General features: G+C 35.5%; 1 protein-coding gene across 4 annotated transcripts; it reads left to right on the forward strand.

Annotated features, from left to right (window-relative positions):
* The first annotated feature begins 25938 nt into the window (after positions 1-25938).
* LOC134848898 (ribonucleoprotein PTB-binding 2-like) lies at positions 25939-56676 on the forward strand. 4 transcript variants are annotated; one of them, XR_010162965.1, is made up of 12 exons: positions 25939-26308; positions 26693-26765; positions 26958-27424; positions 27497-27703; positions 27773-27854; positions 30159-30325; positions 32387-32755; positions 52244-52693; positions 52817-53158; positions 54608-54645; positions 55012-55057; positions 55638-55698. XR_010162965.1 is itself a non-coding variant. In XM_063866435.1 (11 exons), exons 1-11 carry the CDS (start codon positions 26051-26053, stop codon positions 55661-55663), a joined length of 2487 nt encoding a protein of 828 aa, XP_063722505.1. In that variant the 5' UTR covers positions 25939-26050; the 3' UTR covers positions 55664-56676. The 4 variants fall into 4 exon arrangements, 3 of the variants coding, with proteins under 3 accessions (XP_063722505.1, XP_063722506.1, XP_063722504.1); XM_063866435.1 differs by lacking the exon at positions 54608-54645 and having other exon boundaries at positions 55638-56676; XM_063866436.1 differs by lacking the exon at positions 55012-55057 and having other exon boundaries at positions 25940-26308; positions 55638-56676.
* The last annotated feature ends 15413 nt before the right edge of the window (positions 56677-72089 follow it).

Raw genomic sequence — 72089 nt, forward strand, 5'->3', positions numbered from 1 at the left:
TTTGCATACACGGATGAATTGACGAGGAGGCGAATCACCAATACAGCCATTCCGAATCCCGGAAGATTTGAAGAGGAGTGGGCAAAATTTGACCTGGCGTCAATGAACATGAGAGGCAAGGAAGACTTGCAGGAAACAGTGCTAATCGTGATGAACATGAAGCCGGAATCGATGATAAGCGGGAAACTGTTGAGAAGGACTGCACTAGCACTCTTCGGCAGTGAAGAAGTCAAGATAAAGCAAGGAGAAGAAGAAGACAAGTCAGCTGGCAGGCTAATCATACCAAAGTTCCCAGACGGGACAATGAATGAAGAGTAAGGCCCTTCGAGTTTAGGGAAGAATCAGAAGCGAGACGACAAGGAGGGAGAAAACCACCGTCGATCGGAAGAACCTACGCAGCAGGATCCTGATCAAGCAGGAAAAGATGACAATAAGGCGTCGACAGGTGGGATATCTAGCCTAGATTTCAATTTCCTAGAGAACTTTGAAGTCGAGACGGGAACGTTGAAAAGAATGACTGAGCCAGCAGAGGATGAAACTTCCACACTGGAACCTCCATCAGCCTTCATGGATGCAAACCAAAAATTGCCGGAGAGCAGCTCTCCTGGCAATTCCATAACCATCGCAAAGAAAATTTTGATGGAGTCGTCGAGGAGAAAAAGAATAGAAGGCACTGCAGGAATATTTTCTTGGGAACGTTATCAGAAGAGGAGTGGGAAGTTTACCACAGAGACCACGAGAATAGAACGGGGTATAATATGGACAGAGTTGCCTTCATTGAAGAGTTCTGGACGATAGTTTAGTGCTACGGAAGCCAGTCAATGTTGAGGGCAGGTCTCAACAGACCATTGATGCGAGAGATCCTTGACAAGTTGGATGAATGAGAAGGGAGATTGAGCGAGTTGTCAATCGATTCGACCACTGACGAAAGTGAAGTGAATTCTCCCATAAAAGCCCCGCAGCATGAAGGCTGCAATGAAGTAGTATACCTGTCGAAAACCCAAAAAAGAACGATGCGATCGAAAATGGTGATTGACATGATCAATGATATGAAAATGAAACTTGGCAGCAAAGTGACATTGAAGAAAGCTGGAAAAACTAAAATAGACTCTGAAATTTCAGTAAGAGTTGTCAACTCGACCAAGCGGAAGCGTGTCGAAGAAGTCATGGATATGGGACAATGCGATGATCAATTGCCTGGCACAGATACAAAATTGACCGATGTAACGATGGTGCCACCCATCCTGATAGCAGGACTAAGGTCAGCCAGTTATCAAACCAAGTGGAGTGACCGCACTCTGACTGGAGCGACATTAGAAAGGGAAATAACTAGCCATTGTGGGAAAGTACCCTACGAGATTTTAGACCATCTTGCAAGAACCATGGAAAGGGTAAGCGTCGTAGGACAGCTGATCCCAGTGGAGTATGACCGATTGACAGCATCAGAAAACGTCTCGATCGACAAACCCGGTGGCGCATACATGGAAATGGTGGAGTACTGAAACTCGGCTAGAGGACACCTAATTGCTCTAGAAAACAAAGGCGCTATGAAATGTTACCTGGAGACGATGATACAAGGCACTACTATGAAGCGAAAGGCGCACAGAACATTGATCTCCTCTGAAATGCAAGTGGAAACGATAGACCAGTTGGTGAGCCTACCATGGAGAGCGGTGGTGTTACCACACTTCGTAGAAGAAATGAGAACCACTACCAAAATACACGCTCTTATAGCGATACCTTACGTGAGAACGGAGCTACAACTTAGGTTTGCTTGGAGCCTGACTGGATTGACGAGGAAAGAGTACGATTCAGAAGAAAGGAAAAAGTCGAAACAAGAGAAAATGTTTTTGATGACGATTGTGAGAGATCTAATGACTCAAGAGGGAGCGGCAGTAGCGTGTGCGAAACGGAGAGACGCTCTCTGTTTCATTCGATTCATGTTAGAACAAATCTCGGTACCGGCGTTAAACACTTGGGCCAAGATGCTGAGATAAGGCAATGATCGGGCAAAAACCTTGCTCTTACAAGCCTTTCTAGACATACATCAAAGTAAACCGATGCAAGTGAACATGATGGAGCCCGTAGAACTGGAACCAATGAAGAAGATTAATGAAATACGGAGATTCTCAAACAAGGAGCTGAGGCTCGCAAAAGAATCCTTTGGAGCACAGCCAAAGTCCAGTGAATATTGCGGACTGATCAGGAAAAAGTCGTACAGTTACGTATCCGGGATCATAAGGATGGCATACAACCCTTTCATTAAAGAAGACATACGCGATTCATTCTTCGATTACGAACAGGCTGTGTTGCTGAGATTCTGGACGTCAAGAATTGCGACGCTAAGGAGCGCTGCTAATCATCAGGCTAAATGGGACTTGTCTTGGAAGAAAAGGTGACTGCACCTTCAGTTCCAAAATCTGACAACCGATTAAAATTTGGATTGGGATTCTCGGACGAGTTACTAAGGACGAGTCTAATGGTGGTGTGGTAGCTGATGAAACTGTCATGGTGTCCGATCCCGATAACCATTCGATATTGCGTGCAACACAGGATATACAGAGGGAGCTGAAATCAAATTGTAACTTCCGTGACCTGAACATCATTTACAACTTGATGACAACAGCCTCCAGGAGCAACAAAGGAAACAATGTGGAGTTGCCTGGCTGGGGGCCAGAGGACTGGGTTGAACTTGGTAGCTGTCTGGCGAAAATCTAAAGACCGGAAGGTCACATATGTGGAGGTTTTGACTGCGTGAAGATTCTTGCGAAACAACACAAGCTAATGACGATGTTAATCGGAAACATAGCAATGAAAGTGAAAACGGGAACAGAACTAAATGCAGATTACCACGGAGGGACTGAGGTGAATTTAGTGACTGCACTAGGATTCCACAGCATGTTTGGTTCTTTAGAGTCACTAATCCTTTCCGGGAGTGTTACAAAAAGAACAGAAAAACATTGCAGAGTGGAGAGAAGCCATAGAAACAGAAATGAACATCCGGCAGAGTGAAGTTTATCGCAGACCTTCGGGAGCGCGATACCTAGTGGGGTTGACGTTGTCACCGATGGGCAAAAGCCGATACGCAGTGCACTTTGTGACAGTGGATGTGAATATTACAAGGACGATTGTGGACCAAACCTTCTCAGTGTCGAAATGTGTAAGATTAGCGAGAATGTCGCAGAAATCCTACGAGTTGCTATGTAAGATGTTTGCAGCTGTTCCAGAACGAACCAAAGAAGAATTAGAACTGAAACTGGGAAGAAGTTCTTGGGATACGCTAGTATGAACTTTAGTGATTTTGAAAGACAGAAGCAGTAAGGATCGACAGCAACAGATTACAACGCAGTAGATGAAAACGACGAAATCCACCGAGTAATGATGGAAGTGGAACCACTACTGGAAGCGTCCGGGAAACGTAACTGGAGGAGCATCATGTTGACACATGATGAGTTCCCCTGCCATTGCTTGCTACAAACATGGTGGTATCCCGAGCGCAGTAATCTCGTGTTGATCTGGGACTCTGGAGAGCTGCTCTCCATGAGTTTACGAGATTCATCACATCCCATAACGATAGTGATAGTAGGAGTTATGATGGCAATTCGATGGCTGGAAGCTCAGCTAAAGGAGAACAATAGACAGGAGGCACCGACGAAAGAACAATTGCAGGAATTGGATTGTCTAACAGATTTAGATCTTTTCGGACAATGTGCAAAATCTTGAACATTCCGATAGAAGTGAAAAAGATATGGGCCACAAGACAACTGATGCCATGGTTTAGAGCCAACATGACTGGATGGTTGTACGAGTATGCCAAGAAACCTATATCGAAGCACGGGCAGGGCGTAAAAGTGCGTATCAGCTGGACATTGCAGCAGGTGCTTTCAAGCGAGCTTGTGTAACTCATCGGAATGCAGTGACTAACACTTTGAAAAAAAATCTAGAGAGAAACTAGACGTTGTGCCTCCACAACAGCTTCTGCAGAAACAGGGAGACGAGCGTAGATCCTCTACCTTGTTGCAAACAAAGGGTAGAAGAGCAAAAGTGTTGGAGGACTGCCTCCAACAGTGGCAGGATAGCCACCTACGTGTTGCGAGACAATAAGTCTGAAAGTGCTGAGTCAAAGTCACAGGAGGAGGATATGGAGCATTGACAAATAGCCGAAAAACAAGATACAAAAAAGAGAAAATATAGAAGAATTTAGAAGTGTTAGAAATTCTAAACGACGAGAATAAAAAAGAAAACAAAGAAGTGAACGAAGAAGTGAGCAAAGAAACAACGACGGTGAGGATGTTAAATCTCAGAAATGTTTATGTTAGAAAAACTCAATTGAAAAACTAAGCAACTAAGCTTTTAGTTGAAACTGAATGTAAGAAAACTTTTAGTTGATTTTTGAAGTTAAGAGTTTGTTGCATTTATAAGTTTGCGTTGTAATTTCTGTTAATGGCTTAAGAGACACTTTTTATTTATCTAGAGAGGCTCTAGTGAAGAGTATAATAAAAATTCTAGTCTGCATGATTGTTTTAAATCAACTAAGACGACTGATCACTTTGTGGTGATAAGAAGTGCTTGGGTAATCTCTTGAAGAGGTAGATTATTTCATTGTTCTTTCTAACCACCAAGTACCTTAATTTTATTATTCAGAACCAATAACAACTAAATTTCGAAGGGAAGAAGCATAGCAGGATAATTTTAGTTCGTTGGTTGGCAGGACTGTCCTGCGTCCCAACTTTTTTTTAATCCTAGGACAAAAATTTTTAAATCGAGACATTGGCATTAAAAGTCAGAAAAGATGTCTTTATCCTAGGTCATATCCTTGAAAGTGCAGGTTAATGAAAAAAATTGGAAGGCTATAACAGTGTAGTATGATACCATTTATTTTCTGCGGTGAGTCGATGTGATGTGGATAAAAGTGGTGTAATGCATTTTGTAAATTCTGTTTGATGGCACTGTACCATTTTGATGAATACTGCGAGACTTAATGAGGACATTGACCGGGCTGTCCGGGGAGTATGTGCCATTTGACCAGAATGCCGTCAAAATGCATTTCGCATTCGAAATTTTGTTTTAGCATCTGAGTGAGGAAATTGGCGGTTTTGGCGGATTAGTGGTGTTGATCTGGGACTCTGGAGAGCTGCTCTCCATGAGTTTGCGAGATTCATCACATCCCATAACGATAGTGATAGTAGGAGTTATGATGGCAATTCGATGGCTGGAAGCTCAGCTAAAGGAGAACAATAGACAGGAGGCACCGACGAAAGAACAATTGCAGGAATTGGATTGTCTAACAGATTTAGATCTTTTCGAGACAATGTGCAAAATCTTGAACATTCCGATAGAAGTCAAAAAGATATGGGCCACAAGACAACTGATGCCATGGTTTAGAGCCAACATGACTGGATGGTTGTACGAGTATGCCAAGAAGCCTATATCGAAGCACGGGCAGGGCGTAAAAGTGCGTATCAGCTGGACATTGCAGCAGGTGCTTTCAAGCGAGCTTGTGTAACTCATCGGAATGCAGTGACTAACACTTTGAAAAAAAATCTAGAGAGAAACTAGACGTTGTGCCTCCACAACAGCTTCTGCAGAAACAGGGAGACGAGCGTAGATCCTCTACCTTGTTGCAAACAAAGGGTAGAAGAGCAAAAGTGTTGGAGGACTGCCTCCAACAGTGGCAGGATAGCCACCTACGTGTTGCGAGACAATAAATCTGAAAGTGCTGAGTCAAAGTCACAGGAGGAGGATATGGAGCATTGACAAATAGCCGAAAAACAAGATGCAAAAAAGAGAAAATATAGAAGAATCTAGAAGTGTTAGAAATTCTAAACGACGAGAATAAAAAAGAAAACAAAGAAGTGAACGAAGAAGTGAGCAAAGAAACAACGACGGTGAGGATGTTAAATCTCAGAAATGTTTATGTTAGAAAAATTCAATTGAAAAACTAAGCAACTAAGCTTTTAGTTGAAACTGAATGTAAGAAAACTTTTAGTTGATTTTTGAAGTTAAGAGTTTGTTGCATTTATAAGTTTGCGTTGTAATTTCTGTTAATGGCTTAAGAGACACTTTTTATTTATCTAGAGAGGCTCTATTGAAGAGTATAATAAAAATTCTAGTCTGCATGATTGTTTTAAATCAACTAAGACGACTGATCACTTTGTGGTGATAAGAAGTGCTTGGGTAATCTCTTGAAGAGGTAGATTATTTCATTGTTCTTTCTAACCACCAAGTACCTTAATTTTATTATTCAGAACCAATAACAACTAAATTTCGAAGGGAAGAAGCATAGCAGGATAATTTTAGTTCGTTGGTTGGCAGGACTGTCCTGCGTCCCAACTTTTTTTTAATCCTAGGACAAAAATTTTTAAATCGAGACATTGGCATTAAAAGTCAGAAAAGATGTCTTTATCCTAGGTCATATCCTTGAAAGTGCAGGTTAATGAAAAAAATTGGAAGGCTATAACAGTGTAGTATGATACCATTTGTTTTCTGCGGTGAGTCGATGTGATGTGGATAAAAGTGGTTTAATGCATTTTGTAAATTCTGTTTGATGGCACTGTACCATTTTGATGAATACTGCGAGACTTAATGAGGACATTGACCGGGCTGTCCGGGGAGTATGTGCCATTTGACCAGAATGCCGTCAAAATGCATTTCGCATTAGAATTTTTGTTTTAGCATCTGAGTGAGGAAATTGGCGGTTTTGGCGGATTAGTGGTGTTGATCTGGGACTCTGGAGAGCTGCTCTCCATGAGTTTACGAGATTCATTACATCCCATAACGATAGTGATAGTAGGAGTTATGATGGCAATTCGATGGCTGGAAGCTCAGCTAAAGGAGAACAATAGACAGGAGGCACCGACGAAAGAACAATTGCAGGAATTGGATTGTCTAACAGATTTAGATCTTTTCGAGACAATGTGCAAAATCTTGAACATTCCGATAGAAGTGAAAAAGATATGGGCCACAAGACAACTGATGCAATGGTTTAGAGCCAACATGACTGGATGGTTGTACGAGTATGCCAAGAAGCCTATATCGAAGCACGGGCAGGGCGTAAAAGTGCGTATCAGCTGGACATTGCAGAAATTGGCGGTTTTGGCGGATTAGTGGTGTTAATCTGACAATTTTATGAATCAGGAGTGGTTAAGTTGGCCTGACATTCTGATTTTTAAAAACCCAATTTGAGCGTTAAAAACATATGACAATTAGAGATTTCGCGAAACTGAAACTGCGAAAGAGAAACAACAACAAAATTCGTTTGACCAGGTCAGGTGAACGGCAATTGTGCGATACTGATTGAAATTGAAATAGGAACAACTGTTAGAAGACCATTCCGATTTATGACGATTATGCCGCTACAATCGTTACAAAGCAATTTTCGAACCAGGAAGGGTGTTGGGATGACGTGACCAGCCTTCCGGAAAAAGATAAAACAGCTCTTCTTCCGGATTGAAGAATCCGCAAGGGTCTCGGGAAGTGAACTCAAACATTATTGAAAGTAATTTTTAGCTTCCTGAGGATTTTTAGCTTCCATTATTGGGAGTAATTTTTAGCTTCCTGAGCTTCCTTTTTAGCCTAAAATCGAATTCATTTTCAGATAATGAGAAGCTAGGAGTTGAGTGAAAGGGTTGATCCATCTCCGATAGGAATGATGATTTTCATCCACTGAACAAAAACAACAGTAAAATAATAAATAAGTAGTAGCCCTGTTTTTAGGAGTGACCTCGTGGTCTGGGGATACTGAGATCCAGTCATGAGCTCACAATTTTTGCATATAACCAAGTTAATCAGAGCGTTCTGGCCGAAGCCGGAAACATTAACGTGAAAGGACCACACAAAGAACTGGCTTTGGCAGAGACGGTTAAAAGCATGTAGAGCTGTCTTTAGACACTTGCCAGTCGTTTTACAACCTGGTTTTTTTTCTGTCGATAGATAATTCCGGGCGAATGTTACAACGTTTTCGATTAATTTATCACGAAGTTTACAAAAGGAGATAAAGGAATTAGAAACGTATATAACGAAATTTTTCGCTTGTAAGTGCATCTTCAGGTTTAAAAACATCAAATTTTTAGACTATGGTCATCGTTCATAAGGATATCTTAAGAGAATATCATAAAGATAACTCCATGGTTGATGATAATTTCGTCAAATTTCAATTCTTTTGAACCTGATGATGGACAAATGTGAGAAATTGTTTGTAATTTACTCGTTTTATTCCTACCTCCTAAATTTTGTGAAAATTGAAAACATTTAAACTGCAAGTTGAGCAAAGATTCGCGTAATTTTTAGTGCTTCTGCAGGTTTTAAAAATTTGCTTGAGAAAACAATTCAATTAAAATAAATCCAAGAACAAACCTTTTCATTTGTGCCATTCGAAAGTTTGACCTTGAGAAGAACGTTTAGTCATGATTTTGGGGTGAAATGCAATTTTTCAAAAAATCCAATTCAGCATGTCATGCTCAAATTTCTCGCGACATCTGATAATATCAGAAAAAAAGAACAGAAAATTCGAACTACAATCGCGGGAAAGTAGTCAAAAATAGCAGCGGGAAATTGCTATTCTTGATTTCCGATACATAATTTGAATAAGAGTAGAGCTGTCTTATTCTTGGCAAGAGACAGAGAGTTATCAAGAGTGAAGGGAGAGTAAATTTGAGTCGACCAGAATGAACCTTCGGTGGAAAGGTGGGCAACCGAAGTCTCCCAATGGTCCAGACCCAAAATTTATTTCTTGAGCTAAAACTAATTCATTGCAAACTTCTCGTTTTAAACTTAATTACCCATCAAATCTAGAGTTGCTTTGTAGTTTAGTTACTCGATTCTAGAGGTCGTGTCGGTATGTTAGTACCATATTTAGTTTTCGTGAGTGTGTTTTACATTGTTATGTTGAGTTAGGGAGAGTTTTTAGGTTGATCCATCTGAAATGTATCAAACGTCCACTGTCTAAAAAAAGTAACTATACATAAGGTTCCGACCCTGTTTTTAACGGCGTTTTTGTATTTTGGGTAGTTCGAGACCTAAGTATGGGGGCGTTCTTATTTTCTAGAGTGGGGGGCATTTTGGTAGTAGCCTTTGAGATGTAACGCGGGTTTTAGTCTCATGTCGCAAGTGAACCGAATTGGTTCCGACCGCTTGAGGTAGAAGAACACAACACATAGTGTCCTTGACTCTTGAGCCAATGGTTATAGGGCCTAATTTTCTTTAACCTCATATGTGACTTAAGTAGGCGACTGTTACAATTATCGAAAGATATGATGGCAAGTACATCGAATATTTATTTTTCAAAAGACTAGTAACAATATGCAATAACTTTGGCAAGTTTAAATCAGAAGGTCAGAAAGTATCAATGGTAACCGGAGGTACACTGGTCCTTCATCATTTGACCCATTCAAATGCCAAGTGAATTGCATATTGTTTCGAAGTTTCATTAATTAAGGATATCTGACTCGAAATTAGTATTAGTCAAAGAAGCTTTACAACAATTGACGGTGCATGGCAGCCTATGTTTGAATAATATTTCGGAGCGTACCCACGTAGCCGCATTCCAGGATAGCCGAAAAATCTAAATACCTCCGGTTTTAATTAAAATAAATCAAACAATTCTTCACTAAATTGTGATGCATTCTGCTTGGACAGTTTTTTGGATAGATATTTCGTAACCGATTTCGATCTATACAAAACGATAACGTGGTCCGAACGGATCAGCAGCAGGTTCTGATAAAATAGTTCCTCAAATTTTTAAAGATCATGTTAGTAAGTCGAATGGCAGTGCAGGACATAATTTTCTGAAATCGCTTACTAAGCTGATAAACCTCATTGGAGATGGCAAAATACCCAAATCCCTAAGACCTTTCTTTTTTGGCGCAAAGCTTATCGCCCTCAAGAAGATAGACGGAGGGTTGAGACCGATTGCCATAGGCAACACGCTGAGACGTATCGCATCTAAATGCGCTGGAAGCAAGGCCCTCTCCGAGCGACAAATTTTTTTCGGAAACGAACAAGTAGGATGCGGTGCTAATGAAACTAGAACAAAAGGTTGAGATGGCACGGCCATCAGCTTAGAAGTGTTTCCGGGAGTATTACAAACTGAACAGAAAAACATTGCAGAGTGGAGTGAAGCTATAGAAGCAGAATTGAACATTCGGCAGAGTGAAGCTTATCGCAGACCTTCGGGAGCGCGATACCTACTGGGGTTGACGTTGGCTCAGATGGGCAAAAACCGATACGCAGTGCACTTTGTGACAGTGGATGTGAATATTACAAGGACGATTGTGGACCAAACCTTCTCAGTGTCGAATAAGATTAGCGAGAATGTCGCAGAAATCCTACGAGTTGCTATGTAAGATGTTTGCAGCTGTTCCAGAACGAACCAAAGAAGAATTAGAACTGAAACTGGGAAGAAGTTCTTGGGATACGCTAGTATGAACTTTAGTGATTTTGAAAGACAGAAGCAGTAAGAATCGACAGCAACAGATTACAACGCAGTAGATGAAAACGACGAAATCCACGAGTAATGATGGAAGTGGAACCACTACTGGAAGCGTCCGGGAAACGTAACTGGAGGAGCATCATGTTGACACATGATGAGTTCCCCTGCCATTGCTTGCTACAAACATGGTGGTATCCCGAGCGCAGTAATCTTGTGTTGATCTGGGACTCTGGAGAGCTGCTCTCCATGAGTTTACGAGATTCATCACATCCCATAACGATAGTGATAGTAGGAGTTATGATGGCAATTCGATGGCTGGAAGCTCAGCTAAAGGAGAACAATCGACAGGAGATGCTGACGAAAAAACAACTGCAGGAACTGGATTGTCTAAAAGACTTAGATCTTTTTGAGACAATGTGCAAGATCTTAAACCTTCCGATGGTAGTGAAGAAGATATGGAACAGAAGAGGACTGATGCCATGGTTTAGAGCCAACATGACTGCATGGTTGTACGAGTATGCCATGAATCATATGTCGTAGCACGGGCAGGGTGTACAGTGCGCATCAGCTGGACATTGCAGCAGGTGCTTTCAAGCGAGCTTTTGTTACTCATCGGAATGCAGTGACTAACACTTTGAAAAAAAATCTAGAGAGAAACTAGACGTTGTGCCTCCACAGCAGCTTCTGCAGAAACAGGGAGACGAGCGTAGATCCTCTACCTTGTTGCAAACAAAGGGTAGAAGAGCAAAAGTGTTGGAGGACTGCCTCCAACAGCGGCAGGATAGCCACCGACGTGTTGCGAGACTAAATCTGAAAGTGCTGAGTCAAAGTCACAGGAGGAGGGTATGGAGCATTGACAAATAGCCGGAAAAACCAGATGCAAAAAAGAGAAAATTTAGAAGAATTTAGAAATGTTAGAAATTAATCACAAAGGAAAAAGTTGAACTCAGCGATAAAGTGATTCACAAATATATTTTTCTCTCTCCGGCGAAGAGTTCAATTGATAAAATTGGGTAGGGTAATTAATCGCATTAAAGTGGTTGTGGTATTGCTCTATTTATAAGAAATTCGAGTTGTGTAATTAGGATTTACAAGTTTTCCAATCGTATCGGACGTATTAACGATTAGTGATGTAGCAGTATTCGCAATTAAATGACTCCACTAGCCGAAAAAGAATCGAGTTATAAACATTGGGTGCTCAATGAATAGTACCAGATAAGGTATTGATTGCGCTGGAAGTAAGTTGATATCGCATCAAAACTTAACTCAACAAGTAATTCCTTTTTCAAATCAGAAGGAATCCAATATCAAAAAAGAGCACAAAAGTAAGCTAGGTATAACGGCCTATTTTGCTCAAAAAATTCCAACCAACAGAATGGTGACAAAAATTTTTGTACATGATGTCGCCATTTCGCACCATTTGAAGATATAATGATCAAAGTACGAAAAAATGCTGGGAAAAAAATTTGAATTTGTGAAAGAAAATCTTTCAAAAAGCCGTCGATGTGGCTAAATAAAACGCTGTCTTTCTCCGAATCGTCAATTGTGTCTACTATTAAATGGTAATGAAGTCAAGAGCTCTCCAACCTCTTGCTCGGGAAAGTTTAAGTTGCCGTGGTCAGATTATCTGCGATGATGAGTGAGGTAAAACTGTTAGTGTGATTCCTCAAATTGCTCGTGCAAGCTCTATAAGTTTTGTCAATGTGATTGATCGACGATGGTATCTTTTTTCAGGTTAGTTGGAATGTCAACACACCTCGGACAATTGTCCCAGTTTCCACCTGAACAATCTACAAATAACCGGTCACCGCAGAGCTCTGGAGGACCTACATTTACACGTTGTCTTGTTGAAAAACGGATAACGATTTCGAAAACTAAGAACTCGGCTGCCAATGAATCCTAGTCATTTTGGTAGACTTCGGGTTCAGCTGTGTACTGTTTGACTGATATGTTTGGATCCTCAGGAGAGTCGGTGAAATCAAAAAATGTCGTGGTAGGGCAGGGCAAATTTAGAGCTTCCAAGTTTGTCAGTAATCTGCGTCGGCTTTGTAAAGATGCTAATTGGGCAATCTGCTTGCATTGCAGATTGCAATCAGCTTGTTTTGCCGTTCCAATTTTTTTAAATGCTTGTTTTGGAGATTTAAAGGTTTGAAAGGGTTGTTATACCGTTACCATGGATCAATGGTAGGCAAAGTAATAGAATTTAAGTTTATCTTCTTTGAGGTGCAGACAACTTAAAATCAGAATTAGTGGAATATGAAGCGTGATCGATTCTGATCGAGTATGAAACTGCAGCTAAATAGATGCAATTGTCTAAAAAATCGATATCTGTTTTCAAAAAAAGCTGGAAATATTTTGAGTCAAAAAGAGCTTCGGAAATCTATCTATGCATAAAGGAATGTATTTAAAAGAGCCCCATTTCGAGTCCAATGTTTGCTAGTCGCTAAAGATTCCTGCTGAAATTTTATATTTAAAGATAAATACAAATTAGTAGAAAAAGTTCCATCTTTGAATTGATCGTTTTTAAAATTTGTTAGGCTTGTCACTTAACCCGTGAAAACTGGTTTAAAATTGGTATGTGCCGGTTATTTTTCCTCCCATTCTACTGGAAATTTACTGCTGGCATGCTAAAATTGAACAAATTTAATTGCCTTCATACGTTTCTGAGCGCCTAATAAGTAATACCAGACTTCTCTTTCGGAGTTTCGTAACAATTGAGATGCGAGGTTTTTGACCAAATGAAGTTTAATTTGCAGCCATTGTTTCTTCTTGAAAAATATTTTTTGTTTCTAAAAATTCTGAGCCCAGCGCTAGTTTGGTTGACTTGTCTTACCTGCAGTCTTACTTTTAAATCTATCTTCGGTCGCACTTTTCTACTTTTGTTTCATGTCTTTCGGATATCAATCTGTCCAATGCTTGATTTACTGAGTAAAAAGATAATTCAGGTTTTTTGTAACCGTTAGTTCAATGAACTGTGAAGATATTTGGAAAAGAAAAACCTTCAAATTATTTTTGCTTTTGAAAATAGCTTGGGTTTTTTCAAATATTTTGACGGAATTCACAAAAACGACTAACTTTGTTAATTGTTCTCACAGTTTGCAAACGGTTTCTAAAAGACTATGATTGCAACAAGTGGAAAATTTTTGTTTCTCAAATTGTTGCAATCGTTGCATTTCGCGATGAAAAAAGCAGTTTTCTTGAAAACTCAGTTGTTGGAACTAAAGCATTCCACCATTCATTATTAGGTCCTACGTAAATCCGAAATAGAGATCTTTTATCGCTGGAACATTAAATAAAGGTTTTTCATTTTCAATTCATGAAGTAGAATTTATAACGTTTAAATTAACTGTACAAGTGAGTTTACTTGAATGTTCAATGCAAAGACAAATTTTCCTTTTCCAATCCAATATTTTCAGTTTTTCCCTCTTTGTCGAAAACTGCCACCATTTCATTACCGCGTAGTCATTTTTATCTCTTTGACGCGCCCCAAACCATGCTTTGGTTAAACCGCAGCAGTCTCAATATTTATAGTTATTTACAAGATTTTTTAGTTTTTGCAACGACGGACAAACAAAATCGGTTTTTACAGCTTTTGATTTTCGACAATCATTTATTTTTCCTTACGAGATCTGATATTGTTGAATGAACCATTAAAACTACACAGATTAAAGAGAGCGTCTTCTGCTGGACAGATTTCCTTGTGGCTTTTCACGACCATTTCACCATTTTTATACAACATTTTTTTTATATACAGCTAATGTGGGCACTATTTTGCAATAATCAGATGAGTGTTTAGAGATATAATATATTGAGTAATTGTAAGTTTAAAAATATTTGTCATCTTGAAATGTTTTGCTTGTCCAAATTTGCTTATTAGAGATATGTTTAGTGCTTCACTGGGTGGCAACTTCTCTGTCAAAGGTTTTCCTTGGACATCGCAGTTCTTCTTGTTGTACCTGAAGATATTCCTAATCAATTGCTCTTCTCCGATGGAGATGTCATTTTTCTTGGCATTTCTGGTAGAGCTACTCAGAATTAATTTGAGCTTTCTGTGTCTCGTAAATGTCTGTTTAGAAGCTTGAGGTTTTCGAAGGTTACTGTAGCTTTCTGATGATTGCCTACTTCAGAAATCTGCGAATCATTTTCAAGGATTTTCAACTTGTTAAGCTTCTGGGGCGATGTTTCGCTTTCATTCATTTCCTAGCGCCAAGTAAAGAAATGAGCGGATTTTTTGTTGTCTCCTTCGATGCGCGTTTTTTTAAAACGTTTCAAATTTAACTTGAATCATGTGTTTTCGCTGTCTTCCATGGCTCTCTTCTCATCAAAATTTCAGTCAAACGTTCCAATTTTACTCTAGTAGATCCACTAATTGGTTCATCTTTTAAAAGATTCTTTCGTTTTAAAAGATTTTAATGAATTCAAAAAACTTCTTTATCAATGTTGTTTTTAACTCCCGTTTTACCAAACTTAATAAGAAATAACTGAACTTACACTAATATGAGTAATATTTTAAATAAACGCAATAACACTGAGTTCGCTATGTGATTGTCATCATGACCTGATAAATTAAAATAGAATAATTGAAATAAGACAATCACAACAGAGATCAAACATCTGATCCAAACTCTAACATGAAAGAAAGACGGTATTTCAGCTGCAAAATATAATTATTAAACGCATTGATAACTAATCATTAAGAACGCTTGGCAACATTTCTTCAGTGATAAACTAAAGCAATCTGTAAGTAATATGGCATCAGTAACATTGATGAAGTTACCAGAAAAATTATCGTTTTCTGGGCTAAAAGCATCATTCTGTGCTAAAAAACGCATACATCAATCCGTTGTTGACAAAAAAATTTTTTTTAAAATTGCTTCATAGAAGTTTGCTGGAAAAACAACATCGGCCAAAAATAGAATTATTTCAGTTCAATTGGTTACCTCTAAACAGTAAAATTTTCGCATCCTCCTTTAATGGTATTTACTTGCAAAAAGGCGCTTCTGGTCAGAAAAATTACCTCTCTCTCGTAAAAAGTTTATTAAAATTGGTTTCTTCAGAATCAAATTTATTTAATATTAAAACTATGTAACTAAACTAACTAAAATACTTAGCCTCATTTTGAAAAAGTTTTTCAACCAACAGAATTCACTAGCAAAGTGCAAGCATTTCACACCATGTTAGATGTTTCCAGGTACTTCCCAAGTGACGAGCTCTCTTGAAACTTTCACCTCGTAAAATGCTGAAAATTGTGCTCAAATTACGGAAGCCCGACTTTTCTTTTGCAGTGAGAGGCCTTCCTTCTACTTCCGACGCCATGAGTATGAACAACTGCAGAGTAATGTAGATGAGAAAAAAGACGCCTTTAGACTGAAAAAACATGCCACTTTTTTTTGTAAAAAGGAAATGAAATTGAAACTAAAAAAAAAAGTTTTTAGGAGCAGCTGTTTGTTGCTGAAAGTTGTGAAAGATACATACCATTTTTAGAATGAGTTAGAAGTAATATTGAATTAAACAGTAAAATAAACTGGTGAAATAACTACTCTGAAGTCGTGTAACTTTCAAGTGCCGATGACTTCTTGGCAGTTGATTTCATAAGTTATTTTCTCAACATTTTGACCAAGATATAAAATTAGAATTCGTTTTCCGGTGAAAAAGAGAAGATCCTACCGACTAGTAGGTGATACAAAAATTTAACTTCTATTCTGAAGGAAAACACTTATTCATACCTAGTTAATATCAACCCAGATTTATTGCATACTCAGTTTAATTATACTTTACAAAATTACATTGACAGCGGCTTTCATTCGACTGTCACTTTTTTGTTTAGCCAAAAATAAAAACGAATGCGTTGTTTTTTTTACGAAGTTTGAAAGAAAGCCAAGTTAGCAGGACCGTTAAAAAGATTGCTGAAACATATCTGAATGTAAGAATTTTCAAATTTCAGAATCTCTGGCAAACAGATTACCTAGCAGTTTTTAAACCAAACTTTACAGATTTTTGAGAACTTTTCAAACACTTACTTATTAAGAAAACAAACTACTGCCAAGAATGCCAATCCTCTGTACGTGAGAATAAGTACGACGCAGCTGCTTTAGATGTTGAGTTTGACTATATTTAATACCCCATGAAAAATTTCATTTGACTTGACATTTTAGTAAGTTGAAGAAACCCTTGAATTTGAGAAAAACTTTGTTTGCAAAATCAGACACTACAGAAAATTGTTGACGCAAATCGATAGGTCGCATCACCAGAATTTCATAGTCATTAACTTATATAAAATTCTTATAAAATTCCCAAAAAAAGTGGATCCTAATGGATTAATAATCGATGATAGTCTCAAAAAAAACATTCATAATAATCGATTGAGTTTACAACCCAAGTTCAGTATACTCAGTGGCGAATCTACCCGCCTTTAAGAAAGGTGAAAACAAATCGATTAAAATGGATTTTCGTGGTCTAAAATGTTGTAAATATAATCGATTCCCATGTTACGCTCAGACAACAAAATTGGACTAAAAATGGATTTAAATACATTTTTTCTCGCCAAAACAAAATGCATTATAATTCATTTCGAATCCATTATAATGGATTTTATAATAAGTAGGAAATCACATTAAAATGGATTTTTTTTCCATTTTATTTTTATTTCGCGCATTGTGCAAAATTTTTTGCAAGAATTTCTGCATTTATCAAATGAGTTATGCGGAAACTTTGCAAAGCGAGTGTACGGCCTAATCCATTTCAAAACCTAATTTTAAACTGCAAAAAGGTTCCGTTAAGCTCTTCCCTAACTCCCCCCCCCCAACGTTTGCCTCTTTGCTCCCCTTATATCCCCATAACGTTTGCCCCTCTGCTCCCCTCCCCACTGAACCGTCCAACAGAAGCAACTACCACTAGAGTCGATCCAACAAAATTATCAGACCTATAGAAGAAACTTGACTGTATACGAAAAAAACTAGAGGGTAGAGATAAAGATCGAAACGAAGGAAGGGAAGAAAGAGTCGAGAGATGATCTATAAAACTATCACATGGAGGACATCAAGAAAAATTGTTTGAGGTAGTGAGCAAAGTAGAAGTTATCAAATTAACTTTTGAATAGGACACCTCAACAACATGCGTTTAAATAGTTTCTGACTAAAATAGATGAAGAGAGAAAATACTTTGCATAGTTCTTTAATCAGTTAGAATAAGGACTGAATTGACACAAGCTATGATGAGATTAAATAAACAAAGGCAAAGAGAAGATGATTTCCAGGTTCCTGGATTACCAGCAGGGTCTTACGAGAAAACAGTTACTGGCGTTGCATTTGACACTCAGCACCATAGGCATAAAATTGTTATTTCCTGCTTTGGCGTCTGCCACAACTCATCTATATGAGTTACATAGCATTCTTCTTTCTCGTGCTTTTAGAACTTCGTTCTCCCAACCGTTTCTCTTCTCTTGATTTCGTACCTCACGATTAATCTTTTTGTGCTTCGGTTTCCCATTAGTATCAGTCTCGTATGTAGATTCGGTTTCCTTTAAGACCGTTGGGTTACCACGATGTAAGTGCCGCACGTCAATCCCATCTTTGGCAATTACGGCCATCTTTGTTATCGGCGCCCACTTTGACCATTCTAATCGTAATTCCGCAGCTGCTCAATATGTAGGTTATAATTTAATGTTTTGTATTTATGTCCAATTTACGTATGTATTTATGTACAAGTATATTATATAACTATACAATACTCTTCGACCGAAAGCAATTTTCACAAAAAAAGAAACTCCATCAGTGTAGAGAAAAAAATTTCAGTGAAATTGATAGACACTCGAAAAAGCAAAAAAAAATGGAATAAAAAATTCAAGCAGCAAAAACTCCTGAATTATAGCTGAGGAACAAGCAAAGCTAGAAACCATAGTAACATTGATTCAAGAAAAGAATATTGTTTGGTTTCATTGCGGTAATCAGCACAGAAAATAGACTTACAGCAATGGAATCTTCTTAACAACTACCCTTACAGGACGAGAACTGCCCTCCTTATCTCTACCCTCTAGTTATTTTTGTATGCATTCCAGTTTCTTTTATAGGTCTGACAATTTTGTTTGTAATATATATAGAATCTTCGATACTAGTTGTATGACCTTGTTATTGAAGGTTGATCTCCCTGGTCGATTAAGGAAGTTGAAAGACTAATCGAAACAATCAATGAAACGTAAATACGGGTACTTAACTGGGCTCATGGGAATTGCTTAAAAATTTCATGGGCGCGGACAAAAATGGCTTTGTTTCAAATCAAACGAAATGATAGGCTAGAAGATTCCTACTAAAATTCCAATTGAAAATAATCAATCGATAATGGGAACATTTTTGGAGAAATGACCATTACATCTGTGTAGATATCATATTGAAACTTGCTCTTTGTAATTTAGGGCTGATTGAGAATGTAGTGAGCGATAATTGAGATTGATTTGGAAAACTCAATGCATGCGTAATAGAGCGACATTTCATATCAGGGGACAATTCGTAACAAGCGACAAATCATAGCTGTCGAGAATTCATACCAGGTGACAATTTGTAACAAGCGACAGTTCGTAACAAGCGACAATCAGTAACAAGTCATTGGCAAGTAGAATACGCTTGCTTCGCTTCGCTCCGCTACGCTCACATTCGGGACGAGAGGAATATTGCGCACAAATAAGTGTTTGTCTCTCAAATTATTGTTGCGAATTGTCGACTGTTACGAACGTTTTTTCTCGATAGGGATGAAGACCTCACTGATTTGATTGTGATTCCTAAACCGATGCGTTTTCACCGGGTTGTGCTAAATTGACCAATGAAACCATGCTGCTTAAAAAACGCCATTTGGAAACGGGAGATTGTTTCAGTATGCTAGCCGAATGGAGTAGTCACAACTGCAAAGGATAATGCTCTGTGTAGTTTTTGTTCACACAGGATACTTTCTGGCTGTCTGGTTGATATCTAGATATATAAAGATATAGTTGTATATATAGATATATAGATATAGTTGTGTATATAGTTGAAAACGACAAAAACAACGTTCAACAACGCGCAGGGATTGTCAGAGGAACGGCGATCGATGAACCTAGTGTTGCCTTGGAATTTTTTTTCTGTAGAACCTGCAGTCTTTCGAATAGCTAGACTTGAAAAAATTTTTGGTAACCGCGGTGAATGTTTATTTTGGACTATGGGATTAGGAGATGAACTAAAAGCAGCTTCATTTTTTTCATGACTTTTCAAATCCAACAGATTTGTGATTGATTTTATGAATAGGATCTATTTAATTAAATTAGAAATAAAAATGTTTTCACAATTTTTACAGCCCCTTCTGCACGTGACAAAACCTCTAAATGAGCATCGACACGATAGTAACAAGAGATGAGCATATCGGACCTGAGTCGTGGGAACATGTGCCAATCTCAATCGGTAGGAATGAAATGGAGTTTTGAGAATAGCAGTTGAAACACGAAAAGAATTGAACTCTATTTTGTCCATTACCTCTGATGAGTTTGAAAACCAGAATTCGCAAACAGGGACGACTGTGACTAAAATTGTAGAAAAAATTGATACAGTGAAAACCAAGATACCAACGGCTATTCGGAATTATGTTGAAATAATTACCAGAAGTACTAGCTTGTCTCGTTCCTGATAGAGAACTAGAGGAAAAGTTACAGGATGCACTATGGAAAATTGATTTTGCTGGAGAATTCGTGAACAACTACACTGGGAATCTGCCATTTCGAAGCTCAAGTCCGACGCTTAATTTTAAAGTGAACTTGAAGCGAAGGATATCATTTTTTTCCTAACACAAATTAGTTTTTCTGGCTGATAAATTGTCGCTGATTGATCACGCTGCTCGGTTTTGCAACATTAGAAACTGCTCGAAGATAATTTTTTTAAACTGTTCTTACCTGTAAATCAAAAGCTCAGAAAGTCTCATTATAACTGAAGTTACTCCACTAGTTTTTCATCATTTCACTCAGTCAAAAATCAAACAAACCTGCATGAATTAGAAAAAATAAAGTACAAAGTGAAGGAAAAAGAAGAGAGGCAGATTGTTGTGAACAAAGCAAATCAGATTGAGAAAAATAACAACAGCACGGGTTAAACCGGAGTTGAAAGAATCTCAAAAAATTGACCTGATTTGAGGCTACGCAGAGTACACAAGCAGCGTAAGCAAGCTGTTTTGCAAGACACTTGCTGTGCTTATAATAAAATATCCGCTCTGAGTTCCACGGTACATATGCTCAAGTTCTAACAAAAGTTGCCTCGAAACGTGTCAGTGCTAAAACCGAGGGCAACCCTAAAAATTAACGGCTGTTTTTTTTTTGAAAAAAATCTGCATAATTAATTTTAATTTTTTGTCAGTTTTACCATTTTCCGTTCCGGGGTTTCACGATAGTAACAAGAGATGAGCATATCGGACCTGAGTCGTGGGAACATGTGCCAATCTCAATCCGTACGAATGAAATGGAGTTTTCAGAATAGCAGTTGAAACACGAAAAGAATTGAACTCTATTTTGTCCATTACCTCTGATGAGTTTGAAAACCAGAATTCGCAAACAGGGACGACTGTGACTAAAATTGTAGAAAAAATTGATACAGTGAAAACCAAGATACCAACGGCTATTCGGAATTATGTTGAAATAATTAACAGAAGTACTAGCTTGTCTCGTTCCTGATAGAGAACTAGAAGAAAAATTACAGGATGCACTATGGAAAATCAATTTCGCTGGAGAATTTGTGAATAACTACACTGGGAATCTGCCATTTCGAAGCTCAAGTCCGAAGCTTAATTTTAAAGTGAACTTGAAGCGAAGGATATCATTTTTTTCCTAACACAAATTAGTTTTTCTGGCTGATAAATTGTCGCTGATTGATCACGCTGCTCGGTTTTGCAACATTAGAAACTGCTCGAAGATAATTTTTTTAAACTGTTCTTACCTGTAAATCAGAAGTTCAGAAAGTCTCATTATAACTGAAGTTACTCCACTAGTTTTTCATCATTTCACTCAGTCAAAAATCAAACAAACCTGCATGAATTAGAAAAAACAAAGTAAAAAGTGAAGGAAAATGAAGAGAGGCAGATTGTTGTGAACAAAGCAAATCAGATTGAGAAAAATAACAACAGCACGGGTTAAACCGGAGTTGAAAGAATCTCAAAAAATTGACCTGATTTGAGGCTACGCAGAGTACACAAGCAGCGTAAGCAAGCTGTTTTGCAAGACACTTGCTGTGCTTATAATAAATTATCCGCTCTGAGTTCCACGGTATATATGCTCAAGTTCTAACAAAATTTGCCTCGAAACGTGTCAGTGCTAAAACCGAGGGCACCCTAAAAATTAACGGCTGTTTTTTTTTGAAAAAAATCTGCATAATTAATTTTACTTTTTTGTCAGTTTTACCATTTTCCGTTCCAGGGTTTCACCATTCCAGTGTTTCAAACTGACCATGCGTCTATTCTACTAAAAGGTTACTGTAAACCATCAATAAAGCCTACATGAGCTGCCTACCATCAGCCCAAGGGACGAGCGTACAACCCTTTGATTGCTTCTGTTGTGTCCTTTAGAGGTATCGTAGCATCAAAATAGAAAGACTGTGAGTTGAGAAGAAAATTGTTTTATTAGGCAATTCAAAATTGAATAATTAAAAAATCGCTTCACTTTTTCCAGACAAGATAGGTGTACACTTTCGGTTACATCTTTTCCCCGAACGAATCCATATTTTTCACATATTTTTGATTCTAGTATGAGTCCAATAAAGAGTTTTTACTTTAATTTTACACGAGTTGACATTTAACCATTGCAATTTGAACTTATCCTGGAAAGAGTTGAAAAGATTTTAAATCGGTAGAACTTAGTGTTTCAATAGCTCCTAATAGTTCGGGGACTGGAAAAACGGGCAGAGCGGAAAAAAAACACAAAAGTCACCTTTTGCTGCCGGAGAATCTCTTGCAAAAATTGGTTTCCATTCATTTTTGTTTTTGTTATTTCAGCCAATGAGCTTTTTATTCAATCGTAGCGTTCCAAAGAAGGATTGTGCGCAGAATTTAAACCAAAAAGTTTCACCATGTGAAAACCAATATTTTTTAATTGAGCAATTTTTTGCGACAAAAACTTCCTAAGGTTACAAATTCAACATTCGAGTTGATTTTTCTGAACCTAATGTTTTAAATTGAACTTTGAATGTTTCGGTGTTCGTAATTTGGTCAGGCCGAGAAAAAAAAATAAAATATTCTGAGGCTCAAACAATATTTTTTTCCCCAATTTTCATTTTGTTTTACGATCTCGGATCTCTAATTTTTTTGTCGTCGGTTGAATATCATCTAAATACCAAAGATTCAATTCAGATTCGAACTTTCTTACTACCGTCTGTATTCTTTAAAAAAAACATTCTTTTAAACAGGTTATAAGAAAAGGTACTTAGGTTTATTATTGCCGCAATTAGAATGTTTGTACAATACCGGGCAATTCAAAAGAATGTGAGAAACAAATTTTTTTGATCAAATTAATCAAATGAACTTCTAAAATCCCATTTCAAAAAACTGAACTGTTGGGATTTTAATTGCGTTCTATAAAATTGTGAAAAAGTTTGCAGCAAATTCAGCTCCTTAATTAGTCTCACGTTCCATCTGAAATGTCCCGAAAACCCAATGTCACTCTGCCAGAACATTGGATTCTGCGCATTTAGACGCAATGCATCTAAGCGTGAAGCGATGACAATTAGTCACAAATGTCTATCTTTCTTAGTAAAAATCATAAGTTTTGCTCCAATTTATAAAAAAAAAACAGATGGAATTTTCTACCTCCTCCATGAAAACTCAGCAGCTTAGAAAGCCAATTCAACATATTGAGCTGCGCGTTGTCTATTGTATTACTGATAAATTTTATCAAAACGTGGGTAGCATTTTTGACCCGGCTGAATCCGAACTATTTGGAAAAAAACATCATTGCTTTGTACACCTCAGTTCGAAAAAAACTTAAAATGTTTTAGGGGTTTGAAGCAACCAAATTTGGTTTTTTGGATGTTTTGAAACTGATTTTTTTTTCAGTTAGGTGTCAATAAAGCACTATTTTATTGTCCGAATTGGCGATGCCGGATTCTTCCCTCTATGATTCCTTCATCAAGTTTGTTGTTGATTATTTTGATTCTCTGCTCCAGGTCTGTCTGGGGTTGTTTTGTCCTTGGGAAGGGGCTCAGGCAGTGAAGCAACATTGACTTTTTGTTTGTTTTACAGAGCTCATAGTTGCCTCTTGTTTAGGTCCACTTGTTCTGGATAGTTCTCGATAAACAAGAAGAAAATCACAAAAGTTGGCCATGAAGTGACATTTAGTACTGCAAGATAAATGAAATTCTCTTAAACCGTTAGACTTTCACCCAAGAATTTGCGGGTGTCCATATGCACTCGTTCGATTGCTCAAAGTTTTGATATAGCCTTATTATATAATTATTTATAACTAACTCAATAATAATTGACAAAGTTTTGCCCGATTTAAGACTTCTCATGATAAACTAGAACTATTGGATCTTCATACAAGTGCTTAGATTTTTTTTACACAATTTATTCGATACAAGTTCAAACGGCAATCATATCTTTACCAATTCAAAAAGCGTGGTTTCATGTTCAGACCTAAAAAGTCTGAACCACTCAGCGTGGGAACGAAAAAATCATAGTCACGGCGCATGTCAAGTTATCCAAAGTTTCAAAATATATCTGCAAAGTCTCCTGGAGTGTACAATAAAATGTATTCCGGGCTGTCAGATGATTATGAACCAGCAGGTTTTCTAAAGAAGTCAATAGAAGTTGCAATCGAAACGCTCTGCTGAACTCGTCGAATTGAAATGTCAAATAAATAGGAACATTTTTCGATCCCAAAACAAAAACTTGAGTATTTTTCTTTTATTGGTTTCAACACTTCGTCCACACGAGTCAACGGCTTTTTCGGTAATTTTTTTAAGACTTCCTAAACTCATTTGATCAATTTTCGGGCTAGTGGTCAGAAAGGCCAAAATCGAGCTATCTTTGACTCCTTTTTTCCAATAGGAAAATGAGCATTGGGTAGGCTGTTGTAGCCAAAAAGTATTTGGTTGGACGTCTTGGACTTAAAACGAATGAAATATTCCAAACCGTCCGGTGCCGAAAACTTTTGATTGACGAGGTCCAGAACCTCAAACCAGATCCACGTGGTCTGAAGCAAGATTCATTTGGTCCTCACGGTCCTAAACCACATTTCTTCGATCCACGCCGTCTGAATCCGCCTTTTTTTGGCCCACGCGGTGAACTTCCAATTTTCGTCGGTCCACGCGGTCTGAAACCGCATTCATTCGGTCCACACGGTCTGAAATCGCATTCATTCGGTTCACACGGTCTGAATCGGGATCGTTCGGTCCACACGGTCCAAATCCAAGTTTTTTCGGTTCACAAGTTCTGAAAACGGATTAAATCAGTCCACACGGTCTGATCATAGTTTTTTGCGGTCCACACGGTCTGAACGTACCTTATTCTGGTTCGAACGGTCTGAACATGCTAAGTTCCGGTCCGCGCGGTCTGAATCTTCATTTCTTTGGTCCAGACGTCTTTGCGCCAGGCCTGTCTCTAAAATCACTCAAAGGGTGCTCGACAAACAAACAGGCACAACTTTGTAATAGGTTCATTGCTACAATATGTCAAAAATAAGATGGAGGATGAAGCAACCAAATTTTGCACTGAGAGAAACCTAACATGATTGCTTTGTGAAACAAAATGTTAAAACTTTTTTTTATAATTATTTCTTGCAGATTGTTACGCTATTTGTCGAAGAATAATTCTCATCCACCATTTTTGACATTTTTTTCCATTTCCGCATTGATTTTTCTGAAATGAGCTCAACCCTCTGATAACTGCCCAATTTTCTCCAATTAAGATAGAAAAACATTCACTCAGGATGCAACTATTTTGTTCAAATAGTTTTCACTTTTTATAGTAACTCAGGGTATTACACATTCCTTTGAATTTCTAGTTCAACTTGTTAAAACATACTTCACGTATCTTTTCAGCTTTCTCCACCGCGAATGGGTGGATTTGTCAATTGATTTTTTTTCCCTTGTTTGTAGTTTCACCAGTTTCTTTTACTTCTTTGAAATTTTTTGGAATAGATTTTTAAAAACGGTTTCTTTGTTTCAATCCGATAAAAATAAAAATCACTTTTCAGTTTTCATTTTTCAATTTAAAAAATTATCGTGATTTTTATCAAATTAAATATTATCTCATATCAGTCGTTTTCTCGTGCGAATAATCATTTTGTTTATGCCCTGACCGTTAATTTAAGTGTCCGAATAATCATTTTGTTTATGCCCTGACCGTTAATTTAAGTTTTTTCTGAACATGCTTCACTTTTTCCAAATAAGTTTTCGAATCATCAGCATTTTATAAAGTTTTTGGGTTTTTCGAGAAGTTTTACAAGCTTTTTGTGATAATTTTTTGTATCTACGCTTACACATAAACCTAGACGTTGACAACTCATTCTTTAACGCTTCAAATTTTTGCAGGTTTTAACTATAATCTTGTCTGATTCTTTCTTTGTTGTAGATTAGACACCATCTTGTGGTTGTTAGTTGTGTGAGTTTTGAATTCAGGCCGTGCATGGAGATTGGACATAATTTAAACAAATCAAGTTTGATTAAAGGCAATGAGTTCTTCATCAATCCGTCTGCAGAACAATTGAAAGAATTTGCTGCTAATAAAGTTATGAAAGATTTTCAAAAGAACCTCGGCCCCGAGGATCAACAGCCTATTCTTACAGAGAGCGAGCGTCTGGCTGCGATTAAGAAGGAAAAGGATGAATTCGAGAATCGTAAGAAAGTCGAGATCAAAGGATTACCAGCGGAAATGAAAGCCGAGGTTTGTACCTACCGTGTCTCTTTCCTGTATCTTGCCTCTCGTATTGCTCGTGAAACTTTTAAAATGATCGAGAACAGTCGTTTAGTCAATTTCTTAAGAGCTTGCGTAATGTCGCTGATTTATGGTTTCCTATAGCATGTTTTCGCACGTTCCAAAATTAAAAGTAGCCGCTAGGCCAATCATGATGACCATAATGAAACTTTTTAAATCGCTGTTCGTAATGAACGACATTCAATCTGCCCTTCAAAATCTTCTCTGAATAGTTGCAGCATCGAGAACCCCAAGCCGTTGTTTAAGGAAATAAATTCTTTTCAAATCTTGGCGCCGTCAAACAAACGCGTAACTCTTTCACATAGATCTGAAAAGGCAGTATTATTTTTTCAGGATGTGTCTGGTCTTCTTGAAAATTATCATGTTGGACCAATACAGCTGGAGAAAGTGGAGAATTCAACAAATGGTATGTTTAGAATGCCAATAGATCTTTGACACATTGAAATATTTTTCATAAATATTAAAAATATCCAATTTTTGCAATCCAGATTATCATCTTTCCGTAGAAACCTAAAATGTTCAAAGTTATTTTTTTAAATATATCATGGGCGGTAGGCAAGGCTCAAAATTTGTAATCAACAATTGGATTTTACTTTAGCAATTGTTTTACTGGGCAACGGCGAGGAAGCGGAAGCTGCTGTTCGAGAACTTAATGGTCAACGTTACAATAACTGCGTACTTCAATGTTCCATGGCATCTGTTGATTCTCTACTTTGTATTACAAATCTTCCCTTATCTTACACACAGGAGAACGTTCGAAAGATGTGTGAAGCATATGGTCCAGTAGACAGATGTTTTGTTATGCCAAGTGAAGAAACGGGGAATTCGAAAGGATACGCTTTTGTGGAATACCCCAACAAAGATATCGCTCGAAAAGCCAAAACGCAATTAAACGGACGCTTAGTTCAAACCCACGAAATCAACTGTGACTGGACAGATGAAAATCATTGTTATTGGAATAAATTACATTCCACTTGTTTATTAGCTGAATTAACCGCAGACTTTAACGATACGACGAAGTTTCGCAGTCTTTTCAATAAAATAGCAGATCCCAGATATATTCAGGTAAAACATTGACTATTTCATATTAATTAAGGTCGCTCATGATAAGGATCCAAAATTTGCTTTGTTTTTAAGCTGGCTCTGAATTCTGAAACACGGAAATGTCTGGGTTTTGGAATTGTTGCGTTCGAGAATCCACTTGTAACGGAGCAGACATGGTATAAAGTAAATGGTGCTAATGTTTACGGCCAAAACCTCAGAGTCTATTTTGTTTGTCCCGGACATTCAGGGAGAAACGAGTACACAAGAAGACTAGCCAAGTGTCAGAAAAAATCACCCCAGGTTTGTTGAAGTTTTTTAAATGATTTAAGCATGTGAAAAGAGTCTAATAAAACGTCTTATTTGTTTCAGGCCGTGCTAGGGGCACCTCTATTTCAGAATGTATCGCAGTTTCCTTCAAATGGTCTTCTAAACCCACTATTAATGGCGAAATGTGAGTTTATGATCGTATTGATTTGTTTTGTTTTTTATTTAGAGGAAAAATCTTTCATAGCTTCAGCTTCGGTTTTTTAATTGATTTTAATTGTCGGTATGTTTGCTTAAACAAATTATACTAAATAAACTATAAATGAAAGTTAAAAGTAAATTACTTCAAATGCGTTTTATTAACTACACTACGGAGCGTTGTGTCATATTACGGTATCCACTTTTTTTCCAACTAAGTCGCAAATAAAGGTGCTCATATTTTGATGACGCAGTTGCATTTTTACATCTGCTGAAATTTTGCTTCATAACATGGTTTTGCATCTGGTTTATTATAGGCTTGTTCCTGTTTGATGAAACACAGGTATTATGAAGCTGCATGGGATTTGGTTTTTATTTTTTGAGACGCGTATGAAAAGATTTGCACTTTAAGTACAAGTGGTACCAATAGAGGGACCGGCTACTCTCTTGTATGCCTGGATATTCCGCCAGTCTCTTATTTACGTTCTACTACCTTCAAAAATCTCAGTAGGGGAAATTATGACCCATTTTTTTTGGATTATTTTCATTTTACCATGACAAATCTAATTTTAAGGGTTTAATCAAAAAAGTGTGTTCTGGGGATCTCTCCTGTATAAGCTACTAAGCCCTAATTTTGATAGAACAAGAGTTTTGGCCTCAGAAAATATCAAAGTTTTGAAGTTTGACCGTTTTTCGAAACTTTTTCCTGTTCTCGAAAAATTACCCTGAAGTTGATGCTTTAATCGAAAGAACAGATTTTGCTGCGTAACTGGTCTAGCCTTAAATTTTTTGATGAAAAAAGTTATTGTTCCGACTTTCGATACGAAAGTGACGGAATATTTGTGCTCGGGTGGGTTTTTTTTTTCTTCAGACAAATTTCGACTTTTTAACTAGCCGTTTTTGACGGAATTTTATTATATCATTCAAAAGGTATTGTTGTCTTGAGCTTAAATTTGAAAAGATATTTCACCTGTGATCATTTTTCGAAAAGTTATGGGGGTTTAAAGATCGCCATTTTGGTCAATTTGGGACAATTAGCGCGCTATATATTTCGCGCTATTAACGCATAAACGGAGATTTAATCCGTCTTAGAAATTGTTCCAAATTGGTTGAAGGAAGCTTATTTGCCGTAATTGATGTGTTACTGGAAGCGAAATTTATCACTTTGTACTTTATGTGGCGTGTGGGGGGATGATTTTCACAAAATATCTCAAATTTTTTTTCATTTAATTTTTTCATGTTATTACTGCTTCATAGAACTTAAAAGGCAGTCGGAACATTCAGGGCTTCGCCCTGGTACGAGCAGTCTTGTTGTCTTTAAAATAGGACAATTTTTGAAATCTTGTTTTGAAATTTTTTGACTTCTCTCAAAAACTACTCTGCCGAATCTAGATTAAGGTTCAATTGGAAAAACAGATACTATGAGTGTTCCACTGGATAAACAGCTACGCCCTAATAGTTTTGTAGAAACTGAATTTTGGACTTAGTCAAAAACTAAGTCTTTTTTTGAAATTTCTTTTTTGGAGACTTCTGTCAAAAACTACCCTGCCAAATCTCATTAAAAAGCTTCAATCAAAAGAACAGGTGCTTGAAAAGATCTTTGCATAGCAACGATGCCCTAGTTTTTGTAAAACGGCAATGTTGAAAACTAATGTTGGAATTGGCAAAATTATGTTCGTTTGAACTACGGTGTAAAATCTGATATTCAGGGTTCAATTGAAACAAGCTTAAGAGTATCACCTGTATAAGCAAATTGTTCCATTTTTTGGTAAGGAAACCGCTATGGACTGAAGAAGTGTTTCACATTTTGACCCATTTTTGGACTTGTTCAATTTCACAAAAACGACCGTGCCAATTCTGAAATAAAATTAATCAGACGGAGATGTAAGCCTGTTCTCGTATTTCTGTTGATAGGAATCAGCTGTGGGCCTCGTTAATGTCCAGTTTTTGATATTTTGACTCATTTTGATTTTGAAAATTACTTTCGCATTAGTACGCGTTAAAAAATATCAAACAGGTACCTCCAGTTATAGCTGGGCTCCTTGTGTAACTATTGCTGAGCGGCCATGGCGCAAATGCTAGGTCGTGTGACTTTCAATCTCCAGGTCGGAGATTTGGTTCCGAAATCTAGCATAATTTTTTAAGTCCTACTTTTTTTCAGTTTTCACTACCTTTTAGTGCTACTTATGACCCTTTTCTAACTTGTATTTGCGAAGTGCGGCTTTGCCTCTGTGATTTATCAAACAATCGGCGCTGGGGTGCTAGAGACGTTATAATAATGAGTGTGTGTTAGTTGGAGGTGCAGCCAACTCAGTGGCGGGAGCCAACAGTGCAATGAGTCAGCTGGCGGCCTTACAGAATGGGACCAATCCTGCCGCCTCAGCTGTCATGCAATCATCACCTTCGCATCAATTTGTCTCTCAAAATCACCACGCCTTACAACTAGCAGCCGCTCAACAGGTAATTTCCCCAGTTCTGCAGAAATAATTGTTACGCTCGCAATTAGCAAATATTATCAAATTAGAACATGTTTTTCCAAGCTACCAGCTTGTCGAACAGAATCAGTTGATGATTTGACTTAAATCATCGGCAAATCAAGTTCCAGCATTTAAAGCTTCGCACAACGCCCAGAGACGTCTACATGCTTGGGACAGCAAACCTGAGCTGTATTAAAAAACCTCTAAAATTCTCTGTTTAGGAAAGTTTATTATGAGGTGATGGCTTTTTTCTTTTTTTTTTGGCACTGACTTTTTTCTTACCCTAGAACCAAGGTTTCTTTATTCTTAATAGTGCTATTGAATTTGCCTTGTAAGTAGTTATAACCAATTGTCTAAACCTTGCTCGCGTTTTCAGTTTTCCAAGTTTTCTTAGTGTTTTCGATGAACTATAAAAAAATAATTTTTCTATTGCTTACACAAGCCAGCTTAGAAAGGCAGTGTTATAAAATCAGTCAAGGAAAATAGTTGCCTATAGCCCTATAATAAACCTACAACTATGCGCTAATTTTACAACATATCTGCTTTTTAAAGTGCTTTCCTGCCTGATATCTAAGAATAAGGTGTGCTCGAATGGCTTTCATTTTATCAAAGAAGCATTTTGATTTGGTTAAGTGGGTGAAGCCCTTTTAGTCGTGATTTGAACATCTTAAAAAATCAATTCAAAAAGTTATCTCTGTGTCGAGAGAATACGGTTTGAAAGCGAACAAAGCGATAGAGTAGCGTTCGTCATGAAAGTTGGTGATTTAAGCTAAAAAAAAACTTGATTTTTAAATTTTTTTCTGATAGTTTTTATGATTTTTTCATTTTTCTAGTCCATTTTCTACTTAACTATTTAAAAAATTGCCTATTTTATTTTGACTGTCGAATATGCCTAAGTTTTAGTTTTTGTTCAGATCCTTTTATCACACCACTCAGAAAAAAAAAACGAGACTAATTTGAAAAAAAAGTTTTTGTGTTTTTTAAGAGAGTTTGTATTTTGAAATCAATTTTGTTGCAAGACATTTTTTTTTGAGCAACTTAGCCCTTGTGTTTATATTTTGCTGTTTGGTTTGGTTTGATTCAAATAGGGAGTGACAAAAATTGGCTTCAAACAATGATTAAAATTGATTTTTTATACAAAATATTTGACGCTCAAAAAAGCTTTAAAAAGAATTCTAAAAACTAAGTTTGTATTGGAAATCTATTTAAAAATATTTTAAGCAATCGTTCGTTGTTCAGAGAACTCAAATCTTTTGATAAACAGTCAGGTAGTTTTTGGTTTGCTTTTTTAATGCTCGGAGGCTATAGCTGGCATTTCGAATGCTCATAGTTTGTGAATTTAGCTATTTTTTGGTAACTAGTTGGTTTATAATATTTTCGTTACTTTCAACTTAAAATCAATAGTATTTACCAGAGCCGAGCTATGAAAATTATAAATCAAGTTAATTCATTTATAATTGACAAAACTGACGTGAGTGCGCGCTTAAGGGCTTTTGAGTGTTCAACCAAGTTGAAGTGTTTTGTGAATGGTTTTTGAGTTGAGTAGAAAGCTACGGAAAAAAACATGGTTCTAATCAAATTAAGTTGAATACATCTCACCTGCATTTTGAGCTCAAGAAAACGAATTCAAGAAAGAAGATAAAGCTAGCTTGCAAATATAAGTTTAATTGGTGCAATTTATTGTCTACTCGAAAGAATCTTGAGGTCCTTATTGAAAATAGCAAGTTGTCGCTTGATGTTTTAAAGCGCCTACAATTTCGCGCCACTTCATGTGAAGAAACGTTTTAAAAGTTGAACGTTTGATTTTTTAACTTTGATTTTTAATTAGACCGATTATTGAATCATTAGTTATTCAATGCCCGGTCTCATGGTAATATTTCGGTCGAATTGGTTTTTATCTAAAATTTTTCAAAAAAGCAGAGCTAGGCTGTCTGGAGGTATCCTGCTACAATTTGTTCTTTTAATTTTATGATGCCATCTCGAAACAGCCTTCTGGAATACATTAGTATTAGTAGTTTTTGAAAGTGCATGGAATGTGTTTTAGGCGGCGTTAATGGCGGCCGCGGGAGGAGGTGGGTCCGCAATCAACGGCGTCTCTCAAAATGCCCTCTTAGCCCAAGCACAAGCAGCTGCCGCCGCCGCCGTTGTCTCTAGCCAAGCAGCACACATGCACGGTCATCCCGCCGCACACTTGAGTAACTCGGTGATGAGCAGTGCAGCCGGAACGCACCATCAGTCGCAGCACCACTCGCAACAACAAGCGGCAGCACTGGCAGCGGCGTCTTTGATGTCATCGAACCAAGCGAGTCACCAAGGAGGATCTCCGCATAATATGTCGGCTGCACATCAAGCGGCAACATTGCAACATCTTCAGCAACAGTTGGCGGCGGCTGCCGCTACCAATAACCAACAGGTGAGTGTGGAAAAGGTGTTTTGCTGATTGAGTTTATTTTAATCAGCGATGGATTACAATTAGAGCCTCCGGTTTTAAGAGGCGCATACTATTGTAATTTATTGTCCGTTGATGAGGCAATATAGACGACGATGAAAAGCGCGTGATATTAATTTCTAATCAAGTGTTTATTTTCATTTTCTTTCTTGATAAAATTCTACAAATTTCCTGCTTAAGTAAAACATAAATTTGAAATAGATCTATCATTTCGTATGTTTTGTATAATTAGTTGAAAATAACGAGTAAGTACAACTTAGTGTGCCTTTAATCATGATGCGAGTGAATAGAAGTTTTACCAAAAATGATCACCAACCAATCTGATTTTTCGGTTCGGTGGCAGTTATGCTTCCTGCCCTCGCCCAGTCGGAATTTGGCAGGAGGTCAGCTGACTAAATAGTTGGAGTTGAACTGATTAAGATAAGGCATGTGTTATTTGTGATCTTAGATTTTTGATGATTTTTGAACAGTTCGGTCATAATCTAACTATTTTCCAATGGTTCCCATATCAAGATTGTGAACAAGAGTAATTTCATCAGTTATGAAAAGTTACAGCCGAAAATTTTTTCCATGGAAATTGAGATATTTTATCTAAACACATAGCATTTGTTTTTCGGGAATAACATTCCAAAAAGCGCTCAAAAATTGAAAATAGTATAAATCGACGAATGTTTGTTATCTTGCATTTGATTCAGTCAGTTCAACTTTTTCTATTCGAATCTTGGCTATGATGTGACATAAATGGCCTGTTAATTCTTATTTTTGGCTGTTGTGGTTGATTTGATTTGTTCAATTTAGTTCTCTGATTTTTTATTTTCTTCTGTTGCAATCAAGAACTCACATCTTAACAACTGTTGAGGAAAATTGAACAATTGTCTTTTAATCAGCCAGTGCTTTGTTCGCTTGACAAGACCCTAACTTCATCTTAGCTTTGCCCGTCTTATCTTGTTTTATTGAAGAAAAAAGTCATCGAATTCAGGTCTTCAATTTAACCCATTTTGCTCGAAGATTTGAATGTAGTGGTATCAATCGCTAATAACCAAGTTGAATTTAATTTGTTCAAGAGCAAGTGTATAATAATCGGGTATTGGACTTATTCCCATAAAAAACGAGAAATAATACGTTTCATAAAAAATTGAAATCCAGTGGCGGTTTCTGCCCAGTGAGCCTAGAAATAACGACCATGCTTCGGATGATTATTTCCAGGTGTTGGTGTCCGTCTTCTTTTTGCGCGCAAGAAGTTTTCTGCGTAATAAAACTAGGGCTATCGTGTCTGCTTTTTTGTCGGTTTAGTTCCCGCAACATGCACTTTTCTTGAAGATTCGGCTATTTTTACCATTTTAGAATAACATATCTAACATTTATAATTGTGCAGAATATTTTATACTAGCGATAGCGAGCTTGCGAGCATTAGTGTATTAGTATGATTTTTTTCTAGCGTTAATCGCAGATAAAAGTGTTCATTGGAAATTTCTTAGCTCTTCTGTTTTATTTGTGGCTAGTGTTTGGCATCAATGAAGCGTCCGAGACTGAGTGATTAGTGCGTGAGGTGTGAGGTGCTTAATTTCTAGGTCGCAGTAGGTTCGATTTCTTATTGCAATTTATAGAGCTGCTTTTTTTGTGTTTTGCTAGTGTTTGCGAAGTCTAACTTCGCCTATGTGTTTCAATTCCAAGATTTTTCAATTCCAGACTAAAATTTCATTTTTTATTCAAGCTTTTTTGGTCTTAATTGCTTCGGCTCATGCTAAAGAAATATTAAAAGAGTGAAATTATTTATGATTTTGTTTCGGCTCAAAGGGTGTCTACTGAAGTATAAAATTGCTCATCTGGTGGCACTTTTGCTGCGTAGCATTGGCATTTTAATAGCATCTGTTCTATCAGCTGTATTGGTAGCTAGTGTCCATCTAATGCCAAGCGGCGATGAGTGCATGCGAAGACGTAATACTCTGTATCTCCAGGGCAAGAAACCATGGTGCTGATGCTTAGACGTGGTCTTGCTTCTTGCTTTTTTTTGTGCTGCTTCGCCTTTGTGTAAGTTTTGTTTTAAAAAAAATTAAAACAGGCAATTGTGTTTCCTTACACGTTTCCATCAAATCCAATTTTACTCCCGACAAGCGTAGAATTTTTTTTTTTTTGATTCAGTGGCTTTCGTCTTTCGTTTTTTTCCGGATAGCTCTCATGCTATTTCTGTGTAGCAGCGCAAGTGTTGCAAAGTTCTGTCTCAAAATAGTGCGAAATTGCTTTGCTAGAAAAAGATTTTGAGATGATTTTAATTTTCGTGTGGGAAAATTAAGAAAATTTTCACTTTTTAACAAAATAATTTTTTGAAAGCGTTCTTATTGAAGTCACTTTGACGAAATATCAGTTTTTCTTGATTAAAAATGAGCTTATTTGAACTTGTACCTCTAAGGCTATGACTGATTGATGCATGGATGGCGACTACATTCAACGATCGTCTTATTCTCAGCTGTCTCCAACTGACCCTCTATAATCATTGAATAGCGAGATATGCGAGAAAAGATAGAGCGATAGTTTATTTTCACTCGCAATGGGTTTTCATTAAAATACCCAGTTAGATTTGATAATGTCTCTTCTGTCTCGTTTTTTTAAGAACCTTTTTCAATCATCCGCAAAATTTTTTTGAGGTTTACGAGAACAGATGTCTTTCAAATTCACAAAAACTTGTTTATCTTCGATTTTTGATAATTTTTCTTTTCATGTTCAAGGAAATAATTTTAATCCTCGAGTATGAACCTTCTTTTACTATTACTGTATCAATGTAATTTCGTTATTTTTTTATATCAATTCAGCATTTTTTGTATTCTGATTATTTTTCTATTCTGTATTTGAAATCTCAGGACTTTGCTCTATCTGAAATTAGGAGTGTTTTTATGTGGGCTGCTACTCCTGTTGTTAAAAATTGGCCCTTGGCCATTTTCAATCTGACAAAGAGCCCCTCAATTAACTGTTAAACCCATCATCATCGATCCTTTCCTCCTCTCTCTCTCCCTCTCTCTCTCTCTCTCTCTCTCTCTCTCTCTCTTACCTCTTTTTCTGGCATTTTCCCTATTTTTATGTTCACATTTTATCAAATTTTAGATCGTTGTGCGATTTTTTTTTCAGTTATGTCGCAAATCTGCGCCTTACTTGAATCTGAGGGTATTTTTCCTGTTCTTCAAAAAGTGCCCCAGGTATTTTTCACTCAATATCTTGGGTTCTTTAGCGCATCTATTGTATTGTTACGGCACGTATCAACCCTGATATTCAAATACCTGCCTCTAAATTTCTATCGCTCTTCTTTTTAGGGGTTTGAATTCAAGAAATCCGTAACAGCCTGAAGCGTTTCGCTAATTTCGAGACGCTGCTTTTGTCAGCTTTCTCCCCGAATTCGCCGGAATGGTGACCAGCCCCCCTTGAAAGCCAATCAAGCATAAAATGACTGCTCGAGAAGTCCAAAAAAATAAACATCAAACGACTGGGAAATTTCACATATTTTCGCCGATTTTGTCCTTTCGAAGTAAATTACTAAAATTCTAATATTAAGAGGAAGTTATAAATTTGCATTCGTATGATGTATGATTAGGTTTTAGAAGTAACTAACTTCGTTTCTATTGTGTTTGAACGTAGGGTATTGATTTTTGCCGAATCAGCTGCTGAACAAACTTAGATAACTAAGATTGTGTTTCCTGTAGTTACGGCAAAGTCGAAATTGACCAAATCAATAGAAGTTAATTTCATTGCATAATCAAGCCCCCTCCCCTAATTTTAGGACCCTTTGTTGATGGATTTTGATTGATGTGTCTGCCGCGAAAGGATAACGTATCTCGTTTAAGTAACCATAGTGGGTTTGGTTTATATTTGAGGATATAATATTCGAATTTTGGTTGACAGCGCCCAAAATGTGCAACTGTAGACCAAAGCTAGAAACAAAAATACGGAGTTTTTTCGATATATTTAATTATCTGAACCAGGGGAATTATATTACAATCGGCATTACATTCGAATTGTGGGTTAATGGACTATATTTAGGAAAATTCTGGGAAATTTGGCATTTTTTATTTTCGGCTGTTTGCTGCCTCGTCTAAATGCACTAGCATCATTGTGGTTTGAATGGTGTGAGCTGAATTTGTCATTGTTTGCTGTTGAGACGTTAATCTGGGCTCTCAATGTTTGCTGGAAAAGTTTGAATTCGGTCTAATCTCCTTAAGCAAACCTTTCACAACGCTGATGCTTGCCTGAATATGAGCGGGTTTCAATGTGAATGAAAATCCCAAATATGAAAGCATGCTCAAATTAGAGAAGGCTAAACAAAATTTTTAAGTGCTCAGAATGGTCAAAACGCGTTTTCTGTAAGGTTGAAGTTCATTTTGAGTTGAAATGGTTAATTTTTGCAACAGCTGACGAATGTCTTGCTGATTTTTAATCCATCAAATCTCTGATCTTACTGGTTTTTAATCTTTTTTGTAGGTAATAATGTCTATTCACTGTATAAAATTATTCTAATAAGTTGAAATCTTGTAAATCTGCGAGCATTTTTGCAATATTTGCGCTCTTGGAAGATTTATGTTTTTGCGCTTCTGTGCAAACAACGTTTTTGCCTCTAAAGCTGATGTTTTTTGAAAATAAAAGTAATAAAACAAAAATTTGCCAGTTGCTGCGCAAGCAGCTCAGAAAATTCCGACCACACAAATATTTTTAAAAAAAACTATTAAAAAAGATGCCATATAGAAGCGCTAAATATAGCTATTAAGTATTTGTTGGAGTAAAACTAAGTTCTCTTTAACTTGTTTTCAGTTCGCTGCCCCCCCCCCCACCCTCCCAAAAAAATCCCAATGTTTAATTTTTTTTCTTTTTAGAATAAATTGTGGCAAGTAATTTCTTTTCATGTGCACATCACCCAGTTATGCGTTTTTGTGTTGGGAGAACATAAATGGGATCATTCTAGAGACCATTTTTGGGGATCTTTGGGTTACCATTACTAGCTGAAAATAGGGGGATCATTATTACTGACAATGAAATTAAATCTGAAAAGGTGCAAAAAGTCGTCTCTTTGGTGTTGCGCTAAAAATTGAACGCAAAATTAAGAGCCAAAACGCAATTATTGGAGATATTTTGTTAATGCTATCTGTATAAAGGCGCTTTTTTTCAATCAAACTTGCATAAAATAATGCTCAACTTTCGGGCACTTTCGCTGCAAGTATTGACAGTTAAATAGCAGGTGCTTTCCGCTTTATGTAGCTAGTGTGTCGATTCTTTTAAACGTCAGTACCACAGCTGTGTTGGGCAGTCGATTGGGATGCTCTAGACATGTGGTTTGACTCCTCTAGTGGTCATTTGTTTTCCAAACGCATTAATTTTTCAATTTTCTTTCTTCATCGCGGCATTTTGTTGCTTTGTTTGCGAAGTGTATTTTCGCTTGTCTTAAAAAATGAAATCAGCGGACAAATTTTTGATTATTTCAATTTTGGTCTCAAATAAAGAATGCGAAGTTTTTCAAAATTAGTCCTCGGTGCAGTTTTTTGCGGTTACAAGTATCTCCGTAGGGTCGTTTTTTTTTGTTCCGGCCATTCGAAAAATGTTGAGGAACTTTGTATGCGGGTTTTAATTACCACAAATAATAATTGGATTGGGTTGAGTGATATACCAAATTGAAACCCTTTTAGTCGTGATTCGAACAAAATTAAAAAGTTTTCAAAAGGTTTCTCAGTCGTCTAAAATTTTGCCTTTTCATTTGAATTTTGAGCAAATAAACTGAGCGAGCAGGCTTACAACAGCCTTATTATGCTTAATTTAAGCCCGTAAATTTTAGTTTTAAGGAAGTAAAGTTAGTTTTTTTTGAGATTCAAAGGAATGCGAAGCGCCATTTTGCCAACCAAAAACATCAAAAAAAAATTTGATTTTTTTTGATTTTTTTAATTGTCATTTTTCAACATTTTTTTGTCAAATTTGTCGAATATGCCTAAATTATAGTTTACGTCAGTTGCTTTTATCACACCACGCAGAAAAAATACTGATTTGAAAAAAAAAGTTTTGTAGTTTTTCAAGACTATAGTCGGAACATTCTGTGCTACTTGCACAGTTTTCGACTATACTTGTTTTATTAGTGATTAAAAACAGAAATGTCAAATATCATTCGAAGTACGACGCATAGTGATATTTCTGGAAATTTTTCATTGTATATAAGCTCAGCGTCCATTATAGATATTTCAGAAGGATTTAAATTGTTTTATTGATTCAAATCGTTGCGACATAATATGGTTTTTTTTCAAAAACAAATTGGTTAATTTAAAAATAAACATGGCTGTTTGTTTTTTTTGGTTGTGTATTATTAACTCTGTAGTTGAGCAAGAGAGTATTAACTAGTAAGTTGTTCATGTGTTTCCTGTGAGGCTGACTTTTTCGCTTTGTTCCGAGAGGCTTTTTGGCCCTCTTTTCAATTTTGAGAGGATTACACGATAATCCTGACTTGTCTAAGAAAGGTGCATATTACTCGTATTTTGAGTACGAAACATTTTTTCTTAAGCCGTATGAAAGATTTCAACAAAATATTTCAAGTGTTTATTATATAACTATACAGTTTGTTACTAGCATAATGCAAATGTTATTAAACATAAATACATGCTGTAGAAGTACTTAACTGGAAGGAAAAATCGTGTTTTTAAAAATAAGTACCATTTTTAAAAACGCTCCATCAATGTTTTAGTTTTTATATTTGTACCTCTAAGTTGAAGTGAGATATTTGTTGCTAGGTTCAAAATTTCTGCTGTTCTAGCGATTGTACTATTCCTATATTGAAGTAGAGATTTGTTAGTATGTATCCTAGAGATGGAAAAAGTTGCGTTAATTTTCAGTTAAAACTTTGCTCGACGAAAATCTTGATAAATTGTTCGTATCCAAATTCGTTTCACAATATAAGGCCTGAAAGAATTTTATGTAATAGCCATCTTTTTGGCGTATTGAAGATTGTACAAAACAAAACAAAGTGGTTGCCTAACCAAAGTCTGGTTAGATAAGACCAGGAGAAAGTAGATTTGCTCCACGCTAATGCAACCAAGGTAGAAATATCGATTGAATCCAAATTAATCGATATTTCCCTGTCTTTATTCGTCAGAGAATTCCAGCCTGTTCATTATATCGGTTTATTTTTCCATGCTTTGTCAAAGATTTGGGTCATCATGATTTCATTATGAAGCTCAGCTCACTAAAGGATGCAAATATTCATCGTTTTTTAACAACTGTTTTTTGACTTAATTAAAAGTCTAAATATTTGTTGCTATAGTTTGAAAGAGTTTATTGTATTAACACTGTTTAAATGCGCCCTGTGCTATTTTATCGGAACGTTTTTGTTCCTGTCTCTCATTGAATAAAAATTAAACGGCATATCTACGAAAAAAGCTTATGATAAAAATTGTGATCAGATTCTGAAAAGTAAGTGATTTTTTTATCCTAATGAATTTTTACGAGAAAGTCTTAACGAAATGAATTCATCTGTTCTGACAAAAGTCGAAAATTTATCTGCCACTGGCATGCGAATTGTTTGGCATTCTTTTGAACTTGATTTGATTGACTTTTGACTCGTCTTTTCAATCGAAGTTTCTCTCTTTTCTTTTTTCTGTCATTTGAGAGAGGAGTTTTATTTGTCTTCTGTTGATTTGAACGCGCCTGTCAGCCTATAAATGTCATCTCGATAATCTCTATTTGCCTCTGAGACCAGTCGAAGTGATTTCTTCACGATAAGCTGACAGTTTAAGTGAGCCTTCATTCAAATCTCAATCTAGTTATAAACAGTAAGAGCTGTGGTTTCTGTGCCAACCGTTGAGCAGTATTCTGATTTAACTGAACTGCAAAATTACTATACTATAGAGCTGATTAATGATTTTTTTCTTAAGGATACATCATATATGACTGAAATCATTCTTTTGAAATACGAATTAAAAGCTAAAAATGAGAGTTGATCACAAATTTTCTGAAGGGTCGTAGCGAAAAAACATCATTTTACAATTGATTGAATTTGTGTTTTTTATTCTTTTTGTAAGATAACCGGTATGGTTGATTTCATGTGGGTGTAGACTGAATGAATCAACTTAATACGTCTTTTGTTAAATTTGAACATGGCTACTAACGGGTATATTTTTAAATACCGGCCGGGAAAACTTTTAACTGCTTAATTTTATTTCACGCCATTGCATTTGATCTTCTGGGGTCAGATTATTGCGAAGCAATTGAAAACCAAATACGCTTCATCTATCTATCTATCTATCTATCTATCTATCTATCTTTGAGATTGCTATCTTCAATTTAAAATTTCTATTCGAGTGCTTAAATGTTACGCAGATTTGACATTAAATAGGAAAACAGGTCTTTAGTATGCTTTCAGACGGCAAGTTGATAGAGGAATACTTTTTCAGACAAAATTGATTTAATGAATGATAACTAGTATCAGTCAGAGAAAAAGTCAAAAAAGAAAATTTTCTGCTGACAACTTAATTTGAAGTTGAAATTGTCGATGATATCTGTTTTCTGTCATTTGGTTGCAATATTGCAGACTGGTGTTTATTCGTGTGATGATGATTGTGATGTTGATTGCATATGCAGTTCCAATTCTGTTACTAAATTCCCGGGAGACTAAAATCTGATAATTCAACCGACCACCGACCGGCTATGCTCAATAGCGCAAATGCCTCAAAAAGCGAGCAGCCAGTTAGAAGATACAAATTTGCCCCCATACTGTCCCGGCCGGTCTAAATTCACCGCCGGAATTTTCCCCTCAATTTGAGATTACATGAAGTAAGGTTGAAGTTACTTTTGAATAAGTAATGCTACTATGTATGAGAGAAGAAAAATAAAAGAAAGAAGCGTCTTATTTATAGGTGAAAATTTGCAAGTTTATCTCTCCTATTTCCATTAATAAACACTATCGTACCCGCGACAATCTTACACTTTATGCTGGTTTTGAGCGCAAAAAGTTCAATTTCATGTGTTTTTTTTTGTTCTTTCGCGATTGCCGATTTCAACTTGAAGATTTAATTTTGTGGAAAACAACTATGATGAAAATGTGGAATTTTAATCAGCGAAATTAACTTGAGCCAGTCAGGCGCCTGATAGAAAATTATGAAATGAGAAACAAAAGTGCTCGAGTTTATTTTGTAAGTGCGCTTATTTGGCCTATTTTGACTGATGTGATTTTAAAGAAGTTACTTGGTCTATTTTTTAAATTATTTTTCTTGTTCTGGCTATTGTTCATTGTCATGTTGGCAACACATGGTTTCAAAACTGTGGTAGCGTGAAGTTTGAAATTATTTAATATATCGGCTACTCAGCTTGTAAATATAGCTGCGCACGATTAAATTAGCAGAGCTTTAGTGGCGGCATGCCGGCTCCAAAGAATCCAATAAATAATTACAAATAGAGAGACTATCCATTCCGCTACGCATGTGTGCGCCATTGACCACCGTTGCGAAACATTTTCATGAGATTTGCAACCTGTGATCCAAAAAATCAAGTCACTTGAATGATTTTGGTGAAATTTCATTAAATTTCATCAGCAGATTTCGAAATTCTCATACTTTGGCTAAAATTCAAGATTGATCAACCAGTTTTTTTTTGATATTTCTGCTTTGTTTGTGATCAGACGTTGAAAAACTAGCAGGTCTTGATATTAACAAGTACAATTTGCGTAATTGAATTAAGTTATTTATTAAGCTTCTGAAGCGTGAAAAAGCAATAAGTCTGAGACAATAGAAGAGGTTGGCCCAAAACTATGAACACGATGTTATATTGACTTGTGGCACTAAGCAATTTTGCTCTGAAAATCTTTCTATGATGACCATGCATTTGATTGTATTGACGGTTTATATTGACGAAAATGCGAAATCAAGTCAATAAAATCAAGTTGACGATGCATACAAAACATTGCATTTGTTGATGTGCGCTGAACACGAACTGAAGTTCTTTTGGTTTTTGTTTGTATTTGGTGTTCGTATTTTGTGCGAGAAAGATTCATGTACGTCAGTAGTTAAACAATGGTTAGTTCGAAGTATCAGATTAATGTTTGCATGCGTTCAAGATTGGTCTGTATAATGCTAGTTTTCATATTTTGACTGGGCGAACTTCAATAAAGCTCAATTTGATGCTAGCTGTATTTTGCACGAGGCTTCTCTCGGTGATTTTTCAGGCTAATGTCTTAGAGTTTTTTCAACTGAGCTCCTATCTTTTAATTACGGAGCTCGAATATTTGTTCTTCTAGGGCTAGATGTTTGTCCAATGGACTCTTTAGTTGCCCAAATCATATGCGACGCTTGTTTTTTAATCTTTTTGCTCTTTTTTTTTTGCTTGTGTATGCGGAATGCAACTTGATCTGTTTCAATATTTCTGAGCCTCTTTAGTAAATAAACACTTGGCATTTTCATTGAGGGTTCATTAGCAAATGTGAGTTTTCAGTTATTTTGGTCTTATGATTGTTTCAGGAAATTTCTTCACGCTAAAACAAAAGAGTTTCCGTTTTTTTAAAATTAAAAAAAAAACTTCCTAAATGGGAAAAACTTAATTTTCATGTGAATTTCAAGTTGTGCACAAGAAAAGATGGAAGTTTGTGCACAAGATTTAAACATTCTTTTCCAAACAAATGTTGATTGTCCTTTTTGCTAGGTAATCTTTTATTGACTTTAAAGTTATGGTTTTGATAAGAAGCTGAAAACTACATTTGAGACGAAATGTCAATTGGCAATTGAATTGATAATTTAAATACTTTGAACACACTGCCCACGATAACTTCCCAATAAGTGAAATCACTGATAAATTGAATGGAACTTGAGCCATTTGAGTTTTTTTTTCTTCATTCTTATGCCATTTTGAAATCATGATAATTGGAAGGTAATGTTTGTTTTATATATTTAAAAAATATTTGCTAAATAAAACTACAAATCCCAATGAAAGTATTAAGTTTTAATGGACAAAGTGAGTTTTCGGGTCATTTAGGTCGAGTGATTTTTTCTGTTTTTTTTTCTTGAAAAAGCATACAAATTTCTTACGTTAATGTTTATGATTTGTCGACTTGACTAGACAAGTTGAGCGCACACTCAAATAGCCAAAGTGAAATTAGTGCGAGAACAGATGATTGATTTAATGTTCAGAAGTAGATTTGAATTTAAAGCGAAATGATCAATAAATTTAGATCGATTTTTCTCTAAATGGGTTAGCTTTATCAAAAGCGTTTTCATTCACAAATTTTTCGGGAGATTCAAGATTTTTGAGGCGATAATTTTTCCCTAAAAGTCAAAAGATGGAATACTTCAAAATCAGTAAGCCTTAAGCATCAGTTAATTCTAGATTTCCTAGTTGATTAACATTGTTTTTTGACTATGTAAAAAAGATTCTTCTTTCTTCGTAAATAGGTCTTAATAATAAGCCATCATCTAAAGTTGAAGCTGTTATCGTCCTTTTTTCTAGCCTATTACCCTTTCTTTTTACCCTATCGAGCTTGCGAGCGTTAGTGTGTTTGTACGAACTTTCTGTTTTTTTTTCTAACCTAACTCAAATAAAAGTGTTCACTAATATGGACATTTCACTGCAACATTGGAAATTGCATAGCATTTGTTCTCTGCTTTGTTTGTGGCTAGTGCTTGTGATATATTAATTGTTCGTGGCTGAGTTGTTATTATGCGAGACTCATAATCTCTAGTTTGCATGTTCGAATGCGAGAAGTGGCCGATTTTTTTTTCTAATTCGAGGCTTATTTCTACTTTTTCTTATTGCACTTTATCGAGCTGTTTTTTGTCCTATTCTCGCTAGTGTTTGCGAAGCGCAGCTTCTTTCCTGCTTTTTTTTTACTTTTAGCCATTTGGTTCTACAATGATTTTCTTTCTGAGTATTTGTTACCACCACTTAAGGAATTGAGACTGAACCATGTTGACTAGCTCAAAGAAAGCTAGTAGAGGGTTAAGTGTGGTACCATTTTAAAGCACTTTCAGAGCTACTTAAGACTGAGTTTGAGCTTGATTTAGTTTTGATTCAAATTTTTTTGATTTTTACCAAATTCAATAGCTCTTCACAAAACCATCCGAAGTGAAATAAAGAAAAATCAAAATTAATTTTTTCTTAGCTCAACAACCGTTTATCCTCTACTTCCACAACAATCGTCTATCCTTGTTATTGTTTCGACCACAATCAGGGTTGGGAAAAATAACTTTGGCCAGGGTATTTTTTCTCGAAAAATCAGCTGCCAAATATCACATCGGGTCAAAGGATGTATACTTTTAAAGCCTTTTCTCTCGTATTCTGAATTCGAACATTTTTCCCAAAATTTTTTCACGGTATCGAGAAAAACTGGTCAAGCTTTTTTCGCTCTTCAGACATTTCAACAGGGATTGAAAATGTAATTCAATAAATACTCTCTTCCATTTACAACCAATTAGCTTTACCAAGAAAATAGCACCAATTTATTTAATGGAAGTTTTTGTTGCATCAATTACCTTGATGCAATATTTTGCGCTACTTCCAAGAATCTGGCTTATCTTCTTGTAGGCGCAGCTTTTTCAATTCAAGTTTTCAAAAACATCGATACCCTGTTCAGCTTTGCTCATCAAAAACGTCAGTTCAATAACTATACGAACAGTGGTTAGAGGAGAGTTATTGTTCGTTGTCACTGCTTCCGTTTAGCGAAGTTAATTAGTCGCTCAAATTTCTGGAAAATTTATCTTGTAGCAAGCTTTTTTGGTTACGTCTAGGCTCGAAAAGCAATCGCATTCGGATTCTAGATTATCTTGTGTTTACCTACGCGATGCTGATAACTATCTCAAATACTGCCATGGAAGGGTTGTCTTCTAATGGACACTGAGTAAATACCAAATTCCGTTTCACCGATTAAACTGCCAGTTTTTATATTTGAACAGGACAGACTGAGTAGATTGATAATGTGCCTTAAAACGGCCTCTCAAATAAAGCCCGTACCTAAACGAGTCTAATCTAATCATTTGTGATTTCAATCAATATTTTCTGAGGCTGATCATGGTGCTAATATAGGTGCTGTATGTAATGTTTTGTACTGTGTTTAAACAAGGTATTATTCTATAAATATGCTATGATGGTTAGCTGGTCGAAGAATCGAATAGCTGTATACACAGGTTTCTTGAAGTAATCGATCATTGATAGCAAAATAGTTTTGATGTGCTTCTTCGAAAAAATTAATAGAGACGATAATCAGGTTTTTTTAATATTAAGGAAGTTTTTTTAAATATTACATCTTGAGGGAGGTTAATACTTTATTTTGAATTTCAGGTTAATTTTCTTAAATTAACTGGCTGAAAAGGGTATCTTTAATTTTACTCTTTTAGATATGTATGTAAGCAATTTATGCGCTATTTCAGCTGCCCGCCAATCCAAATCTTCAGAGATCTCTAATCAATGCTTCCTCCTCCTCGTCCCTATCCTCCCCCCTCTCCTCCCCCTCAACCCCCCTCCTAGTATACGCTGCGAACCAGCCCCACCTGCAACCAATGCTGACAGCTAATAATATACACCACTACTTAAATCAGTACTTCCGATACTACTGACTAGCACTGGTTATAAAGAAAAGAATTATTATAATAGTAGTTAAAATTAATAGTGGAGGCGGGCGGGCGACGATGGCTGGGGTGGGTTTGGGGGGTTGGAGTGTTTTAGGGACTTGGACGTGAGTTTGGGCATTGGAAAAAGATTCACGAGGGAGCTGTTTAAATTTTCCTGTGAGTAGTTTTCCTGGAAAATTGATCGGGACTTGTAGGTATCTCACGTTTAAAAACTTGTCTGGAAAATCAGAACGATTGGCTCTTTAATGCGTTTAGACAAAACTCTGTTTTGATTTAAAACAAATGTTCATTTCATGTTTGGAAAGCATTAGACGCTCTAACAACCTTTTACCAACTATTTATCATAGAAAATGGCAAGTTGATCATAACTGATTTTACTTCAAATGAGTAATTAGCATATCTTCATAAAACCCAAATTCAAAGCTCAAACACAAATTTTTGATGTTTTCCTGCCATGTTTTTTTCTGATTTTCGTGGACGAAATTAATTTCATAAAATATTCGAGTTTCGAAGTCTTGGAAAAGCCATATTTGAAAAAAATTAAATGGTGCATTTTTTGTCCAAATGATCTGAACTTCGTAAAAGCTCATTTGAAGGAATAAATCAGGTAGTAATTTTTGCAACAGCCTATAGAATACATGCGTACCATTTTGAGTGGTTCATTTGACATTGCTGTTCTGTTCCCCAAATACACGTCGTACTGTTTGTTTGTTTGTCGATTAATTAATGATGAGTTAATTAATTAATTAATGCTAATTGATGCTTTCTATTGACTTCAATTGATAGTGAGACGCTGCTTAGACGGGCTAAACTGTCATTGAGCAGAAAATTGACTTGGGAAAGGAAAAAATGATTTTAAATTTTTCAAACTCAAAGGATCGAAAGTTTCATCAGTGGTAGCTGGGCCAAAAATTTCGATAAATTTTCGGGGAAAATATTTGAAATTTATTACCAAAAAAGACACGTAAATTATTTTACTGCATTTTATAAAATTTATTTTAGATAGCACACCAGTTGTTTTTCGAACTTCTTTTAGAGGATTGCTCAATGACTGTACGCCTTAGAACATGCAGACCCGAATAAACAATGACCCTGTCGCACCTTTCTGGGTCAGGATTTGTGGTTCTAAATTGAAAAGGAAGACAATGAATTGAAATGGGGTTAAATGTCTCGTATCTTACGTATCGTATCTTCCGTTGTTCGCTCATTTTTATCTGATTTTATCCTGATACTGCTATTGAACTTGAATTCAGCTACAGTCAAATAGTCATCCAGCTCAAATCCCAGTCTTGTGTTTCTTTTTTATTGTTTGCCCCTCTTAGAACAATTGCACACGTTTTTAAAGCACAACTAGAATGGAAATAGCCGAGGACTTGATACTTATTTAAAATTTTTTAAAAAAATTATTCAAATTGTCTCAAAATATTTTGAGTGTTAATGATTGAAGTGAAGACCCCTTATGTAGGTCGTAGTGTTTTTTTTTTCGTTTTTTTTTCAGGAAAAAGTGGTCAAAGTTGTTCATCTTCAAATTCATTTTTTGCAGTTTGACTTTGATTTCTATTTAATTTCACCTCAAATTCATTTACTGAATGGAATCCAAAAAAGGCCATCAATTAGCAAAATAAGTATAGCAAATAAGGTGAGAATAAGTAGGTTTTAATTTTCAGACTTTCCGGAATAAACATAACTGATTTAACGAGTTTTCTCGGAAAGATTTCGTTCCATCGGAAAAATAAGCTATCTTGAATATTTTTTAATCGAAATATCTTTAGGGCATCTTTTCGGATTCTTTGACACTTCAATCTAACAGTTTGTTGACAGGGTTTGTTTATTTTTGAACCTTGAAGTTCGAGGTGTGCTTTAAAAAGGTGAAATGTTATCCTTCGCTTTGACCACATGCTAAATCGTAATTGTGTAACAAATGCTGTTAGATCATACTACTTTATTTAAAATGACGCATAACGATGCTGATACTCGTGTGAAAATATTTCGGATGAGGATTAACGCGTGATCTGCTCTGAGCGGGATTCGAACTCCATGTCTGTCGGCTACTGTTTTTATAACTGATTTGAAAACCACGAAATCAGAGATTGTTTGAAAACACTAAAACGAATTGATCATAAATTGAAATGAAAAAACTTCATAAAATGAAAGGTTAATGTCATTTTATTAACTAAGGGTGTTTTCATATACCAAGAACGTGAAAATTGAATTAAAGTAAGATTGAAAAGTGAGCTCTAGCATGCATCTTTTTCATTGAACTAAAATCAAAATGAACTCATTGCCAATTCAGAAATTAACCTAACTCTACAAAATCCATTTGCTTGCATCTAAAACCAAACTATATGTGTGCTGAATCGCTGAAATGGTATCAAAAAATACAGGAAAAATGGCGAGATCAAAGAACAGAGAACTGGAGATTCGGAGAATCATCTTGATCTGGTCTTGAAGTAGTATCATAAAGTGAAAAAAAAAATAGATATGAAACCGGAAGTTATCTTGCTGATTTAAATTATATCCCGACAAAACGAATAAAACTTGGAATTTATAATGAGCTTACTGAAATCAGGGTGAATTTACACGAAAAAGCTGAAGACAAATCTTGCGTAGAATTTAACCAGCATTAATATGGTGCAATTTGTTTTGCGAAATTCGAGCCCAAAATTTTAACCAAAAATGATTATTTTAGGCATTTTTAGTCAATCAAAAATTTAGCCAAAACTATTGATTCATTTGCTGACAAAAATATGATATCATAGTCTTATAAAACAAAATTTAAGAAGGGTATGATCTCAAATTTGTGTAGATATATTTTCGTTTCATAGCCAAAAAATTAATTTTTACTATATAAAATGTGCTCACTAAATAATTCAAACTCAAATGAAAAAAATTTAAAAAACTTGTTTTGAAAACTTTTTTAAACGCCAGGAATTGAACAGATAATTTCGGCCTATTTTTTACTGCAGTTTTAAAAATCAATATTGTTTGATCTAATAGTATGGTCTAATGGTTTGAAAAATAGTAGGATCTGTTTCGCAAAACTAATTGTTTTGGCGTAGAAATGTCAAAAAAGATAGTTTTTGGTTTTAAGTTTTGGGTTCGAATTTTAATTTGAACATGTATTTTAAAAAGCGCGTTTAAAGTTTCCAGTGTTCGTATTGTCCGGATAATTTAAATCAGCACTGTACTTAAAAGATAAATACCTGTAAGAAAGCTGCAACATCTGCTACTAAATTCAAAAACTCAATTACGTCTACTATTGTGACTTTCGATCTAGAGTGAAAGCTCAAGACTTCTGTTTGGTTTGAATACTAAGTGATAAAAGTTTTAGGGTCGAATTTGAAAAATAAATCGGCGCTAATATCCATAATCAAATCGAGAGTGGAAAGAGAAATGATGCGCTAATTCAAAACCTTTGATATAGAAAAATTGGCGATCATTCAAAAACAGTCTAGCTCAAAGAGGCAGAAAAGATTTCATTTGTCTTGAGTAAAATGAATTTTTGTTTATTCAGGTCATGTGATCGTTTTTTGATTTAAAGGCAGATCTGAGCTCTTTGGTTTTTGAATTCTTCTTTGAGCATTTAGATCGTGTTGTTTTCATGTAACGACGTGTATGTCAACTCGATTTGACTCAAGCAGTCTATTCTGCGTTTTTGTTTGAAATGAATTTTTTATACGAATCATCAATTTTCAAAATTATGCGTGGCTGGGGGAGGTTCTATGGTTGGTCAATTAAGAGGGGAGGAGAGGGGTAGAGATTGTACGGTTGATCCCAATTTTGTTTCGACTAGATTTTTGTTGTCAGAATTCCTAGCTGAAAATAAAAACCTTCAAATTTGTGGACTTGTTCTATAAAATTGCTTTCGAATTAGTTGCGCTGAACTTTAAACATTTTTTTTAATTAGAGGAGCTAGCTAAATTGACAAAAAAATTTTCCAGAAATTAGCAAATCTTAGCCACAAATTTTTTGATGCATAGTATTGAATTAAAAGTTATGAGAGTCACAGAAAAATTGGAAGAATGTTTCTGGTTAAGTTAACGCTCTCAGTTTGTTGTTCCGACCACTTTAAGCGGGGACAAAAGTTGTGTGCGGTTGTATTTCACTTTTTTCATTGAAAATCAGGTATCACAAATAATCATACGAATGGATGAAATGCTGTATCATATTAAATTCCTTCCAGTCCGCAATTCGAACGGCAATAAAAAAATTCAGAAATCTTTTCTGATTGTTGAGAAAAATTGATTTGAAATTTTTGCTTTCTCGATCGAGGAAAGCGAGCGAGTAAAGATTGTCATGTAAAAATTGGTTCTTTAAGCTTTAAAAACCTGTTTACCAAAAAAAACGAGTTATTGAAAATTAATGTAGCTCTTCCCTGCCTTTAAAAAAAGAAAGCTGACTGAATTTGAAAAAAAAATGAGAATTTGTAACTGTGGTTGGAACTTAGTGTTATTTTGACAGCAACCGGGTTGTCGTGGTCTTAAATATAATCATAGACAATAGTAACAGTTGAGCACTACAGCTGAAAAAAAATCTTTTTTGTCATTGCTCAGAATTGCATATATTGAAAAAAAATATTGTTTGTTTTCTCGACTTAAATGTTTTTGTAGGTTCACTTTTTAGCAGCATTTGACTAAGTTAAATATAGTTTCCATTGATACGATTCTACTGCTTTCTTTTTTGGAAATTGCGGTGATTGATTTTGTTCGGATAGTTTTCATCTTCGTCGTTTTTTAAGTGTCAATGAACGAAACAAAGACATTGTTGTAGGTATTTTTTTAAAGAAAGACTAACTCCACTCTCGAACTTCAAAAGTGTGAAGGTAACGAAAAATGTGATCGAAATCTAGTTAAGAAAGTGGATTTTAAATTTCAGATTTCCCTGCGGAATAAAAACAAACAATTAATCGGTTTTTCTGCAATTGGGTCAGTTTTTATCGAAAAAGTCGATCACAATTATTCCCTGAAATTTGAAGAATTTTAAGCGTATATATTTTTTTCTTTGAAATTCGAAAGTTGAAGTTTTACCAAAAAACCACATTTATTTTTCTGTTTCCTCGCGTTGATTTTGACACTTTTCCAACTATATGTTGGCTATGTTTTGATTCTGTCGTTTGAATAATTTATTATTTGTTGGTAGGAAGTTTGGTGTTATGGCAGAAGTTATTGACCGGGTTGTTTTGCAAATGTACTTTTCCTGGAATAGTATTTTTTTCTAAGTTTAATGTTTTTATTACAGGTGATGCGATACTCGGCTTTCCATCTGTTACTCGGCTAGTCATGTTTAGTAACTTAATTTCAACCGTCTGTTTGCTATGTTCTGTGAAAAACTGAGTTGTAATATCCTGTTTAGCGTGTAAATTTTCTGATTCAATTTTGTTGATAATTTTTGAATAACGCATAAAGACAGGTACCACTGAGCGGCATATTGTGCTAACATTTAAACATAGAAGTACAATTTTTTGTTGATTTTACCACTTCTTTTTTCTAGTTGTCATAGTATCTTGATTGACCCAGAAACAGCTCATTAAGTTGACAAACCACTGAACTTCTGAAAATCATATGGTTTTAGAAGATACTATTTTAAAGTTTTAATGATGTTTTCGAAATTTTAAAATTTGCAATGAAAAGCTGTTAAATTTTGAAATTGATGGTTGAGCACCGGAGTAAAACAACATAAATTGACACTGAAAATGGGCACAAACCATTTCATGCTGAGTATTATGTATTATAAAGTTATAATTTCAAAACTATTTCTAACCTAGTGAGAAAAGACCCGTGATTGTAAGATAGAAGTAATTTGATCATTTTCTTGAAAGTGGTCACGAATGTTCACAGATACGGGATGGTCTTAATCCAACTGAGAGCAATCACTTGATCTGTTTTAGCAGTCCCAAATGTCAGCAGCAGTTATGGGCTCTGCCTCGAACCACCCAGGGTCCCAAACATCGCAAGATCTAGCACAAGCCCAAATGCTAGCTCTGGCACAAGCTTCAAACAAAGACAACACTCAGCAAAATTCTCTCCATGGATCTAACTCGACTTCAACTATTTCTCAAAATACATCCGCAGCCAACACTTTGATGCAGCAAAACGCACAACTCAAAGCATTAGGACTCATTCCCCAAGGAAGCGATGTTCCGGGACTCGGAGGAGCGTCATCGGCAGGGGATCCGAATGCAGGAGGAGGTGGAACTGCCGGGTTGCTGGCGGCGTTAGCTGCTTCTCAGCAGCAGCAACAGCTAGCAGCGTTGTCGGCAGCAGCGGCACAACAAGGATACCAATTTGGAGGTGGCGCGGGATTGCCTTACCAGACGTTTCCGACAGGACTTGACATCGTGAGTTTGGTTATAGTGGTGGCGATGATTGTAATCAATTGAAAAAAAAACACAATTTTGAATTTTCCAAAGTGTTATAGAATTTCCTGAATGTTTTTTGCATAATTTGACTATTTGTGTCAGTTCCAGCAAGCTGCCCTCCAACAACAGCAGCAACAACACCACCAGCACCAGCAGCAACAACTCTTAGCTGCCGCACAGCTATCAGCCATGGGGGCACACTATCCCCACCACACGCAACAACATCACTCGGGAGGCGGAAACGCCGCCGCCGACTTAGCCGCGCTGCTCTACGGGACAACCGCAACTGGAGGCCACCACGCCCAACACCAACATCAGATGCAAGTGGCATCTAATGCATTCATCAGTGCCCCGCCCAGTGCCTATATCAAGGCGGAACAGGTGGTCTATGACAACAGTGCCAGGGCATCGCCAGGCGGCGCCAGTGCTGGATCCATGATAGAAGTGAGTTTTAAATTGTATTTTGATTTGTGAATCCAGTTTGAGATAATTGCTAGCTTAACTGGTAAATATTGATGACATAATCTCGTTATGGTAGTTTAAGTAGTTGTTTTGTCAATTGATGTTCATTTTATTCGATTTCATCGATTGAGTTAGAATTAATACCTAATGATTTGCTTGGTTGATTGTTTAGCATGGCACTAACCAGCATGATAGTACTTATAACACATCTCCTTTTGCCCCGCCCGCAATATCGCAAATGGCACACCCTTTCTTATACCCGCCTGCAATAAATAACCCTTTATCCGTCTATCCGCCTCCAATGCATGGGGGAATGGGAGGTTACTTCCCCCAAGTAGGAATGACGGGGCACCCGGGTGGTCGGAAACAACTTCCGGTTGCGCCGCCCCCTGGTCACATGTTGCGACAGTTTCCTGACGTCAAGTTCTCGTGTCGGTTCGTCCAGCCGAAGAACGCGAGCGGAGCCGAAGCGCAAACAGAACATAATACACCAAATAGCACTCAGTCGGGTGAAATTTACCCGGACTACGGGAGCGACTCGTACCGCAAAGATTCGGTTTTGGAGGGCAAGGCGGTCAGATACGGGGCTGAAGAATTGATTATGAAAAAAGAGACTAGTTCTCATGAGGTTTGATTCAGTCATATAAAAAGCCGAAAGATTTTAGTTTCAAATGGCTCGCTTTGCAAAAACATCCGATAGACTAACCTCTTTTAAGTAGTCCCTTGAACTTTTCGAAAAGTTTTAGAAATTAAGCAAATAACCCCCCTTCTAGCTTAATGAAAATTAATGCGGATGTTTTTAGGCGGTCTGAATTTTTAGTTCTCTTATTGTTGATTCCAGTTGAAACGGCTGTTTTTAGTTGAAACATTTGTCTGTTGAATTTGTTGAAGAGTGTTTTAGTAAATAACTGACTCAATGACTGTTAAGCTTGCTTTGAGATTGTGCCTGTTTCAAAGGCGTCCTTAAAAATGAAGAAAGATCATAATCCTGAACTTTTCTTTCCAACCAGTTGTATCATCTTAAAGCCCTTCATTTGTATTCCAAAAATTTCTCGGTGTCGAAAAAAAACTGCTCTGAATATTTTTGTCATTCAAACTGATTTATTGTTATGGTGAGTGGATTATCAATGTACGTGCAAAGCATTTCAGGCTTCATTATGCTGACCATTAACAAAAGTTTGGGTTTAATTTATAAAAACTGCTATCTTGACTGAATCTGCACTGACTTAAAGTTTGAAAAGAATGCCTATAAAAATTTATTGTTTTTAAAAAGGAATTAAAATCAGCATTTTTTTATTTCACTGATTGGCGCAGTTTGAACGTTGTAATTTGAAGGCAAATCCCTTTTTAAACATCTATCTCAACAATTTCTAGCCTGTAGATCGTGACATAAAATCTGACATAAAACATGACATGAAATCTGCCTTTTAGCATTGGACTTAAACGACCGAGACGGTGCTTTCGCTTTCGTGAGTTCACTAGATGTTATAATAAATACTTAACTGACTAAGCAGAGTTATTATAATTGGTTGTTTTGTTCTATTACCCTCTCCCTGTCAAAACCACCTGTGATTAAACATGTGATGAATTTCTTACTCAAACACGGATTTTCACTTTAGGCTAACTGATTGTCGCTTAGCACTTGGTCGTTTCTCCAGTTTGAATCACTGAAGTCTCGTCATTTTTTCAGAGGGATTCATTATATACAAGCCAAAAATATCGTTGAACAAATTTGTCATCTTATAGTTACTGCGTGAATAGGTTAAGGGTTATTTTAAGCTATAATGGATATCTTAAAATTACAAAAACTCGATTAATTGTTTTCTAATTGCTAGAGAAAGAAGCTACGGCGCGGAAGTTACTCGTCTCAAATCAAACGGCGTTAGTCCAAAATATTTTTACTCAGCTCGTTTACCATATGGAGTTGGGTCTTCAAAATCATAATGGCTGGATATATTCTGTCGGTTTGAAAAATGTGAATATTGACGAAAGCTTCAAATTTGAATTTTTTCTATGTGATGTGGTTTGTTTCTGTCAAAAATGAGAGCTTTGAATGTTTTTAGAACTGCGAGTGACTCTCATCAAAATCAACTGTTTTAAGTTTTAAATCGCCTGATTAAACTTGAGTCTTAGTGATCTACTCTTCAATACCGGGAACTTTTTTTCTAAAGTGGTTTTAATTCGTAATCAAAATATTTAGATAATGAAACAAAATTTTTTCTCAATTTAGAGATGAAGGAAGTATTCCAGTACAGAATAGGCATGTTTTCCAATGTAACAATTTTTTGGTAAATGTGAAAATGTTTTACAAATATCATAGCCGTGAAAATATTTTGTGCGAAAAATCGGGTCGGGAAGGCGGGAAAAATGTGGTATTGTTGAGTAGATCTAAATTTGTGTTCTGTCTTCGAACTGTTTGCTTCTATTCAAACATTTTTCTAATTGGCTTAACTTGTTTCAGCCCAACTTAATGAAGAGAACTCTTGACTCGACGGGCGCTGATGCAGTCGCGAAGAAACAAGCCAAGTTTTGACGAGGACCAAAGTGAACAGAAAAACGAATTGTCAAAAACAGGAGCCGTGAACAGAAAACAATCAGGGTTTATGTGCTGTACTGCACGCAGTATAAAATGACGAAAAGTTTTTAATGATTTCTGGAATAAAATAGAAAATCTATCGGCAGTGACCAAAGTTGAAAAAAAAACGTCCTCAATTTTGTCCGAAATGATCGAGCAGATCAGCCGAGACAAGAAGAAAAACTGAAAAGGCGGAGCCAGAACTCCAGTCTTGAATAAAAAAACTAACGAAGTCAGAGTTTAGAAAAATGTAGATGAAAATTAGTCTTTTGTTGTTTGCGTTGCTTCCTTAATATTAACAAAAATGTGTGATATAATTTGGATGTACATTTAGATTACAAGTATGTAGTGCTCAATCAAAGCAGCAAAAATTGGAAAGCACAACCGAAAATGTTCACTGTCTCTTATATTGTTTCTATGCAACAAAATTTTCTTCGCATTCCGTGAGTTTGACCTGAACAATTTATCTTTGTCGGATAAAAGCAACTGTTTTTGTTTTTTGTAGTGACAAAAATTGGTGATATTTTAACGTAAAAACTGCCATACTGATAATTCCATTTTTAAGAGTTGTTCAAATTAAGTTCTATGAAAATTGTTCAGCCCAACCTGCCCGACTATTTGTTGGCTATTGTCTATCCTGTCAGTAATTCAAAATCAATTTTGAAGACGTCAAAATTATGTGCTGTATTTCTTCCAGAACATTCCAAACTTCATGACCTTGCGCCTCTTTTCTTTCTGTACTTTGATTTACATAGCTGATTTTCACTCAGGCGACTGATGTTGTCTACTTTGTTTGATTTAAGATTATTGGTAATCAAGATTATGTAATTTTCTTTACTCTATTCTATGCTATACATTCCTCAAAATTATTCATTATAGAATCCCGAGTCCATATAATCAATGACAATACACTATATTTTTGAAATTTTTTAAAACCTTGTGGAAATGGAATAACAGCGTAGTTTCACGAATTAGCGTTACCTCTTTTCTGCCGTTTTCCTACCAAAAAAGTAGGAAGATTGTCTCAAAAGTTATAAATACACATTCAACCAAGAGATTCTAGCATCTAACTTGTACTCTAAGTAATTTGTAGCCTTCAAAAGAGGACAACCAACAGCCTTTTTTTAACAGAGCCTCTTTTAAGAGTCGATGAACGTAAATCAGGCTCTAGTATAGGTGACGTTTTTATTTTCTAGGAAAAGTCTTAAACTTGTTCAGGCTCAAATTTTACTTTTCGCAGTTTGACTTCTGATTTTTTTTTCAAGTGTAGTTCATTTCTTTTGAAAGGAAGCCAAACTCCACTATCAAGCAGCGAAACTTTAAAGGTCACGAAAAGTTTGATTGATTTCTGTTTTCGAAAATAAATTTTAGTTTTTAGATTTCCCGGCGAAACCGAAAAAATTATCGGTTGATCCAGTTTTCTCAATTTGGGTTGATTTCATCAACGAAGTGTCTTCAAAAGGTTTTTTAGAAATTTAAAGCGTTTTTCTTAACAAATCAAACAAATTTTTTCTGTTTACTAGTGTTCATTGACTTCTTTCACAGACAACACTGAACTGAGCCCATGCAGCAGTAACCAGTGAAAATTTTGAAAATATATCCAGTCAGCCAAAAGCAAACTGAAACCCGAAATCAAGAATAAATTAAAGGTAATTCTTTGGATATCACCAAATATTACTGGTGTTCAAATTTCTAAATATCGAACAAACAAGAATCCATATAGTGCCAAGTTTTCAAATGTAAAAATAAGTGTTTTGGACTATTCGCCACTTCCAAAAACTGAATTTCCTTCACAGTTTGAATTTCTATTGGATATCTATTTTTTGACTGTATCTTGCAGACTAGATCCGCGATACCTGATTTAAAACATGCGCTTCCAAAAACATGCTAACCAGCAGAGAATCATCTAGTTTTATGTACAAACAAGTTTGTGTTTTGATCGCGTAAAAAATTTGAACGGTTGATTTATTCAGCTGCCACGCAATAGGCATGCACTCTTTTTTTTTGAACAGAAACTGCAAACATCAGAACTTCCGGTCTTAACTCAACTAGAGATTCAAATAAAAAAGAACGTGAAAAGAAGAAAGGGTTGGAAATAGAGGCAAAAACATTCTCAGAGCCAACTTCACACTAGTTGTTGTTGACAATATGTACGCATTAGAAATTTTGTTTTAGCTTAACTCTCGTTTTTTTTTTGCTTTTTGAAATAGATGCTGTTTTTTCTTGACTTTGATTTCTAACGTGCATACCACTTTTTTGAAGTTACTTATAAATTATTTGAAAAAAAAACATGAAAATGAGTAGTTTCTTTTCCTGTAAGCAAAGTAAGTATTAATTAATTTGGAAACACATTTTTTGACATAATTTGAGGAGACCATTTACGCACGCGAGAGGACTAAAAGAATGTTTTTGTGCCCATACTCAGTAGCTACACGATATTTTTTGATCAAATTTTAACTCGTGTTAGGCACAAATAATGTAACGCACGGATCATGTTCGACCTCAAGTTGTCAATTTATTGAAAGAAAATTGGCAATTTTATTCATTTGCAATCGCGTGTTGCAATTTTTTAGCTAGTTTTGATAGTTAATTTTGCAAAAAAATGACTTTCAGAGCGATAGTTTTCGAAAAAGTGCCAATAGTATGAAATGCACCTATGAGATGAGTTCTTAAATGAGTGATGAGACTTCTGATAATTTGTTTTGACTTTTTCTTTCATTGAGTTCAAGAAAAATATTAGATGGCTATGTACAAACAATTGAACAAATTTGCTTTACTCAATTCAGTCGTTTTTTTTGTGGACAATTTTGTCAAATGTTTCTAATTTGATATTAGCCTTGTTCTTGTAACCATTGTAAATGAGGAGAAACATTGTCTTCGGGTGTGTTTCTGTTTGTTTTTCTTGCAATTTTGGGTGCCACGAATATATATTGGGACAGACCGAGTGACATGTCGAAGTGAAAATTTTTCAGAACAACATTAAATAGGTCAAAAAATTTTCCCAGAACAGAGAAAAGTTTGAAATTGTAGACTTTCAATTTAACTTCGAGCCACTAAAGCGAGTGTATTTCATATTAGTCTTGTAGAAGTCAAAATCTTCAAGCCGTGAACATTGGTTCACTCCAGTTAAATATGTTTTCAGACAAGCATCTTTTTTTTCTTAAATTTTTTTTGCATTTTCGAATTTTTTTCTCAACATTATTGTTTTTTTTCAAAACAATTTTTTTTTCGAATATCCGTGAATTTAAAATCTTTTAAAGTGCTTAAAATAGATGCATTAGTTCAGATCCTCTCATCACACCACGAAAAAAAAAACGACACAATTTGAGTAAAAAAAAACATTTATTCTTGTTTTGAAGCTAGTTTTGCAACTCACTTTGAAACAAGTGAATCAAATTTGATAAGAAAAAAGGCGATTCTTGAGTTCTAAATCAAAACGATGAAAATTTTAAAAGAAATTCTGTACAAAACAAAATAGCTGTAAATCCAGTAATCTGAGATTAAGTGAATCTGATAAAAAAACGTTCAACCAGCATTTTTTCGATGCATGAATTTTGGAGAACAATCAAATCTAGCTGACTGTTGACTGCTGACCGTCAAAAATCAGCTGACTGCCGACAGGTTTTTGAGTGCAAAACTCATAAATTGAGCTCTATGCGCATAAATCTTGACTGGAAATTGAAAAGCAGCAAAAAAAGTTTGGCGCAAAGATCAAGCAATAGATGGAGCTTTTTCAAGCTTTTACACTATACACCTGGAGATCGGATGCTCAAATTGCGTCGGCGATAGTTTTTTGCTTAATTATCAAATTTTTTGATATTTTTGTTCAGGTCATTTCTTTACTTGGGAATGCGGATTGCTGCGTGGCCTTGTGTAGATGTTTGAAGAAAAGACCAGCTAAACAGAACCACGAAAAAAACTACAGAAAAAGATTTTAGCGGAAAAAGTGGCTGAAGTGTGCTGACTTTTACAGAAGTGTGCTGAATTTTTTTCTTCCGTTACTCTTTCGAGAGCAAGTGCATTGTAATCAAGAACTAAAAGTTTTCCTGCAAGCAAACTTGTAGTAGATAGGCAACAGCTACATATTGCATCGAGAATATTTGTGAATAAATCGAGATACGCTATTTTGAAAATTCGAGTTGCAATAAAAGCTGTTGCTTATCTGGTATAAAACACATATAAAAAAGATCAAATACGCACATTTGAAAAAGTTTTTTTCTCTGAGACTTGATTTTTACTAACGAGTTTTTTTCATTTTAAAATGGACCAACCTTTTTGCTCAAACAACCATGATTAATCCCTTAGCGCTCCAGCAAGTCTCTCGCAAATTCAATAGCTCAAAAACAGATGGGAATCCAGGATAAAATCCATATTATGCAACCAAAAACTGAAAATTAGGCTAACCAGTTCATCAAAAAACTCGTACTAATTTCATTGTCTTAAGGCGGCGTTTAAATTGCGTGCCCTTGTAAATAACCTCATAGTTTGTGGTTGCATAAAGTTCAGAAAAAAGACAACGAGTTTCTTGGATGCTCATATGACGATCTCTTTAAGTGTTTTACTAACTACAAATGAGTACTTGGCTCGTTTTTCAAGGAAGTGAGGCCAGAAAAAAAAGAAACGAATAGCATCCAAAAAGTATTCATCAGATGTTTGTTAGCCTGCAGATGTTACTCAATAAAAAGCTACCGACTGAAAAATAAATGTATTCAAGGACACTGAATTCCTCCCCATTGCGGAAAACATCGACACAAAGATAAAACAGCTGACAAAACAGGGTTATCGAACTGCTATCAAGCAGGCTGAAGTGATTACCGAAGATATGGAAAAACCAGCTACTGGTGTGTCATCGACACTTGGAAACAATGTGTTCAATGGGAATGTTGTCATAAGCAAACATGTAAATCAAAATCCTTCATTCTGTTTCAATAAAAATTTAAATTACGTCTTTGAGCTGTGAATTATTAACTGTGCATCATTTAGCAGTGCTTTATTTAAGTAAAGTTCCGTTTAAATTTTAGAATGGTTAAATTAAGGCACGTAAACAAATTGAACACGTGTGGTTTATCTGTTCAAAAAGTGCTCTTTCCAATCTGTGCAAATGTTGATGTAAAATGGTCAAATAAAAGCCTTGATATGTTAAATTTGTTCACATTACATCTAAAAGATACATCACATTACATCATTGTTGAATGTGTGCGGGTTTTGTCCTCTTTTAACGGATTCATTTTCCGTTTTTTTTTCTGACTAATTAAATATGTCAGAAATTGAACTTGCTACATTTTTGAACATTAACAAAGGTTATCATTTGAACATTTATTGTCATTTGGCCTGAAGGTAACACATTGGCAAACATGAAAATGAAATTTATCAGGAAATTTGAATTGCAGGCATTTTTTTTGTTTGCTTTTTTATTTTCGGAATAATTTTCAAAGCATGGAGTTTTTTTCTGAAATAAAATTTTCTAACTGTTATTGATCATGTTCATTCGCTTATTTACCAACTCGAATTCTTAAATAACTTTTTTTGTCTCTTTTGCTTACTGAAATGTTCAATTTAATAACTTAATCGCTCAAAAGATCTTAGATTTCGTGACCATAAATATTTATAGCAATTTTTGTTTTGGATTCGTGTCTGCCTATATATTGTCGGTTTAGCGGCTCAATGGAAAACATAATATTGCTTCGACCAGTCTCAAACTCCTGAAGGAATAAGGTAGATTTTTCGGCCTAAAATTATATAATTTTTTTTTAAATCGGTTTTAGGGGGTGGTTGCCGTATGAAAGGCATCAACGCTCCAGAGCAAAAACATTTGGCTCTAAATCAGTCAGTTGGAGGCTTGAATAATCTAGGGGGAACTTTTTTGTCTTCAGCTTATATTTTCTTGTTATAATTTTTTTGCCTAAACGATTTCAAACTTGAGTTTAATTGTAAATAGTTGTTACGACTAAGTTCATTCTTCTAAATAGTTTGAATTTTTCCAGTTTGGCTCAGTTGGAACACTTGATGAGCCATTTAATTTAAGGAAAAGAAAAAAGTACTTATTCTGCAATAAGTGCATAATATAGCAAAATTATTTGATACCGAATTTAGCGCTTATTTGTTTAGAAACCAATACTGCTTTTTCGTAATTTTGTTCAAAAAACAACGTGTTTTTATAAATTTGTTTAGAATGAGTTAAGTAAAATTAGTTTGGAATGGGCTGAGTAATTTGGTCGCGTTGAATTGCCTAGAATTGTTTGTTCTCAATAAACTTACGACTTCATTTTTTTTTCGTAACATTTGTCTGTTTAAAATTTTGTTCTCAAGTTTTTTCACGGTAAGTTTTTTGTCTTTTTTGCCGGCGTCAATGCAATTTTTTTTAATATTCATAAAAGAAAAGAAGCTTCTTTCCATCAATTTAGTTTCTTAAGCTAGTTTTTGGCTACTGATTTCTGAATTTTGTTTCAGTGGTAAATCAGGTTGCAGCAAATGTAGTTGAAGCAGCAAATAATTTTATATCATTTTGTTTCAGATTTTTTTTCATTCGAAATTTTCAAAGCTGTTGCAAACCTGTAGTTCAAGTTTATAGTGCGCGCATGTTTATATGATGCGTCTTCTGCAGATATAAAATTTTGGTCGAGAAGAGCTGATATAGCCAAAACCTACTAGGCTTTGACTCTCTTGCAAAAGCACCTCTTGCAAATGCAGCAGACGTGCATGTGCATCATCACCACTTGAGCGCCACAATGCTTCTTTAAGCACAAGACTGTTTGAGAATTTTTAAGGAAAGGAGAGATTTGTGAGCAAGACTTAAAACAATTTTGTTTGTCTCTAAAAATATATTTTTCTAAGTATATGTCTTTCGCTTAATTGTATTCTGAAACTCTTGGACTTTTTGTTCCTATTGATAATTATTTTCAATCAAAATTTTAAAAACGAACGGAGATCAATTTTTTATGAATCATACTCATTGGCTGTGCAACGTTTCGATTCAGGTTACGGAAAATCTATGATCGTTTGGTGTATTTGCTGCTGAAATGTGTCGATTTTCTAATTCGTTTTAGAGCTAGTATTAATTCACTGAGCTCAGAACTGAAAACAAAAATTATTTTCGCTCAAAACACACTTCAAACTGACATATGATAAGCTAATTGGACCAAATGACGCGTTGCTAGATGAAAGAAGTATCATACTGATCTTGAAACGTCTCATTTTTTCTAGATTGTGATCAATTTTTTTGCATGAAGAATCAAGAAACGGGACGAAATTTTTTTTTATTTTACTTATAAACACGGATTGCAATGAAAGAAACGAAAAAAAGCTAAAATTTTTTCTGTAGTGGTTTCTTTCACTTACTGGGTTGGACTTATGACAAAAAATTGGGGATTTTATGCTAGAGACTATTCGCAAGATGTGGCCGGATCGAAAAATAAAAGTTTCTATGGTGCTTTTTCTACAGTTTTAGGAGCAAAAATACTCGCAAATAGTATAAGTGTTTGAATTTTGCCATGAAAACTTTTCGTTGGAAAGCTTAGGATCGTAAGTTAGACACTCATATGTTTTAGCTCAAGATAAAAATTAACCCGATATTCAACCAATCATTCAATTAAATTATTTTTCTGACAATTCATAATTCGTCGTACCACACTAGTAAAAGCTGAAAAGCTGAGTTAGTTTTTATTTCGCAGCTGAACAAATTTGTCTACCTTTTTTATATGAAAAAACAATAGATATGCTAAAAATTCTTAATCTTCCAACAAATATTTTCGAGTTTCAACAATGAAAAGTATCGTGCAGCAGTTTCTTGATGCGCAAAGCTTCAACTTAGTGGTCGAAATTTGCCCTGAAATTTTTTTTGCTGTATTTGATAAAATTAGATTTTTTGAAAGTCTTCTATTCATCATATGTCAAAAATTCAGTTCTATTTTAACTAGTTTTCATTCATTCATGATTTTGTCTAGCTACATTTGTTTTTATAAAAAAAATTTTGCTCGAACGTATAGCAGCATTTGGCGAATATTTCTAAGATTTCCGAACGAGATCAACCATGAGTTAATATGTAAGCAGTTGATATATCTACGTTCAATCTTGAAAGATTTCGGTCTTTTTCCAATTTGGTTTACTTGAGATAACTGATGAACCGTTTTGTTACCGTTTGCTAAAAATGCACTTAGTTTTCTCCAAATTTTCTTAAAATAAAGGCTTAAACTTGAAGTAATCTTGAAGAAAAAATCTTAAACTCGAAAATATCGTAGTTTTCTCCACATTTTTTTAAAATAAAGGTTTAAACTTGATGATATCTTGAAAAAACTAGCCGATTCAAATTTGAGAATTTTTTTTTAAAGGTGTAAATCAGGCTGCTTATTATAACTAGCTTCAGAGGCGTTTTTGCTGTGGAAACATCCCTGCAAAACAACAGAAGAAAGTTAAATTTATTGCCTTAGGTCTTGGTTGCTTAAGCCAAAAAGTTGCACAAAATATCTGTTGGAGACAAGATAACTGCTTATAAGAATCCTGTACATGAATCGGAAGAGTAATATATCCGAATTGTTTGCTGAATTGATCTTTTGTTAGATTATTTTGATCATCAGCTCAAAAAAGTGATAAAATTTGGCCGTGTTTTGAAAAACTAACTTGAGCCTCTAAATTCAAACTCCTTCTGCTGCTTGCGGGATGCTTCCTCGGCTAGAAGAAATCTGCAACCAATTATGATAAATTAGCTTTTTTATGATAAATTAGCTTTTTCACGCCTTTAAATCAAAATTTGTGAAATTTTGATCCGGCTAGCTGCTTGCAGATAGTTTTATCTACCTTGCGCTAAAATTTCAACCCTTTATCTTTTTTAGTATAAAAAACCTCAAGAACGGAAAAAACATTATCGTTCATTTTATCGTTGAAATCAAAAAATTGCAACTTCTATGTCACCTGATTTGTATTTCTTGACTTGTGACTTGTTGTTCTTACATTCGAAGAAAGTAACATAATATTAATTGTTGGGATGGTTTTTCCACGCCAATTTTGAAATGATAATCTTAGAAAAAAAATTCCCATCGAAAATATGTGCCAACTCTAAATTTTCTCTTTTGAATTGAATGGCGTTTCATGAAATATGAAATGTTAAATGTGGCATTACATGAAAAGTGAAAATTCTATCGAATTTCAGATACCAGTAAATTTTATAGAAACTTCCGCTGCCCGTCACATTGGGCGGGATTGTCTATCAAGTCATTTGTGTTTTCAGAGATCGAACAATGAGCGGATTTCAGCGATCTATTCTTTTTGTTCGTAGGTGATGACTGCCGCGTCACATATATGCAGTTTTTTGGAATAGGATTACCTCATTATTTGTACAATCAAAATTTCATACAAATCTTAAAAAATTGAAAAATTGGCTGATCTTGTGCGTCGTACTTGAAACGGTTTCTTCAATTTTTTTGACAGATTTGGCAAAAGTTTTTCGACTAAAAAATTTTTAGAAAAAAAAACAATGCCATGTTTTAATTTTTTGAGGACGACTATTTTACTCTCGTCAAGCGTTCAAACAAAACAAGTTGAAATTATTATTTTTTTCAATCCTGATGTTCAAAACTCTTTTAAAACCTATTTTTAAAAGAATGGGTTTTAGGAAACTAAAGACTGGCAAATAATTGTTAATGCCATCATTACGATGTTTACCGTTAGTTTGCTTGCTTTTCTCTTTATCATTTAATAATAATTAGATACTTGTTCATAGACTATGATCACTAACATTATTGATTTGAAATCCATTCAAACATTCTTTCGCTAATAATTTTGGGTATTAAGGTCTGTTTGATCTAACTCAGGTAGTGTTAGTTAAATTACCTAATTTATCTATTTCCATAGAGTGATTCATTTCAAATCTAAATTCATCTTTTTGGTAGTCAGCTTAGTAAAAGTATATTGCAAATATTCTAGTTTTTACAAATAAAAAAGCTACTACTGTAGAAGTAACATCTATCGAACTCTTTCCATCACTGTGTCAGCTAAGTATCCAATTTTTAAATACAACTCATTAAAAAAATGTTTAGTTTTCTCAAATCAAAATTCATGGCGCTTCTTAATTTTTTAAAGAAGTCCAAAAATTTGGACTTATTCACTTTCGAAAAAATGCAGCTTCGATTAGTTTCTGCCAATTACTAAATTGCGTAAACTTTTCAGGGTTTTACTACTGGTCCGATTTTTTTCAGCTGACCAATATGAGTGAACTGGCACGAGAAGTAAAAGTGAAGTTCGCGTTTCTGAAGGTCGGAAGAATTAACACGAAGTCGCATCAATTCGATGCCGAAGTGTTTGTTCAGGCGAAATGGGTGGAGCCGAGACTTCTAGGAACGACAGAGGCAAGTTTGAAATGAACTAATTGCCTCTCTTCGTTTGTGATTAGTCGTAATCACCAGTGATCTGGCTCTACAACATCATGCCAGAAACCTTGTATACGAAATAATTAATTCATAATTTCCTCGAGCGAGGTTTTTGCAAGATTTTGCAATCCTTTTGCAAGCATTATACATTATTTGTTAGCATTACAGAAAAAGAACACATTCTTCTTCATATTTTCAGTTCATTGTTACCCTTGCGATAAGCGAGGGTGTTGCAACCGGATACTAGACTTTTTTTTCCTGTAAAGAACTTTGTTCACATGTCTTGGACGTGAAAACAGTACACGTATTTCCAATAGCTTTACCATACATTCAATGTGCACTTGAACATCGGTGCTTGAGAGGTCAAAACAAAACCCTGAGTTTGAGTCTAACCGGGACTAATGTTTTGAAAATACCGAAACTTTTCGGCTACTTTGACTATTGTCGGTTTCTATATTTTTGTCGGCTTAGTCCCACAGAACGGATTTTTTTGAAGATTCTGGTTTTTATTTATCAAATTGAATGCCCTTGTGAAGTTTCTCATGATGCAAGTTTTTAAGAAGTATTTTTTTGATAAAAAACGAGGCCTTGAAATTTTTCTTATATTTTTTCGTCGCTTCGTTTGCACGTAATCACAGACAATCATTTTTGCATAGAAAGTGGTGTGGAAAGCTCCGCTTCGCCATTGTTAATAGTTTCTGTTATTCTTAAGCATTTCCTAAGCAAAATATTTCACCCGAGGCTGCTCAAACATGATTTCTTTAAGATGAGACTCACGTCGAGTTCGCTCCCTTGCGCAATCATAAAACTTGGGTTCAAACTGACGAATTAGAATCCTCAACAAGTTATAGACCAAAATTGATATCACTTTAAACTGTAGATGTCAAAAACTGAAATTATTTCTGGACTCAGTTTTTCAGGACTTTTCTCACGAATTTTCATAAATAAAATATATAACAAAAGAAATAAATTATAATAAAAAAAAATTCACTGAATAAAAAATATAGCAAAAATTTTTAAATTTGTGTTTTTGACCAAACAAACGAGTGAAATTTTTTCTTAGGAATTTGGTCTATTTTGCATGATTATAGTTTTTGTGCATTTTACTACAAAAATAACTTATTGTTAGTTTTGCGTTTCCATAGTTAAAGGAAAAGTTGTTCTTTATTAGTGGAAATTTTTTAAAAATTTTTCTTTTCCATTATTAGTTTGTTTGTTCCGACCATTGAAACTGAGGAGGAACTTTGTAATCGAGTCAGTTTTAGTTTTTTTTCTTTTTGGTTTTCACGCAAAATCAGGTACCACAACAAAAATTACACTGAGTTGAGTGATATATCTTATTACAGACCTTACAGTCGTAATTCGGACCACATTAAAAAAACTTTTTCAAAAATGTTCCCAGTGTCGATAAAAACGATTTGATATTTTTGATTTTTCGTCTTATTTCGAGCGAAGAATGCGAGCGAGCAGTCTAAAAGCTTACAATAGCGGAATTTAAAACGTAAAAATTTTGTTTCATTCTGGGAAACGTTAGCTTATTATGTGTATTTCAGCGGCTTTTTGGAATCAAAATTTTAAAATTCAAAAAAAAGCAAAAAACGAAAAAATTTTCGAAATTTAAATTTTTTTTTTCATTTTTCTAATAAATTTTCTTCTGAAATGATTTTTCAATTTGCTTCTTTGAATATGGCTGTCGATTATACCAAATTGCCATTTTTTGTTCAACTCCTTTTATCATACCACGCCGAAACGAACATAAACTTTGTTGTTTTTTTAAGACTATGGTCGGAACTTTCTGTGCTACTTGTACATTAACGGGCTATTAATGTATTTGTTCCAGTTTTGGGTTTTGAGTAGTATTCAATTTTGTTTTAAGAAAACGTAGACAATAAAACAACAATTAAATATTTAAAATGAAGAAATTCAAGTAGTTTCTTGAATTATTTGTGGATCTAGGTTTTTCTTGAGGGAAAGGCGGATTATCTAAAACGTTTCAAAAATTTTGTCGATCTTTTTGTAGGTCGTCCAAATTGATTTTCCGAGTGCTCCCAGACCACTTTGAAAACCTTAATCTGACCAAAAAAAAATGCGAAGCATTCAAGTTTTTGAAAAAAAAGACAGGTCAAAATGCAATTTTTGCCAAAAATGTGCGTTTTTTTTGGCGCGCTGCTCTTCAAAATTAGCTCATACTGGCGCCAAAAGCGCCTTTTGAAAAGTTTTGGGTTGGTCAGCCAAAATGGAAGTCATAAAATAATACCAAAGAGGACCATTTGGTTGGCGAGGGATTCGAATCCCCTGATTTGCACACTTTTTTGTCAATATACGTTTTGCGTTACAAGTTTTGTCTGGTTGAACGGGTAATTCAGTTTTGAGTCCATGGCTTACCTCGATATCCGCATAAATAATCAAACACTGTACTAGCCAGAATCTCTTGTCTTGGTTTCATTTTCGTTTTGTATTAAGCTTCAAGGTCTCTTTTTTGCCGTTGTTCGATACTTGTGCTTGCTAAGTGCAGTTACCTCCACCGATTATAAAGGATTTTCAGCTGAGTTCAAGTGACTTGCAAGCTCTCTGGGACCCAAAACTACAAATTAACAATTTGGAAAAGAGACACAAAGATGTGAACGAGACAGACTGGGGCTTCAAAATGGAGAATGGCAAACCAACAGTGTTCCACTCAATTAGAGTGAAGGGCTCTTTTTATGAGAACATGGAATTAGAGCACTTCCCAAGAGACGTTCAGGTAATTTATTTTTCGCGAGTCGCTCAGTTATGTCAACAATTAAAGTTATGATTTCGAGACTTTACATATTTTAATTAAAACGAATTCATTGCTGCGTCCAAGCAGGCGCAGATATGATTTTGTTGTAGATTTTTGACCGGCAGAATTTCGGAAAGGGCCGTTTTGGGGCCATTTTTACACATTTTTTATTACTGCAATTGCTCGTGATACCAAAGAGTTGGTCGAGATGGTTTCAAACTGATCAATTGAACTCAATTTCGTAAAAGGGAAACACAAGACTTTCAAAAAAAGATCAAAACTATCATACGGCATTTATATATATATATATATATATATATTGTATTTGTATTTATATATTGCATTTATGCTATATACATAGATATAATTTTTATACATATTTGTATATGCTTCTTTTCATGCTCTTCCTTCACCCCTGTTCTCAATTTGGAATAATATTGCTTGGCAAAGAACATGTGGGAGAATGCTAACTTTGTTTGCTATTTTCATTTATAGCTGAAAATATTCCAAAATTTTATCATGCGTTCGAGGCATTCGAGAAATTGCTTCAATAAGCAATCATTTTTTAATAGGCTCATATATTTTAGTTTTGTTTAGGTCAGCTAGTTCCGCCTTGAACAGTCACCCAATCAGATTTAAAAAAATTTCACACAGAGTTAAAAAAAATTTAAAAAAAAAAGACAGTGCGTAGCCATGATTATTCCGATCGAACTTCAAGACCAGTCAAAGTTTTGTGTTTAAAAAGATGATGAAACAGTAAAAAAATCATTACAAATCAAAATCAATTCTTTTATGCCCCCTTCACGCTTGTGTAAAATACAAAGGGACGCTTTTCTCCTCTCGTATTCTAATATTAAGAGCAAATGACTTGCCTTAGTTCAGTTCGAAACAATTTCTTCCGACGCTGAGGCGGAAGAAATTGTTTCGAACTTGTTTCGAAAATTGTTAAGAAAAAAAATATCGTATAGAATTTTGCAAACTCTCATAACTATACGAAAAATGATCACAAGTGACTTTTTTTTACTTTTCAACTGCAGGCCAAAATAGTTCAATTTCTATAAAATGTTTCCATTAAAATTTCTTAGCTAAAATGCCAAAAAAAAATTGAGGAAAAAACCACTCGACCATAAAAGTTTGGATGATTTAAATGAAAATCAGAACAATCACGAACTTACAAAAAAGGCAATACATTTTAAATGTTCGGGTGATTGATCTTAATTTAGAAGATATTTTATAGAGGGTTTGTTCACATGAGATAAAATTTCTATGTTTTTCACAGGACCTTTCAATCATCGTGACGAGTGAACGGAAGTTAAAACAAATAAACCTCGTTGCTGACATGAACGATTTAAGCACAGTGGAAACTTCCACCTTTCAGGACAAACAGGAATGGAGAATCTACAACCATGTTGAGGTATATCACTTATTTTTACAGCCTACTTTTTAAAAATATCACTGAACTCGCTGAAATTGAGCACTGAAATTGAGAAAACCTGTCAGACTGCTTACAAATCTGAAATAGGCAGAAAACAAGTCTCCTTCTTTACTAGAAATCATCTCTCTCGCCGCCGAAAGCCTCTCATAAGTACCATCTCCGACATGCATTTTAAACAGACCAGTCTATATTTTTTACCTGAAGTACAAATTTCCATTGCCTAAAATAGGACTTTTTGCATTTGATTAAAGCTGAAAAATCATTTATAGCAAAATCCAAATCAAAATTCATGCTAAATTAATTTAGACATAGAAAAATTCAAAAATCATAAGAATTGATGTAAAAAAACTCTTACTGGAGTAGGTAACATCGAATCTTATTAATCACTGCTTTCATTAAGTTTTTTTTTTCAGAATATCCTCAGCTAATTCAGGAGTCTGTAATTCGGTCAAACAAAACTGAGAAAAAATTCTCAGGAGCTGTTATAAAAACGGCTGACACTTTTTGGTTTTTTCTGTTCTTATGATAATAATGACAACTTTAACCCGTATTATTGGGTTGGTTTGATTTGTTCAGAAAAAATCATCATTGGTTTTTCTTATTAGAAACAGTTTTTGCTTATTAAATGATAAAACTTCCTGACCTCCAACTGAACTCTCAACTTTAATTTTGCTCTAAGTTTTTCTCGTACGGAAAGTAAGCGCTATGAAACAACCCAAAAAATTTCAAATTGTTGTTGTTATTAAAACCTGTGGCACCTGAAGGTACCTTTGGAAAAACTAAGGAAGTTTGCATCGTACTTCACGCTATTTACTGTCTTTACTGATTAACATATAGAAGTCTGTTTATTAAATAAGTATCCATTTATACTTAAAAACTTAAAAACATAATTACTAGTTCATATAAGAGATTGCCTCTCAAAAGATTTGAGGTCAGTGTCAACCAGACTTTAAACATAGAGATTGAATTTAAGCTGCTATTTATACTGTCTTATTCGAACAAACGTTAGACATTACAGACTTAAATAGAAATTACATTCAGGGAAATAGTGAGGGTATATAACACGGCGCAGCCAGCAATTTCGAAAAACCCTCTAGTAATTACGCCCTTCTGCCAAAATGTTCCGGCGAAACCACCAACCAAATGGGATGTCTGGAATTAACAGTTAATTTTGAGAATCATTGCCAAAGAAAGCATCAATCTTCAAAACCTACTCGGACCCCAACGTTAGATATTACAGACTTAAATAGAGTTTACTATCACGGAACTAGTGAGGGTATAACCGTACTGATTCACTGTTGCCACCTGAAGGTTCATTGGGACCAACAAGGGAGTTTTGTCATCTTCATTTTTTATCGCTTTGCTTCTTGCTTTCATCGCTGCTTCTGATCTAGATTATATTCTCCAGTTTTATTCAGGAATTTAAGTTTTATAAACTTACTTTATAGCCGAAGTAATTGCTTCGGCTATAACTTTTCCCCAAATTACACTCAATTGAAAATTTATTTCGTAAAATTATCTAATTGATCCCTCATAAAACTTAAAATGTTAAACTTGAAAATTAGGCGCATAAAGGCGAGTTTATGGGGTTTGAAGAAATTTTGATTAAGTTTTTTTTATAGGTCGACCAAATTGATCTTTGATCTGCCCTGAAACATACGAAGACCCTATTTTGCTTTCGAAAAATTGTTACCCTCAACTGAGTTGAAAACTTCACTGTTAATGACTTGCTACAAAAGTTAAGTTGTGTAAGATTTTGTTTGAACTCAATTTATAGTAGG

Source organism: Symsagittifera roscoffensis, chromosome 6, assembly GCF_963678635.1.
Source record: "Symsagittifera roscoffensis chromosome 6, txSymRosc1.1, whole genome shotgun sequence".
Taxonomy (NCBI): Eukaryota; Metazoa; Xenacoelomorpha; order Acoela; family Convolutidae; genus Symsagittifera; species Symsagittifera roscoffensis.

Bases quoted from the DNA above. Each gene is read 5' to 3' on its own strand.
- LOC134848898 (XM_063866435.1), top strand. From the start codon at position 26,051: ATGGAGATTGGACATAATTTAAACAAATCAAGTTTGATTAAAGGCAAT. The intron at 26,309-26,692 runs GTTTGTACCTAC...TTATTTTTTCAG, and splicing joins CAGCGGAAATGAAAGCCGAG to GATGTGTCTGGTCTTCTTGA. The intron at 27,425-27,496 runs GTAAAACATTGA...TTTGTTTTTAAG, and splicing joins CAGATCCCAGATATATTCAG to CTGGCTCTGAATTCTGAAAC.